Source organism: Cucumis melo, chromosome 1 (genome assembly GCF_025177605.1).
Source record: "Cucumis melo cultivar AY chromosome 1, USDA_Cmelo_AY_1.0, whole genome shotgun sequence".
Classification (NCBI taxonomy): Eukaryota; Viridiplantae; Streptophyta; class Magnoliopsida; order Cucurbitales; family Cucurbitaceae; genus Cucumis; species Cucumis melo.
The window spans coordinates 26,942,353-27,014,441 of NC_066857.1; the positions used below are offsets into that span (position 1 = coordinate 26,942,353).

The 72,089-nt window shown below is 32.7% G+C and overlaps 3 protein-coding genes across 3 annotated transcripts; 1 reads left to right on the plus strand and 2 right to left on the minus strand.

Moving 5' to 3' along the window:
- The first annotated feature begins 29,891 nt into the window (after positions 1-29,891).
- On the plus strand, positions 29,892-37,002 carry LOC103497611 (probable xyloglucan glycosyltransferase 6). The gene is made up of 5 exons (XM_008459853.3): positions 29,892-31,139; positions 32,256-32,564; positions 33,576-33,866; positions 33,946-34,059; positions 35,855-37,002. Exons 1-5 carry the CDS (start codon positions 30,405-30,407, stop codon positions 36,488-36,490), a joined length of 2,085 nt encoding a protein of 694 aa, XP_008458075.1. The 5' UTR covers positions 29,892-30,404; the 3' UTR covers positions 36,491-37,002.
- An 860-nt stretch (positions 37,003-37,862) lies between these two features.
- Positions 37,863-42,494, minus strand: LOC103497612 (peptidyl-prolyl cis-trans isomerase FKBP62-like). Its single transcript, XM_008459854.3, has 12 exons — positions 42,057-42,494; positions 41,825-41,911; positions 40,636-40,896; positions 40,468-40,542; positions 40,271-40,351; positions 40,001-40,195; positions 39,821-39,913; positions 39,567-39,742; positions 39,346-39,468; positions 38,707-38,853; positions 38,469-38,596; positions 37,863-38,377 (listed from the first exon to the last, which is right to left on the minus strand). The coding sequence occupies exons 1-12, from the start codon at positions 42,235-42,237 to the stop codon at positions 38,263-38,265; spliced, it is 1,662 nt and encodes a 553-aa protein (XP_008458076.1). The 5' UTR covers positions 42,238-42,494; the 3' UTR covers positions 37,863-38,262.
- Positions 42,495-45,308: 2,814 nt separating this feature from the next.
- Positions 45,309-49,207, minus strand: LOC103497613 (peptidyl-prolyl cis-trans isomerase FKBP15-1). Its single transcript, XM_008459855.3, has 6 exons — positions 49,058-49,207; positions 48,904-48,953; positions 47,961-48,023; positions 47,439-47,529; positions 46,196-46,300; positions 45,309-45,602 (listed from the first exon to the last, which is right to left on the minus strand). Exons 1-6 carry the CDS (start codon positions 49,101-49,103, stop codon positions 45,505-45,507), a joined length of 453 nt encoding a protein of 150 aa, XP_008458077.1. The 5' UTR covers positions 49,104-49,207; the 3' UTR covers positions 45,309-45,504.
- Positions 49,208-72,089: the final 22,882 nt, after the last annotated feature.

Below are 72,089 nucleotides of genomic sequence, written 5' to 3' on the forward strand. Positions count from 1 at the left end.
TGACATTTCTAATAAAAACTATCAAGAATCATCCCTTTCTAAATCAATTTCCCTCTTTATTTCAACATTTCATCCCCTAATTTCCTTTTCTTTCTCTCCAAAATTTATCCCCAAATTTTATCTCCACGATTTTTCCTTTCTACTACTAGAAACCTTCAACCAACCTTCAAGTCATGGAATCCCCTCTCGCCAGTGGTGTGTAGCCAAGAAATATTTTGTCTCATCAGTCATGTGTAACTTCCCTTCGTATCCCAACCCTGATCTATCGTTCTATACAAACAACTATAGCAGATTCGTGTATTTAATAAGAATTGGAGAAAGGGAATTTAATTGACCTAGAAGCGGTATGATGACGGCGAAATTTGATCGGAGAGAAATGAATAAGGCGTTGAGAGTATACGGAGGAGTTTTGAGGTTATCACGGCGGTTACATGAGGACACAAGGCCTCACTACGAACTTAAGTTTGTTTTGACCTTGAATGTTTGCTTCAAACTTCAGTTTGTTAATTTAACTCTAATTGCTTCAATGTAGGTTAACTCTAAAGTAGAAGAAACTGCTTTGGGTGTAGCAATAGGAATGATTCAGAAGTGAATTCCTTCATTTTAGAATGAGAAATTCATTCCTTCCGAAACTTCCCCATGTCAAATGTAATATGTGTTTCGTCCTTTAGCTAGAAAAGGCAAAGAAGAAAAAAGTTGCTTTTATTGTCACGCTCGCAAAACATGAGCAGAAGATTGGGGAGTTGAAGGCAAGTTTTGCATTTCTTTCCTTTGACTTCATGATATCAATGATGTTATCACTCATCTCCTTGTTTAGTATGTCTTCATTTTAGCCAAGAGTGAATTCCTCAATGTGCATGGTAGAGTGTATAATTCTTTTCATCACAAGTCTTAAAGACGATAGCGATAATAGTTTTAAGATTGAAAATATTATTATACTGTAGGTATGTCTAGTCTGTGAAATGAGTGTGGGAGTTGACATGGTTGCGCATGTATCATGCAGCATGTAAATATTTTCAAGATATCCTTCTATCTATCATCTTAAAATTAGATTCTAGTTAAAATTAAAATAGGAGTGTGTGATAATTTGGCTATTCTTATATGGCATTCCTTTGGTACTATGTTTACCCTTCTAAAGTTATGAACTCTCAACTGTAGTAATGCCTTTATAGAACAATGTCAATCTTCAAGATTTATTATTTCTTTTATTCTTGTGAACCTGGTAATGATGGGGAATAGTGATATAGATGTGGAGGTTGATAAATTATTCGGAAATGAAGAAAATATATAGTGCATACAAATGAAATGATACCATCTAAGATATTTATACAAATAGATTAGGACATTGTTGATTTTATTTATGAATAGAGGTTTACATTAGAAGATAAAAATGTGTCCATTGACAATTCTTGTTTAATCCAAAAGGAAATATTGTTTGACTATGAAAAAGATCTTCAATTGGCCATTAAAAAGTATTGTGTGACAAAATACTACGAAATTGTTGTAGTTGAACTGAACAAAAATATGTGGTATGTTAGATGCAAACAACTGAAAAAGAGGCTGTAACTGGAGGTTACGTATATGGAAGTAGACTTGGCCATAGAATGTTTGAAATTACTAGGTTTGAAGGGAAACACTCATGTATATGAACACAAGATCACTTATAACTTGATTCTAATTTCGTGAGTATTGAAATTCAAAACATGGTTAGAGAATATCCTAGTAACATCTTAGTGTTACTGTGCTATTACTCTAAGAAATAATAATAAAAATAGTATATTTATAGTGTCAAGTACAAACAAGTATAGCAAGTAAAGAGAAAAGTACTCATCGTTGTTTTTGGTGATTTTGGAGAAATCATATAACGAGCTTCTATACTAGTTGAAGTGTCATCATTGATGTAAATGGTCATATGTTAATTGCCTTATCTATTGATGTAAATGGTCATTGATGGAACCCATTTGTATGGAAAGTATATGGACAAAAATGTTAACTGCCTTATCTATTGATGTAAATAGTCATATGTTTTCTCTTGCATTTGCTATTGTGGAAGGGGAAAACGCCTCCAGTTAGTCTTGGTTTCTTTATGCACTACGTCAATACATTACTGATCGAGATAGTATTTGCTTGATCTCTAATAGGCATGGAGGCATTCTTTCTACCATTAACAATGAAAAGGTAGGTTGGAGTGAACCTCGAGCATGCCATTGATATTGTCTTCGTCATGTTGCTAGCAATTTCAATACGAAATACAAATCGACACAACTGAAAGATTTGGTGTTTAAGGCAAGCAACCAACACTAAAGGCGCAAATTTATAAAGTGCATTAAAAAAACTGAAACAATTAAATGTGGAGTATTTTGAGTACTTTGAAGATATTGACCTAGAAAAATGGACTTAGTCACACGATAATGGGTATCGATATTGGTGGATGAGGAACAATGCAACTGAATGCATGAATGGTGTCTTTAAAGGATCTCGAATGTTACTCATAACTTCTTTGATTAGATTTATATTTAATTGTATTTTGAATGTAAAAAAGATGAGATAAAGAGAAACATTCAACCTTCTTTGATAAAGAGTGGGTAGACTCTTCATCAAGTGGAGTAATGGAAGAAAAGAGATAAATGGTGATTTGGTATTATCAGTTGAGTAGGCTTAGTTGTCAAAAAACCAACATCATCAACTATTTGTATGCAATATTTTCTTTGAGAAATATAAATTCTGTTAGATGTTCTCGACTATTTATATGCAAGGAAATACTTGGCATATTCAAAATCTTTTAACATGAAATGAGCCTTGAGTGTAAAACCATTGTTAAGTAATATTAAACCCCAGAAAATTTTGGAAACCAGTACCAAGAAGCCTGCCATAAATGAATTTATGAAGCTTCCAAACAAGTGGTGTAGTCGAAAAGAGGTACGATCAGTGTAATATCCAAAGGTGAAGATAAAAGGTCACCATTCAAGAATGTATTATTCACATCCATTTGACATAAAGACCATCCATGAGAGGCAGTTAAGAACAAGAAAACTTTAACAGTGATAATCTAATTAGCAACTAAAGAAAAGGTAACAATAAAATCAATACCTTCTTATTTGCTATAATCTTATGCAACCTTACACGTTTTGTATTTATTTATGGAGCCATCAACATTATTATATTTGATACTCATGTCTTGTTTATTGCTTGTTTTTATTTTAAAGAAAAAGAATCGAAGCAGAAATGAAGGAAAAGGATAAGACGAACACGATCACGAACAATAATTTGTAATTATTTTGATTTTCTATTAAATATTTCTAAAATTAGGCTAGATATAAACCTTTACAAAAACCTTGAAAAAAAAATATATGCACATAGACAAAGAGAAGGAGTGAATGTGATTAAAGATAAAGTTTTGGACTTTTTTTCTTTATCTTCTTTCTGCCTTTTCCATCTTTCCTTTGTCATAGATGGGATACCACTCTCTGGAACGTTTTTCCAGTTTAAGGAAAGTGGAGGTAAAACAGTTCTAAAATTTCAATGAGAATAGATGTGATTAAAAATTGATTTCTCATTGCCCTCAATTTTCCCTTAAAACCCATGTGGGATTTCAATCATCACAACACCCTTCTTTGCTTGTTCTCAAAACTAACCTAGACTAGATTTTCTTAACATGTTTGGCTAACAATTACCCTAAAACCTGCCCCAATTCTAGACCTATTTGATCCAATATGGCAATTATAATCTTTACATTGTTTGGTCATGTGCCACATTAGCACTTAGCTAACAGAGTTTGTAGACACAACCTTGAAATTTTTGGGATCTTTTTCCTGACTTTTAAGATGATGTGTGTTCTTCAAACAAAAGTAAGTGCTATGATTAAGGAGTTCCTCCTCAATCTACTTCTTAGGAAGAAAGGTGGTTTTTTATGGTGTGCTTTGGTGTGTCTGATCTGATCTTATGAGTTTTATGGTGTGAGTGAAATAGTAGAATGTTTAAGGGAGTGAATATATATGAATCTTTTAGATGTTTTGCCCCATTATGTGAATTTTATAGCTTTTTTCTATTTACCCTTAAAGTGTAGATAGGTGTATGAACTTTTAACTATTTGAAAACTATATTTATTTTGCATTGAAATAGTTAATTGCTCATCAAGGACTCTAGGTGATCTTTGCATCAAGTATTAAGCATATTTCCAAGAGTGAAGTATTTTTTTGACCTTGTATCTTCAAAATCAAAAATTATTTTAGAATGATATTTTTATCTTAGAGTAGCTTAAGTGCACCATGATACTTACTTTGTTGATGGAGTGACTATTCTACAGTTGTGGTAATCACTTAGCTATAAATTTATTGTAAGTCAAGGGTTCTACACATTTTATGGACCTCTTACCTGGGTTTCTATTAACGTACGAGTTTTTCAATTCCAAATAAATGATAGTATGTGTTTAATTTAAATTTTTATTTTTATTTTAACTTGTCTATTGAAATATATGTGTGTGTATAGTGTGCTTAGTAGCTGGATAGTACAGAATGTAGATACTATGTCATGAAGTTCATGCAAGACATAGCAAGGCCAAAGAGCGTCACAATTGCAGATGTAGTATGCATTTTCTAGCTAGCACCATCTCTTATAACTTCATTCTTACACTTAATACAATCTAGTTATTAAATTACATTTATTTTGTTTGCAACTGACAAGACAAGCACCTTACACTCAATTTGAATTGGATGCAATGAGAGTCGATTACTGTGACTTTCTAGAATGCTACATATGATACATGTTTTTTATTGCAATGAACCAATAGTTTTTATATTTATAGGTTTAGGTATATTGTGATTGATGCCAATTTTTGTAGGGTTATGTGTTTTATGATCCTATTTGTAAAATGCAATTTTTTGTAGAAACATTAGTTTACATTTGATTAATGAAAATTAATTAGTTTATTCGTAGGATGTCTAGTAAGTTTATGATATATATGTTACTTGTGTTTCAAATTATATGGTTTGATGGTATGAATTTTATATTTGTGATTGTTGATATTTTGCATGAGTTGTGAAGTTAGAAGTTTTGAGTTGTTGGAATTCTGGAGTTGTGTGAGTCTGTAGTTTTAGAGTTGTGGTGGAGTTGTGTAGGTTATGCAATTGAAAAGAATTTGCAATAGTTGTTTGAAGTTGGTTTGTAGTTGTATGTAATGAATTTTACATATTTTGACGTTTTTGTATTTTCATATTTTTTTAGCTTGTTAGAGGTCGACTATAGGTCACGTATATGGGAGAGTCTTACATAACCCATATATTTTTTTATTTTTCTAGACCTGTTAGTTGACGGACACAAAACGTCAAGAGTAGATTTTTGTTGACGAGCAAAACCCATCAATAGAAGGTTTATCTTGACGGACAGAACACGTTGATGAAAAGGGTTATCTTGACGGACTGATCCAATTTCTTGATGGGCAAAAGATGTCAAAGTCCATTTTTATGGCTAATACCATCAACAAAAGGTTTTCTATGATATGTTTTGGCCATCAAAAAAATAGGTTTTCTTGATGAGCTTTTCAGTTTTCTTGATGGGCAAAAACCATCAAAATCCTCTCTCCTGGTGTCGAATACCGTCAAGAAAGAGTTTTTGATGACATGTTTTGACCATAAAAAAAACTAGCTTGATGGGCAAAACCATAAAGAATTTTCTTTGATGGTCTGGTTTTCTTGATGTCTTCCCAACCATCAAGGTAGACATTTTTTTATGTGCTTTGTACATTTAAGAAGGCCAAATTTGTAGTAGTATACAATCAACCTAGTTGACCATGGGGCAAAGGAACCACTCTCCAAGTTCTAGTGCTTTCTATGGCAGCAACTTCATCATCCATGGTAACTCTCCACGAAACTTTTACTACTTGTAGGGTCGTAAACGGTTTGGTTTGGCTCGGTTTGATCGGCGGCCAAACCGAACTGAATCGATTTGTTTGTTCAAACCAAATCGTATTTATGGGGTTCGGTACGGTTTCAAATTCAATTTGGGTTTTTTAAATAATTCGGTTTGGTTCGATTTTTAATTTTTGATTTTATTCTTTAAATTAAAAGCAGTTTGGTTTTAAATTTTGTTTTACTCTTTTTTTAAAATATATAAATATAAAAATAAATATATAGTAGTTAAAAATGGTTTGGTTTGGTTTCAAGTTTCTTTAAATTGGTTCGAACCAAATTTTTCAGTTTCATTGAGTTTTCAGATCGATTCGAATTGAAGAAATGGTTTAGTTTTTGTAGTTTGAATGGCCACCCCTAACTGCCTGATGGTAAAACGTAGGCTCAAATTTTATGGAGACATTACACAAAAAAGCTCAATGAGAAAAAGCGAGATTACCATAAGAAAGATATTTCAATATAGAATAAGGATCAGACTTATACCATGAAGAAAAACCATGAAGCAAAAATGACATTGATAACCCCTTAAAAAATTTGTGTTGATGTTTTCTAGTTAAGCGACGCAAAGAAACATTATCAAAAGACGAAATGCTTGTCGGAGGAACATTAGTAACCTGCTTAGTGTCATCAGAAAAGAAGACCAGATTGCTCAATATTAAGAGAATTACTCGAAGTGACAAAAGGCTCATCAACCAAACTTGGAGGAACACAATCAAATTAACATTGGTGGCATCGGGTTGCATACTTGCTCACAAAAAACTTCAGGGAGTGGTAGATAGAGGCAAATCATGCACATTTAAATCACTATAAGGTTCAGAAATAGACACATATAGAACAAGTTCTTTATAAACATCAGCAAATTGAGTGTGTTCATCAACATAAATGAAATGAAAAGGGACTGAATCTTCAATAAAAACAACATTCTGAGAGACAAAACATGCCACTTAGCAATATCATATAAACGATAACCTTGATACTTGGTGAATAACAAATGAATATGCAAGAGTTGGCACAAGGATCAAATTTAGATTGATTAGTAGTGAGTGTAGATGCATAACAAAGACATCTGAACACACACATAGAAGAATAATCGATGGATTTATTCCATAATCGCTACAAGAAATCGGGGTCCTCCTGATGCTTGCATGCGTCAGCGTAGATTCCAAAAGGCGTCGGCAAAAGATATCCAAACATACATGCACACATCAGGAAGGATGTCGATAGAATTGCATCGTGGGATCCATTCCCAATGCACTAACGACACAACATCGAGACTTCCTTTCTCCCGATGCTTCTATTGCCGATGGACAAAAGACGTCAGGAAAACTTCACACCCGACGTCACATTCATACGTCGAGAGCAGGTAGCCAATGTCTCATGTAGACATCGGGAGAAATCTTCTCTCGACGTTGAGTGGGGAAATGGGCATCATTCCCAACGCTTTGCATGCGTCAAGAGATATTTTTAAAATAATTTTTTTGAATTTATTGAATTTTTTTCAATTGTATGGTATTCTTTTCAATTTTAATTCGATTTAAATTGAATAAAATTATAAAACATAGCCAACAAATTACTAAATAATTATATAAAATACCAAATCAAAATTAAATATATTATAAATTAAATCTTAAATTGTCTAACAATGTCGAATATTGCAAAGAAATTACATAAAAAAGAAAAAAAATACGTTGATGTCCTAATGTCCGCTAACGCCATATTCCCACAAGTCTACATCTACAATGACACAAAAGTACATTTAAATATATATCACCAAAGACAAATTAACAACTTAAAAGTTGAAAAATACATACCACAAGTGCTCATGGTCTTCTATGTGCTCGACTCATTTCCTCAATCATCTTCTTCATTTATTCCATCGAGCATTTTCTTGCATTTGTTGGGCATGCAGCTCTCACGTCCCTCTTCTTTTTTGATCACTTCAAGCTCGATTTTTTGTTGCTCAATCAGAACTTTAGCTTCTTCAACCACTCTCCTAGACTTGAGGCCCCCAACCAAGACCTTTTGAGTAACCCGATCATCTACCCAAAATAGTCTTGCATATCTCGTCCCAAGAGAGTGGTTAAGAACCCTCTGAGGTAGGTTAGGATTGAAGTTCTAGCATTTTATTCTGCAACAAAAGTTTTAATTAAGTTATAAAGTTATGAGTAAAAGTACAGAATAAGACAAAAGCTTTTCATAAACTAACATGCGCATCTGTGGCTGCCTGTAAAATGAATTGACCACTCCAAGCGTTTGTTTCTCTAAACAACTCTACACGATCAACTAGTTGACTTCGTTGTTTAGCAAGCTCGTGTTATCGTTATAGAAACGACTTGGACCCGCTACTATGGTTGTAAGGTTGTTTCTGTCTAGCAGCCTTGTTCGTCTTTGATTACTCATGCATACAAACATTTTTTAAAGTTATACATGCATACAAAAATTTAAATAAATTAATGTAACATTTCAATATGTAAATCTCACATGCAATGCTCGGCTCAAATAGTGATTGTACAAAAAGTACCAATCTTCTAGACGTCCCACCAATCTATATAGTGGGTTGGCATGTACCTGTTCAGAGTCACTATACTTTTTGAAATGTCTATGAAAATCTCTCCTGGGCTCCTTGAAAGATGTAAGTATTTGATGCTCAACAAATATAGTAAGTGCTTAATCATTGAAATCAAGCACGAAATAATGCTACAAAGTAAAGAACATACATACTAGTTTGTTTTATACTTATGTACGTTTAAAATAAAAATGAATTAATTACTGAAGTTACCTGTAGAGTGCCCTTGACCATCTTAATGTATTCTGGTGGAACATCGGCCTACTTAAGGTAAAAGTCGTGAAATGTATCTCACATACACACCAACGGTGTTACTGAATGGATCAACATATGGAGAGATTGGCTTCTCTACTTTTAGGGCTATGGTAATCGAAATCTTGCCATACTTATGAACGTACCTCTCCAATTCTAAGTTTCAGGATTGTTGACGTCTCCTAGGAGTCAAAGAGGGTTGAGACCTATCTACTTAAGAAAACATAATATCTGAAACAAAACTACTCTACATGTACATAATTATCATCAAAGTAATGGGACTAACCTGAAGTGTCACCCACCGAGGACGATCTTTCCGCATTATTGAATGAATACATCGAGAAACTTAACTGATTTCAGGTACTTGCAAAATGTAACTCACTCACTGCTAGTCAACATGTAACTCGCATGTGGCTTCACAATCTGTCACCAACTTCTATCAGGTGTAAATTCTTTCCTATTTTCATATCTTGTAGGTCCAACAAAGCATTCGTGGTATCCCTAGTTTTTCCTTCAATATTCAACAATTTACCAACCAAGTTATCACAAACATTCTTTTCAATATGCATTACATCAAGTTTGTGTCGTAATAGTAGTCTCGACCAGTAAGAAAGTTCAAAGAAAATTCTTCTCTTAGTCCAATTAAGAACTCTCTTTCTTTTCTTATCTTTTAATGAAGGATGTTTACTCATAACTGAAAACTCTAACAAATCTAGTTGTTCTAAGATTTCATGCTCAATCATTACCATTGGAAAAACCTTATGCTCTATCTTTCCATCGTGTAGCTTACTTCTACGTTGAACGTGATTCTCTAGAAGATAACGTCGATATCCCATGGAAAATATTTTTCCTTTTATCCCAAATGATGATCTATCTCTCATGCATATGGGACATGCCTGATAACCTTCATACTCCACCCTGATAAGTCAAAAATCATCAACAACAAAGTTGCATATAACTGAAAGAACTAACCGGTAAAAGAATCATAATACACTACCAAAATTCCATAACTCTTTCAGTTCCTCAATCAATGGTTTGAGGTACAAATCAATTTTCCTACCAAGAGATCTTGAACTGAGTATGAGCAATGACATGAAGAAGTTTGACTCTTTCATGCATTTCCAAGGTGAAAAATTGTAAGGAATTAATCCAACAGGCCACATACTTTACGAAGTACTTAGATTTCCAAACAGATTAAACCCATCTGAAGCTTATCCCAAATGAACATTTCCTAAATCTGAAGAAAATCAGGAAATTCATAATCAAAATGCTTCTATCCATCTATTAGCTGGATGTCTCAACACATCATCTGTTTCCACTCGTTTATCTTTATGTCATCTCATGCCAGAGGAGCCTTTTTGCGATACAAACAAGTGTTGTAATCTCGGTATCAACGAAAAGTGATGCAATATCTTATGCGGAATTTTTTTCCCTTTGTTAAGACTAGCCTGGTACCGAGACTCGCCACAAGTTAGACAATGTTGCAAATCACCAAACTCCTTTCAGTACAATACATAGTCGTAATTATACACATAAATAGTCTCGTATCCCAGGCCTAAGTCACACAATTTTCATTTGATTTCGTAGAATGAACTAGGGATAGTAGTGCTACACATTGGAAACGCTGCTTTTAACAATTCTAATAACATGTTGAAGTACTTATTACTCCAACCGTTGAAAACCTTGACATGCATCAACTTAACCAAAAAATTCAAGGAGGAAAATACTTAACAACTGAGGTATAGCTCACTACGTGCTCCATTCCATAACTTTTGAAATATGTTTGTTGTCTCTTGTTCTATATCTACCCCAATATTATCATACATGGATTGCATTTCAAACTTCATGGCTTCAAGCCACTATTCGAAATTTGAACTCTTCATGGCCTCTTGACATAATGTGGGTTCATCATCATGAATAATCATCATGTCAGGAGAAATCCATATCTCTGAGGTTCATGATGAGATCTAGTAGATCTTTGAATCTCTTGTTTTTCCGATTCTGGTACCGATTCCAGCTCCAGTTTATTCACGACATTTGATTGAGAGATTGATTGAACATTTTCAAGAATCTCACTAAGTTCATTGTTTATTTTTTAATCTTGAATTTCTTCAAGTTGAACTTTACTCCCACTAGTTCTCTTGGAAATAAATTCTCTTTCCAAAAAAGTGTCATTTTGAGCAATAAACACTTGTTAGATTTGGGTGCTAGCTTATCAGAAATCTGACATTTCACATAAGTTTTACAATCCCAAATCTTCATAAAAGACAATTTAGGACACCTTTCAGTCCATAGCTCGTATTGGTGCCATTTGAACCAATTTTATCAGAGTCTGGTTCATAATGAACGTTGCAGTCACTAATGCATAACCCCAAAATGAAATTGGAAGACCCACTTGACTCATATAGATCGAACCATATCTAATAAAGTTTGATTCCTCCTTTCAAATACACCATTCCACTGCGGCATACCCGATGGAGTCAATCATGAGACAATCTATATTCTCTAAGATAGTCAGTGAATTATTAACTTAAATACTCACCCCCTCGATCAGATCGAAGTGTTTTAATATTCTTGCCAAGTTGACTTTTTACTTCATTCTTGAAAGTTTAAAACAATTCAAAAGTTTTAGATTTATGTTTGATTAAGTAAACATAACCATATCTACAGAAATTATCAGTAAATGTGACAAAGTATTGATAATCTCCTTTAGCAGATGAGCTCAACAGTCCACATACATCACTATGTATAAGACTTAAGAGCTCTGTCATTTTCCCTAACAAACAAGATTCACACGATTTAAATGATTCAAAATCAAAAGAATCTAAAAGTCCATTCTTATGGATCCTAAAAATGTGTTTCTCATTTATATGCCCTAATTAAACGACAATATTAGAAATAGGTCGAATACAAATCGTTTGATTTAAATTTCTTAGTATTAATGTTATAGATAAACTTGTAATCATATGATTCAATATTCAAAATACAAATATCATTCATTAAACAATCATTGCCATAGAAAAGGTGTCCTCTAAATATAGAAGGGTTGTTATTCACAATAACAAACCTAAAACCATCCAAATCCAAACATGAAATTGAAATAATATTTCTGCTCATAGCAGGTACAAAATAACAATTATTTAATTCTAAAACAAGTCTAGAAGGTAAAGTTAGATCAGAAGTCCCAACAGCTAATGCAACAACTTTTGCTCCATTTCTGACTCGTAGATCCACTTCACGTTTAGCCAATGTCTTACTGCTTCTTAGTCCTTACACATTTCCACAAATGTGAGCACCATATCCGGTATCTAATACCTAAGATGTAGGATTAGAAGTAGATAGATTGACTTCTATAACAAAGATACCTGAAGTCGAAGGGACACTTCCCTTGTTCTTCTTCAGTTCTTTTAGATAGAGAGGGCAGTTCCTCTTCCAATGTCTAATTTTCTTGCAGTAATAACAATCTCCTTCCTTGGGTGGCTTAGGCTCTTTAGTTTTGGGTCTTGGCCTAGATGTAGGAAATGCATCAACTTTTGATGTCTTGACAACAACTTTGCCATTACTCTTTCCTTGATCCCATACCCTCAAATTGCAATGTCAGTCAAGGAAGTTAGTCCTGATCAATTTATCCTTCTCAAGGATAAATTGCATCGACATGCTAGGTATCACAGAATTAGTATTTGCCATAATATTCTACATGAAATAAATGTGCAAAGCAGATATTAATAATTTTATAGGCATACTCCCACTAAAAAATCATACCCATAAATGATCATTCATAATAATGAATTTAATTTAATGGGCTAAGATCCATATTTCACAAGATTTCAAGTCAGCTTTGACATGACACAAAATTAAGTTATTTAGGTAGACAACAACCTTATCAATTACATCACATGTTACTCTTAGAACGTTTATGAGATAAAAGATATCACATATCAATGCATTTTAAAGCAGCCTCTTCATACACCACTAAGCCCAAAATCATTTTCATAGCCTAATTAAGTCTAACCATGTTCAAGTGTATAAGTATCACCACTACTTCATCTTGTCTAACTCAAATAAATAAATACACTTCCACTTTGGTGGAACCTATATCAAAGTGATCCAAGCTTTGACAAGTGCTAACACATGGAAGGTATACAACCTATATTATAAAGATGGTTATATATTATGTTTTAATGTGAAAAATAAGTATATGAAAATTATCTCATAATTACATATGATAACACAAATAAAACACAACTTATAAAAAATGCATTACACCGAACGCAAAATAGCATAAAACGATTTTAAGCTACTACAACCGGACAGAATGGAGGTCTCACTAGATGATTAGGTTATCTTATATTGAAACAATTTCAAAAAATTTAAACCATATACACAAATCATATTTTTTTGTCATAACAGATTTCAGATCTCATCTAAACATGTCAACCAAAAAGGGTATATAGAACATAATCATTCAATCAAACATATACAATTTACATATCTCATATGAAATTTGAATTCAAATATCTCATTTAGTAAACAAGAAAAAAATTAACATCATATATTAACCAAACAATTAAGTTTCAAATATAAAAGACTAATCGAATCTAAAACATATTTTAGCATCGATCTAGGAAATTCACAAATCCTAATTTTGTCAAACAAAACTAATTAAGGAAGGCAGATTGGCAAAGCATAATATTAAACAACTAGAAGAATCAAAAATCTCTGGTCTATCACATATAAATCCCTAATCGTAAAAAATATATTTGAATTTAGTTGTTTATGCGAAGCAACCCGACTCTAATACTATTGGAAAACGAACTAGGGCTAGATGCATCCGGAATTAACATAAAAAAAATTCTCTAACCCTTAGAACATAAATAGACCATGTATAAATAATTAAATCACGAATAAGCATACCTTTGTGCCGATGTTCCAAATTCAAATTGTCTTGTTCTGATAAGGATGATTCTCCAAATTTGTATCACCAAAACGCTGTGAAATCACAAGCGTTCTCTGATAGTATCCACACACGAACTGGAAATGACTCATCAAATTCGATTCTGCTAGAACCTCACAAAGTGATCAATAAATATACTGAAATAATAAATAACATTAATACCCTTATTAATTCATTTATTAATGTATTAATGTCATTTATTAATTCATTTATAGCATGACTATACATTTTCACAATCACGCTTAATCAAAGGGCCCAGAGATATCTCTCCAGAATAATAATTCATAACATATTTTGAGTACCACCTTTATAATTATCCGGTTAATGATAACTTTTGATTGCACTAGAATAGATTAACTTTTATGTTTGACACTATGATAATCTCAGGTCTAAGGATCAAAACAGTCAATTATTTGAGATTATATATGACAAGTGTTTATGTAATAATCTCAAAAGGGATCAATCCAATTCTTATTCTCTAATAAGGCAATAATTTGTGTCTATATGAATAATCATCCTATGATTATCAATTATAACTCATACTAGTCTTAATTTACTATTGTTCCCACGATAATAATTGTTTAAGAGCATTTAGAATATAATAACATATTCATGGATATTATTATACAATAACATGCAATTGAATAATATGAGAATGATAACTTTTATTAAATAATTAAACAATAAACCAATTATCCACAAAATTATTATAGAGCACAATAGATAAACTACTAACAATTGATACATACCATTCATGTACTTGAATAATTACATTATCTTGAAATTAGAAATGTATCAATAAATATGTTATCCATAATGTATCAAAGCTTATTAATTTCTAACAAGAATAACCAATTATAGTTATAACAAAATTGACTAATATATATTACATAATAGTTTTTTTTCCGTAGTTTTATCAAAAGGTTTGGTTTTGTTTGTTTATAATAAAATAAATTAAGATATTTATAAATAAAGCAAAAATTTTACTGTTTATAAGGTTGTTGGAGGCCACCTTGAAAATAATTATAAAGGAGTGCTCTTGCAAAATTTCATGGCAATTTGGCACATTTGAGTCAGAAAGTCCATCTCCCTTCTTCTTAGCATATAAGAAAGCTTATAATTAGTTTATTATGGAGACTTATCTGGAAAGAAGAAATAGATTGAGATAAAAATCTATTTATAAGGAAAATCATAAGAAATTTGCAAAGTGACATGTGTTAAAAATTTATTTCAGATATAAATAAACGTAGAACGCAAACTGAACTTATATTTCAAATTCTCACTTCACATATATTAGAACTAAATAAGCAATCAATCATAAAATTGTAAATTATAAAACAAACAAAAATAGAAGAATGATACCAAAAATGATACTAGTTCGCCTCAAACTCATGATTACGCTGGTCTTCTACAATTGTAAGTTCTACTACGCTAGAGAACGAAAAGATACCCTCAAACATGCTTACAAATCTCTTTCTCTAAATAGTCCAACAAAAGTTATTTGAATTCAAATACCACACCTCGGTGACTTAGAATAAACAACAAAAGATGGTCTCAACCCAAATGAAAAATACACACCATATTTTCTTTATATTTTCTTACTACCACTTGAAAATACTAAAGAGAAAAGAAACTTCAATATTATCTATGTCGGTCTCTGATTTTTTTCGTAATATGTGACCACGTGTTGTATTTTGTTTGGACAGAGTGCCATATCTTTTTGTAAATAATTTTTGTTATAGGCATGGTTATGTGAAAGTTCATTTTCCAAAGTCAAACTATAGAAATGTTTTGGTTTCCAAAGTCTATGAATTTCATTTTGTACTTAATATCATTCAAGGCATTGATCTGTTTTTCATTTGTCATTATCTTTGGTTTCTACCATTACCTTATCCTTTATCCCTATAGAGGATCTTTAGATGACTGTCATATCTCTTGTTTTTCGTATTCTTCCATGCTCTACTATTTTCTATACTTCATTTAGGCAACTTCATTACTTTTTTATTTTGGGTAGTTTTCTATCGATATCAACAATCTTCTTTAACCATGGATTATATATGGTTCCATTTAAACTCAATCTTCTTTCAAGTTCATCCCTTTATAAGAATCGATTGGTTTCTTTATCTATTGTTTACCTTTGGCATTCCAATTATTTTGCACTACAGATTAACTTATCACCTTTCCTTTTTGGTTTTTTTTTTAACTTACTATTTATCTTTTGGTCTTCTTTATTTAATATTTCTGTTATATACTACACTATGACAAACGAAATTAAAGTTCCAATGAACGAACGAATTTCGAACCTCTAAGGTTAGACTTTTTTTTTTTTTTTTGTTTAAATCTTATTTTTACTATTGTCTTACTTTTCTTGTAATATACGACTTGACGTCCGTTTAAATGTACATGGTATGTCTTCCTTAATAATTCGTTAGTCGAGGTTCGTACGCAACAAATTTTTTTACTTTTTTTGAAGATATTTGTACTATTATTATTTTGTAAAATTTGCCTTATGTAGTTTTATATATTGTGTATAAAAACATTATTATTAAATATTGTTGTTGTCCCACTACTATATTTTTTGTTTAAGTTATAAGAATTAGGTCACCAATTAGGGCTATATGAGTTGTTGCACTTTTCACCAAAAACAATTTTTTAACCAATCTAACGTACTTTGTGAAATTTTATTAAGCAATTTTGTCGGAGCAATAACATATTAATGAACTTAGAAAATTAAGTACATTAACATTAGTTTGAGTAAAAAAAAATTATAATGTTTTTAAAAATCAAATAATCTATTTACCAAACAATTTCCACGAAAGGACAGTTAAAATTATAATAATGTTTGCCCTTACCACTTTTGAATTTCGCGCAGCTCCGATTTCTTCCTTCTTCCTTCCCTATCTTCTTCCTTCTCTTCTTGTTGTGCAATTTTTCTTTTATACTTTTTTTAAAATTATGATTATTGTTCTATAATTGTTATTATTTATTCTTATATATCTTTCTTTTTTCACTTTTTCAAATTTCCACTTGGTAAACGATCTTCGTCATCTCTCATATATTTCCTCTTCCAGATCTAAACAATCGTGTACTAAAGCTAAACGATCTTAATTCAAGATATGTATCAAATATAAAAGATCTTGTTACACGATCTTGAACTAAAATCGTTTAGATCTTGGTATACGATCGTGTACAAAGTCTACACGATATTGGTACAAGATCGTGTACCAAATATAAAAGATCTTGGTACACGTTCTTGAACAAAAATTGTTTAGATTTTGTACATGATCATTTAGCTCTTGGTACACGATCGTGTACGAATATCCAACCATTCTTGGTTCACGATCATTTAGAAGAAGAACTATATGCTCGCATGTGGCCAATGTTGATACTACCTACACGATCGTGTATCATTTTCTACAAGATCGTGTGTCATTTTCTACACGATAATGTATTGTGATCGTTTGACGAAGAATTACACGCATATGTGGCCGATTAATCGCGTGTTGATTTGGACATTTTTTTTATATTTTCCATTGCGAGCATGTGGACTTTTTCCGTTTTCGAAATTTTTCTATATAATGTAAATATTTTGTCAACTTATTATATTTTAAAAAAAAAAGCCTCTTTTTGAAAACTATTTTTCAAGTTTTTAAAATGTAACTTTTTTTTAATCATGATAAAATAACAAAGCAAGAAGTTTACTTAGGACGTGAGTATTTATGGACTACGTTTTGAAAATTTAAAAATGCAAGAGATATATTTTTAAATTGTTGTTTTTATTTTAGAATCTAGCTGCAAATTCTAAGAGATGCTTAAAATAAATGGAAATTGTAAAAAAAAATTATAAAAAAGTACAAACTATTTACAATAAATTTGGATGTAAAATTGAAAGCAAAAATAAATTTAATTTTCTTAAAAATAGAAAACCAATTACTTAAAAAACGGCCTAAAATTCACCAAACGTAACATCAATTAAATTCTTTATTAAATCAACAATAATAATTTAACTTGCTCCCAAAAACTAAGGAGAATTGTTATGAATGACGAAAAAAATTGATACTATTTCTTAACAACAAAGTTTTTCATTTATTTGTCGCTTTGTGATATACCTTTCATGAACAGGTCATCAGTACTCATGATGTAATGGATCCACAAGAACTAGTCATGAAACTAACAGTATTTATAACTCCGCAACGTCAGTTACTTATGACATTAGATTTATTACTAAATGACCACAAAAGATAGAACATACATCATTTGATAGTAGACATCGTTTTATATAGCTAGCATACTTTCAACTAATCCATGAGTCCAACCTATATTGTTGTCAAAGTACTATACCATTTACTTAGTACGACTGTTGAATTATTCGAAACTGAAGTTGTAGATGTAGAGTAGAAGGTTGCAATGTCTTTGCATATATTAGCGCATGGCATGAAGAATCGAATGATTAGAAGAGAATTTGTACGGTTTGGTGAGACTATATCTAGACATTTCAACATCGTCTTATTGGTGATTTTACGCTTGCACGACGAGTTGTTGGAAAAACCTAAGCTAGTATCAAACTCATATATGGATCTGCAATGAAAATGGTTTGAGGTAAATACCAACCGTATGGACGTTAGTTGCACATGTCTACATATGTGTATGAATAATTATAATTATAATTATAATTTTATTATACTGCAGAATTGCCTTGGTGCATTAAATGGCACATACATCAAGGTAAATGTCAATGCAACTAATCATCTAGATATAAGACACGGAAGGGCAAAGTTGCAAAAAACATACTAGGTGTTTGTGATACAAAAGGCGATTTTATGTTTGTTTTATCTGGATGGGAAGGATCGGTAGCCAATTCCCGAATTCTTAGATATGCAATATCAAGACCTAATGAACTAAAGGTTTCGAAGGGTAAATAGCTAGCTAGACATATTTTCTCTACATACTGTTTCTATTCGTAGGATGAGATTTAAAATAGTCAAGTTTTGAACAGGGTATTACTACCTATGTGATACTAGGTACCCAAATGCGGAGGGTTTCTTGGTCCCATATAGAGGAAAAAGATATCATCTTTCAAAGTAGCAAGGAGGAGGTAATGCACCAACAACAACACGAGAGTTCTTTAACATGAAACATTCTTCTGCACGGAATGTCATCAAAAGAGCGTTCGGGTTAATGGGAAATTTTGAGAGAAAACTCATACTACCAGTCCAAATCCAATGTCGAACTATAATGGCTTGTTGCCTTTTCTACAATCTTATCAATAGAGAGATGACTAACATTAAAATAGCCGACAATTTGGATAAGGGTGATTGCTACAACTAAAGTTGACGAATTAGCTCATCAGATGTTCATTGAATGGGAGTTACGTAACTAGTAGTGCCTTTATGGTTATTTAACTATTTTAAACGCGTAGGGTATTTTTTCATTTGTTTTCAACTGCTAATGTGTGGTGAAATGTTTGCACTAGTAACGTAATTCATGTATGTTCATGTTATGATGTTCTCTAAATGCTAAATTTGACTGTCTACAGTTTGTTATCTTAGATATTGATACCTCTTGTTTTATTTTATTAAATTGTGTACATATATACGCTAAAATGATAGGTTCTTCAAGAGCACCGAAACGTTCTTCAAGAGCACCGAAACACACTTGAACTATAGCAAAAGAAGCGAAACTGGTAGAGTGCTTCGTGGAATTGGTTTCATCTGGTGGATGGAGATCGGATAATGGGACCTTTCGACCTATGTACTTGGCACAATTACAATGGCTAATGGCAGAGAAGTTTCCCGACACTAATATCCAAAATCGTCGACTATAGATTGTCATGTGAAATCCCTGAAAAAACCTACCAAACAATTGAAGAAATGAGGGGGTCATCATGTAGTGGCTTTAGATGGAGCGAAGAATATCAGTGTATCACCGCAGAACAGAAGGTATTCGATAGTTGGGTTAAGGTATGCATTTTATGTACAACGCCGTACGTTTATAATCCTAATCATCGACTAATCCATTCAAATATTTGTACATAGTCATCTTGCAATAAAAGGCCTTCTAAACAAATCATTTTCATACTATGATGATCCGTTATATGTCTTCGGCAAAGATCAGGCTATGAGAGCACGTTCAGAGACCTTTGTTAATGTCGGGTCTAATGTGCCAAACAATTTGGATGTTGTTTCCCTTGGTGATTTACATGATCTAGACATCCCGATGATGTATAGTTAAGGAGTGGATATGTCATTGGATGAGATGTTGGGAATACATGCAGGTAGATCAAGTGAAGGAAGAAATGGTTCCAGTGGAAGTAAGAGGAAACGAGGTAGAGAACATTATAAAATGGTAGACGTCATTAGGAATGCAATGCAATTTGAAAATGACCAGTTAAAGGCAATTGTAGATTGGCACAAAGATCAAAAGCATGCAATGGAGGTCGAATTGCATGTGAAAGTTGTGAAACAGTTGCAAGATATCCCTGAACTACATAGCTGAGAGAGGGTAAAGCTTATGCAAATCATATTCTGTAGTGTGGATGACATAGAGGAATTCTTGTTGACACCCATGAACGTGAAATTGGAGCATTGCAACGTTCTCTTTGAAGATAATATTTTACCAATTGTTGGTTTTTTGCTTTCTTTTTTTTTTTTATAGGTGGTTATGTTTGGCCTTCGGTTTATTTTGAACTTTATGAACTTTTTATCTACCTTTGTATTCTACCCAATTATTTACGGATGTTATCTAACTTTATATATTAAAATTTGGTTAAGAACATATTCAACAATTTTTATCTTGTTTTCTTACCTAATAACATATTCTGGAATCACCTAAACAAATGAGAAAATTACTTTATGGAGATTAAAACTAAATTTATTAAATGAACAATCTAATTAACAAGATTTAATAAAACCAATTTAAGCAAAATATGTATTTCATGTACCATATATATGTATAGAAAAAAAGAATAGTGAAAATAATAATTTGCACCTCGAACACAGACTATAATAATCTAAACTTTATAGTAACACAAACTATAATACTTTGTACCCAAAAATAGACTATTATAACTACAAATTATAATAACTCATTCCGCACCTCAAGCTCCCCCTTAATATTTGCATGTTTCAATTAATGACAGTGTTAATATATGTGATTGACTCAATCAGCCCTCTAGATTTCAAATTCAAAAAGTACTCAATCAACCCTATAGATTTCAAATTCAAAAAGTACTAAAAGTCATAGTCATCAAACTAGATGGTAGTAATCGCTCCGAAGTCAAAATGGGATGTTAGAGAAAAAATTAAAAATGACAAAGCAGCTATGTCATCAAGTCGTGCCAAGTTGGAAGATGATTCGATGGGCAAATAAAAAATTCAAGGATCTTATAATTTATTTACAAAGAGGTAATTTATAGCAAGGTTGTGCCAATCAAAAGTGGCCACTTGTTCTCTCACACAATTCCTATGCATTTACTTTATTTACAAAGAGGTTCTTTATAGCAAGGTTGTGCCAATCGCCACTTGTCCTCTCACACAATTCCTGTGTATTTACTTCATTTTTTATTAATTTATTTTATTCCCCAAATCAAGGGATCACAATTGTATATATGTATTCATTCAGGCTCCCATTAATCATGGAAGATCAAGCAAATATTTTCCAAAAACAAATTATCTCAAACTCTAATTTCTCTTTTTTCGAGATTTGGTATTAGAGCCAAAAATGGCCAACGCCTCTCCAAATTTCTCTGTTCTCGACCCACCTGCAACAAGTTTTACAAATCCACGGCTGAATCAAATATTAAACCAAACTTACAACCATGAAGCTAGATAGAAGCAATTATCTATTGTGGAAGACGCTAGCTCTACCATTCTGAAAGGATACAAGTTATAAGAACATTTAACAGGTGAGAAACCTTGACCTGAAAAATTTGTCACTATCACTACCTCTACTAGTTCTAATGTCTCGATCATGGAAGAAGGAGATGACCGTGAACAAAGAGTTCCTGAACAATTAGCTTCTTCGAGCACATCAGCACTTGCCATTGTCAATCCCTTGTTTGAATAGTGGATAACGACCGATTTACTACTGCTTGGTTAGTTGTACAACTGAATGACACCTGAAGTAGCTGTTCAACTGATGGGCTTCACATATGCCAAAGATCTGTGGGAAGCAACACATAATTTATTTGATGTTCAATTAAAAGCAACGGAGGACTTCCTTCGATAAATCTTTCAGACAACAAGAAAAGGTAATTCTAAAATGAAGGATTATCTAAGAATTATGAAAACTAATGATGATAACCTTAGCCAAGTCGAAAGTCTTGTTCCCAAACGTGTCCTTATTTAACAGATTTTGTTAGGATTGGATGAAGAATTTTGTCATAGTAGTCATTCAAGGAAAGCCAGAGATATCATAGGCTTGATATGCAATCTGAACTTCTAATTTTTGAAAAGAGACTGGAGCATCAAAATAGTCAAAAGAATACCGATAACATTGTTTAAAATGCTACCATAAATATGGCGCAAAGTTGCAATAGTAACGAACCTAGAGGTTCTCGAAATCATCAGTTTCATGAAAATAATAGAAACAATTTTCAAGGTCATCGAGGCAGTTCCAACAATAGCCGAGGACGTGGTAGGGGTCGTGGCAGTAAGCCAACCTGTCAGGTATGTGTAAAATACAGTCACTCTGTACTTATTTGTTACAACATATTCAATAAAGAATTCATAAACCCTCTTGCCCAAGACAGTGGAGGTCAGTCATCAAATTCTCCAGGGTCTTCTAATCCAACCGTTCTTGTCACTGGATAGAATATGAGTCCCTTTGCCACTGCTAATACAGTAGTATATCCAAATTGGTATGTTAACAGTGGAGCAACTAACCATGTCACTATTGATTATTTGAATCTGTCCAACCCATCAGATTACTCAGGTATAAAAAAAATTACTGTTGGAAACGGTGACAATTTATATATTTCTTATGTTGGTGACTCTTATATTACTGATGGAAAAAATGGCATAACTTTGATAAATGTTCTCTGTGTGCCTGATATTACGGAAAAACTTGTGAGTATTTTAAAGCTTGCACAAGATAATAATGTTTATGTTGAGTTTCATGGATGTTACTATTTTATTAAGGACAAAGCTACAAGATAAACTCTGCTGAGCAGAATACTTAAGGATAGGTTATATCATCTGGAAACAGCCAATATAGAAAGGGGAGTAGATCTGAGTTACAGTAGCAGTTCGAAGCCACAGTCAGTTTATAAAAATAAAGGCTCAGTTGCATTTGTCTTGTTAGAAGGAATCGACCTTGTCAATACTTGTGTGATTGTGCCTAAGACTGATTGGCATAAAAGATTAGGACATCCTTCATTCAAAGTTTTGAACTCAATTATAAAAAGTTGTAAATTGCCTGTTAAATGATAGTATTGATGTTGAATTTTGTGATTCATGTCAGCTGAATAAAGCTCACAACTTTCCTTTTCCCAAATCTCAATTTCATGCTACTGCACCGTTTGATCTTGCCTATTCTAACTTATGGGGACCAGCCTTAGTATGCTCCTCTGATGGTTTTCGTTACTATGTTATGTTTGTTGATGACTACAATAGATATTCATGGATATACTCTCTTAAACAGAAAAGTGGTGCAATTGAAGCCTTTAATCATTTTGTTATATACATCAAAAATCAATTTAACAAAACCATTAAGGAGTTCCTATCAGATAATGGTAGGGAGTATAAAATGATACACCAAATATGCTCGAATATGGGAGTCATCAATCGATTTACTTGTTCCTATACTTCAACTCAAAATGAAAGGGTTAAAAGAAAACATGGACACTTGGTTGAAACTGTTCTCATCCTACTCGCTCAAGCAAATATTATGTTGAATTACTGGTGGGATGCTTTCTTAACAACTATTAGTCTTATTAATGGCATGCCTACAATCACCTAAAAGGTAAATCACCAATTGAGTTATCGTTCCATAAAAAGTTAAATTTTTCTGTCTTAAAAATATTTGGGTGTGAGTGTTTTCCATGTTTGAGGCCATATCAAACCAACAAATTCTAACATCACACTAAAAAATGTGTGTACCTAGGCCCAAGCTCACTCCATAAAGGATTTAAATGTTTGGCAAAATCTGGAAAAAATTTCATCTCCCACCACGTCACCTTTAATGACTTTGAATTTCCATTTGCAATGCTTTTTTCTTCGGTCCAAACCGTGAACCAACTCATTTCCCCATCTCTCTTTCGAATATTCAACCCACCATTCCTATCCTAATCTTTCCACCTAGCCTAACACCTTCAACCCAAGTTATTATTACCCATAGCCCAATTGTTGTCGCATGTCCAAACTCTTCCATCCAAGCCCAAGTAAATTTAAAATCCACTCCAACCGAATTTCATTCCAATTTCAATCCTAGCCCAACTGTCTTCCACGTACTTGCTAACCAGCCAAATCAATCCATCCCCATACCTACCCCTTACACTCAAATTTCTGATGCCTGTCTTCCTTCACCGTCAACCTCACCTTATCCAATATGTTTCTTTCCATTCGAAAATCAACTTTCTTCATCTAAGGAAAATTTTTCTTCCTCTTCTACACCTACTGATTCTTTCTCACCTCCAGATCTGTTGCCCCTCCCAAACCTGATTATTCCTTCACATCCCATGACTACTCGAGCCAAATCAAACATTTTCAAACCAAAAGCATGGATTCACTCCTCTTCTGTTAATTAGGCTCTTACTGAACTAACCAAGGTTCAGGATGCCATAGCCACACCTCAATGGCAACAAGCAATGGATGCTGATATAATGCTCTCATTAAGGCTCAAACATGGTCTTAAGTACCACCGACTTCATCTCAAAATATCATTGGTAGCAAGTGGGTATTTCGACAAAAACGAACATCTTGATGGGTCCATTCATCGCTATAAAGCTCGTATAGTTGCCAAGGGGTTTCACCAAAATCCTGGAGTGGACTTCTTTGGGACTTCCAGTCCTGTAATCAAAGCGTCTACAATTTATGTTGTTTTGAGTGTTGTGATATCCAAAGGATGATCTCTTCAGCAACTTGACTTCAACAATGCTTTCTTAAATGGTAAACTTGATGAAACAGTATTCATGACACAACCTCCGGGGTATGTGAACCCCTCCTATCCTAATTATATTTGTAAATTGAATAAGGCTATATGTGGCTTGAAACAAGCTCCTAGAGTGTGGAATGTTACTTTGACTCGGGCTTTATTAAATTGGGATTTTATCAATTCTCGTTCATACTCTTCTCTATTCATTTTTCGACGCCACAACTCTGTAATTTTGTTACTGGTTTATGATGCTGATGTGATAGTGACTAGAAATAATAACTCGTTGGTTTAAGAACTGATTACTTCTCAGGATAAACAATTTGCATTGAAAGATTTGTGTTATCTTAGTTATTTTCTGGGATTCCAGGTTAATTATTTGGATTCAGGTTTCATTTTAAATGAAGAGAAATATTTTACTAATCTTCTTCATAAGCTTCAACTACATGATTTGAAACTTGCCCCGTCACCCAATGTAGTGAGTGAAAACTTGTCGACTCTTGATGGAACTCCTCTCACAGATCCGTTCATTTATCAATATATAATTGGGGCTTTAAAATATCTTACTCACACTCAGCCATATTCGCTAATAGGTTGTGAAACCAGTTCTTCACTATCTTAGTGGCACACTGTCTTTTGGTCTTCTTTATAAACCTAGTAATGATCTCTCCGTTAATGCATATTCTGATGCTAATTGTGTTGGGTTCTATGTCCTAAAACTCGTAGATAATAATATAATCAATTAACCGTTATTAATAAAGTCCGAAAACAAGACTAGGACCAATAATAGAACCAAGAAAAGAAGAAGAATAGAAGAAATCAAGGTAGCAAGCTAAGTAGTCTAGATTTGAGGTTCCATCAAAGAAAAGAAGAAAAATTAGTATATTTTATAGAAAGATCATATTAAGCCTAAGCCCGTAGCCCAAACCACTCAATAGTAGCCGAGATGGGAAAGGGTCGATGTAATTGATCGAGACTGATCCATAAAATCAGAGGGTAGATCCACTTATTCAATATCTTGAAATCTCACGTAGCGGTAAGGATAGAATCACCAAGGGGTTGTTCGGAAACGAAGAAGACAGAAGTTCGCTCAATATAGGATGAAATAGCTATTCTATAAGGCTAGCTAGCTTTCCTCCCATAGGTATGAGGTATTTCAATAAGTGTTATTGATTTTATTATTAGTTTTGTCTTAATAACCCAAATCCAATAAGCTAACATCCTAAGTTGTTTGATGAGTCTTGAACAGTATGTAGAGACATACAGGGAACAATGTTTGAGGTCAACTTAAAAGGTCTATAGTATAAGGATATGGTTGGGTACCTTATCTTGGTAATACTATAATACGGCTCACTTTGTATTTGATACAAACGCAATAGTAACCATTAGATGTAACTCCGTTAACTAGTTAGGTTTCTATATGCTTAGGATGACCTAAGTAACTTAGTCTTAATTCTGAGTGCATTATGAAGTCCTGTTTGTGAGGGATTGTCCTTTGATATGTATAAGTGAGAGTGGCCAGATTGCTGACTCAATATGCTTATCATTTTAGGGACAAGATCGAGTGGGAAGCTGAGAACATAATCACACAAGATGGAATTCATTCATTTCCGACTAGGTAAGTAGATAAGTGTTCCCTTAAATTGTGTCTCTGGGACTTGAACAAATGGTCCTACCCTCTCTATGGCACGAGAGGGGTTTCTATTTAGTGGTTGGACCATAAACATGTTGTTCATTAGAGGAGCACTGATATTTAAGGACTCGAAGTAACTCAGGGGTAAAACGGTAATGACCCAACTAGTGTTATGAACACTTGTGGAGGACTAACTTATTTATGAACACTTGTGGAGGACTAACTTATTGGTATTGGTCCATATCCGTGGACACATAAATATATCTATAGTCTGAAGAGTTCAGTTGTGAGTCTTTAGTGGAATGTACACATAGTTAACGAATATTGATTAATGTGGCTAATGAGTTTAGCCAATTAATCTCATATCATTGTAACTTCTGATCTGTAGGTCTATTAGGTCCCCTTCTTAGCTCGTAAAGGGTAATGAGATTTAATTGTATTGGTTGTAATTTGAAATGTTCAAATTTACTTTAGGAGTTAATATAATGTATGGTGATACGTTATAATATAAAGTTTATATTTTAATTAAACTTTATTATATAAATTCAATTTTGGATATGATTCAAAATTAATTTATGAAAGAACAAAATATTTGAATAAGTTTAAATATGAATTAAATGTGAATTAGATTCATATTAAAACTATAGGTTAAAATTTAATGTGTATATGATATATTTTAAAACTATAGGTTATGAGAGAAATTTATATTTGAATATGATTCAAATTTGGATTAAATTAAATATAAGATATTTAATTTAGAAATTAATTAATTAGAGAATTAATTAATAGTTTAATTTAATTTGATTTAATTAAATTAAATTAAAACTATAGGTTATGCGAGAGATATTCATTTAAATATGATTTAAATGAAATATTAATTAAATATGATTTAATTAATTATTTAATCATTTAATTATTTATTTTAATTTAATATTAATTTATTAAATTAATAGGGAACGTGGGTGGTTTTCCCACGTTCCCATTTTTTCTCTCAACTTCCACTTCTTTCATCTGAAAAAGAGGAAATTTCAACATAACAAAACAGAAGAAGAGTTTTGTGTTTTTGCGTACGCTCCAATTCTCTTTGGAATAAGAAAACTCTCTCCCTCTCGCTCTCTTTGAAAATTTCCTCCTCCAATTTTGGTTCCCACAAACCAAATAACCCAGAGAATAGGAAGGTTTCCAAGTGGTGATGTGTCCAATTTGGAGTTTTGTAGATACAAAGACATCAACGATCGTAAGTTTCTTCCTTGTAATTCTCTGTAATTTATTTTTAGAAGCGTGCTTAGCCTAATAAGTAAATTAGATTTTGCCAATGTACAAGTATTTTTAGGTTCCAATTAGAATTGAGTTATGGTTCCGTAATACTTCCGTTGTGCACTGTGCAAGGGCTTTCATCCCTTCAAATTGGTCATCTAATATAGATGATCATAAATTTGTTGCTGCATATTGCGTCTTTATGGAGACAATTTAGTCTCGTGGTCCCCAAAGAAATAAATTGTCGTTGCCCGCTTTAGCACAGAATCTGAGTATCGTGCTCTTGTTCTAACTACATCTAAAATAATTTGGTTGAAACAACTTTTAGAGGAATTACATATATCGTTGCCCCAAAAACCAGTTTTGTTGTGTGACAATCTCAGTGTTGGTGCACTTGCAATAAATCTAGTGTTCCATGCTTGAACCAAACACATAGAAATTGATACTCATTTTATCAGAGATCAAGTTCTTCGTGGTGCTCTAGGTCAGGTACGTTCCCTTAGTTGACCAATTGGTTGATTGTTTGACAAAATCTCTTAACTCATTCACAGTTTCAAACTTTGTGCTCAAAACTCGGGGTGATAAATCTACCCTCTCGTTTGAGGGGGATGTTAGAGAAGAAAATAAAAATGACAAAGCAGCCACGTCATCAAGTCATGCCAAGCTGGAAGATGATTCAATGGGCAAATAAAGAATTCAATGATGTTATGATTTATTTACAGAGAGGTTATTTACAGCAAGGTTGTGTCAATCAAAAGTGACCACTTGTCCCCTCGCACAATTCCTACGCATTTACTTTATTTTTTTATTCATTTATCTTATTTCCCAAATCAAGAGATCACGATTGTGTATATAAATTCATTTAGGCTTCTGATAATCGTAGAAAATCAGAGGAAATGTTTTCCAAAAACAAATTATCTCACACCATAATTTTTCTCTTTCAGTGATTTGGAGGAGGGAAAGAAAGAAAGAGGAGTGGAAGAAAAGAAATAGGCTTATTGATTAAAACAAAATTTATGCAATAAAAAAGGATGGTTGAGTTTACATTAGTAAACCAAAAAATTGACTTAGGGAAGGAGAATGCTATTAGATACAAGCTTTGGGAGTAAATAATTAAGTATGAAAATTCATCCTCGAGTACAAACTTAATCAAATTTTAGGACTAAATAAGTAAGTAAGGGTTGTATGGACAATCTAATTTTATTTTATGTTTTTTAGATTCAAAATTTTCAATACATATGTGTTTGACACATCATTTAGTTTTTGTTTCTTAAAAAAATTATTTTTTGATTTAAATAGTGAAATTTTGAAAATAACATCTTTTTAATTAAAATATCTATAATGTAATGCATTATAAATTATATAAAATTACAAAATAATAATTTTACAAATTTATTTTAATATAAAAGATGTTCATAAATTAATCAACCAAAGTTGAAATTAAGTTAATATTTACTAGTAACTACAACTAGCTTTATAATTTATAAATATAACATCAAACAAATTTAAAATTTTTGTTTAAATTAGGATTCAGTTTCTGAAATAATTATCAAGTACATATCTCAAATCATGAAATCATGAAATGTAGCACCATTTTCATTTGTTTTCATTTTCTTTACCAAACAAACCTTAAATTTTAACAAAATATATGTTTTATAGACATAGTATTAATTTTTCATCGATATGGTAATATTTTCGTCGATATTTTTATGTTTTTATAGATTTAATATCGACAAAAAGATGGCATGATATTTCCAATATATCGTAGACAAATCCACGAAACATACAAAAAATAAAAATAAAAATAAACATTAAAACTTCCCTAAGAGTGGAAGTGGATATGTTAAGTTGTTCTCAAATCATAAAATGTTTATTTACTAAATTAAATATATTTTTAAAAAAAATCTTAAATATTTCCTTGAAAAATATCTATCAAAATTGACGACTTTTGTAAAATCAAAACTTCTATTTGATTGAACCTTGTTTGCAGGAAAATAATGAGATGCAAGGGAAGTAGAAGACACATTAGTTTAACTTTGTGATATCTTTTATTATTATTATTATTAAGGGGAACTTCGTGAGTTTAGAGATATGGTTATTAAAGGTTCAATTTGTGCATTAATTGAACTTAAAAATGGATACACACGAGGAAGAAGAAGACTATATTAACAATTGGAACTTAACAAAACTAAGTATAGAATTGAAGTACAACAACATAATAGTAATAAGAAAAGTGAGTGAGAAAAGACAGATGCGATACTCTCCTGTAAATGGAAAATTAGGAAGAAAAAATTGAAGCGTGGAAGATTGGAGTGACGACAAAGCATCAGATTAACCAATCCAACGCTTACAATGGCGCAATGGAGCGCGTGAAGAATCGTAAGGTCCATTTTCGAATCTCACAATCGCACATGCCTTGCCCTTTCTTCTCCTACATCCATCCATCGAAACCAAGAAAATTTTCACATTTCACTTTCCCATTACGAACAAACAACAACAGCAACCAACTGTAAAAGGAAAAAAAAAAAAACAAAGGGGGGAAGAATACCGAGTGTTTGTTTATGATTTCCCACTCTCATTCTTGCTATTTCTAGCGCAGCTTCCATTTCTGCTGCGATTTTTTCCATTTTCGTTTCTGGGTTTTGCTTAGCTTGATGATTTACTGATCCCCATTGATCAAAGAAGAGAATTTGAGATCTGGGTTGTTTGTTTTTGTTCATTTTTTTATCTTGATTACTGGGTTTCTGTATGTCTCGAACACCAAATTATGAGTTCCAAGAATGGTGGAACAAACAAAGAGAAAGGAACCATGATGAACACTTACTGGAAAAGTCTGACTATTTATCGACCTCACCTGCATTTCTCTCTGTTGAGATCCGGAGTTCTGGAAGTCCTGGAGATCGGATGGTTGATAAGGACCGGGCGAGGACGAGGAGTGCCCGTCAGATTTCTTGGGTTTGGTTGTTGAAATTCCAGCAGATCGCTGGTTCATTGGCTTCAATCACCAATGGGGTCGTTTATCTAATCCGCACTGCTAATCGTCGGATCTCATCGCCCGATTCTCCAGCTGATTCGGCATCGTCTCGGCTTTACAGGATTATCAAAGTGTTTTTGATTGTAGTGCTTCTATTGCTTGTTTTTGAGCTCGTGGCATACTTCAATGGCTGGCATTTCAGCCCCCCTTCTGTGAGTACCGCTTCTGCGGAGGTGCTTGGAATGATAGGGTTTCTCTATGCTAATTGGCTTCAGATTCGAGCAAATTACCTGGCTCCACCGTTGCAGTACTTGACCAATCTCTGCATTGTGTTGTTCCTGATCCAGTCAGTGGACCGTTTGCTTTTAATGTTCGGGTGTTTTTGGATCAAGTTCAGGCGATTGAAGCCCATAGCGGCATTTGAGTATTCTTCCTCGGACGAAAATGCTGCTAGTCCTGAGGATTATCCAATGGTATTGGTGCAGATTCCCATGTGCAATGAGAGGGAGGTAAGAAGATGTAGGTGTTTCTTGACCCCTCTTTAACTCCATTTGCTGTGTTATTGTTGCATTGCAAGTGTTTTTATATTTGACAATGTTGATTTGGTTTTGTGATAATTCACGGCTGTGGTTACGAAATTAATTTTCTAGGAGTTGTTATATGAATCCATTAATCAGTGCTCAACGGTGTTTGGATGATTCATGCGTTACCTCCTCTTGAATTTAGTATAGTCTCTGTCCACAAGGTAGGTTATTTCTTAAATATACTATTTCATAAAGATCGTTACAACTATGCTGCTTTCAAGTGAAGAATCGTGCTGGAGAAAAAGGCAAGAATCAAATGGATCTATGAGTGGGGATCTTACTTCTAGTTTGAATTGAATGGAAAACACCTATTGGATAGAATCCTTGTTTTCTCCTTGTAATTTCATTCTATCAATGAAATTATTCAATTCCATCTTACTTGTTTATTGTTTAGAGTGTGCCACGTTCATCTTTCTTTCAGGTAATGAAGAGTCTTTCTAGTCATTTGAATAGTTCCCTTTTTTGTTTGAAGAGGTGTCAGGTCTCAAAAGGATAAGCCAAGTGTTCTACCTGGGATAAATTGTGGTGTTGAAGTTGGTTGGCTGAGTAACTCATTGGATTGTTTTCTCCTGATGTTTTTTTTTTTACTCACAACTCCACAATCCATCAGATTCAAAGATGTCAATTTCATCAACTTTATTGATTTTAATCGTTGTCATAAAAAAATAATTTCTGAACTTGTCATAAAGAAAGTAAGAAAGCTCCTCTCTAGATTCTCTTGCTGGATAGAATAGGAGGAGTTTTTAAAATGTTTATAAAAGATATAGGATTCTATTGTTTTTGCTATTTTCATTGGTGTTCTAGTCTGAAAGTCAATCGCTTCTCTTCTATGAAATATATGTCACTATGATATGTATATATATATAAGATATAACAAAATACCACTTTGGATTATCTGCTAGTAAACTTATTGCTTGTACATTTTACTTCTTGCATATTCCATTTTGACTCTTTTAGGCATACTTTTTCTTAAGTTTCTTCTGCTCTTTCATGTGACCTCTTTACAAGTTTTCATACTTACGCTCACTGATGGGTGAACAGGTTTATCAACAATCTATCGCAGCTGTATGTATCCAAGACTGGCCAAAGGATAAAATGCTTGTACAGGTTTTAGATGATTCTGATGAGCTAGATGTTCAACAACTTATCAAGGCTGAAGTACAAAAATGGCAACAGAGAGGTGTCCGTATATTGTATAGACACCGTCTCATACGTACAGGCTACAAGGCAGGGAATCTCAAATCTGCAATGGGGTGTGATTATGTAAAAGACTATGAGTTTGTGGCAATCTTTGATGCAGATTTTCAGCCAGGACCAGACTTTTTAAAGAAAACTATTCCACATTTTAAGGTAATTGAATTGAGTTATTCTGTGTTAAGTTGCAAGATGTATATTTTCGTCACATTTACTCTCTTTGATGTAGAGAAAAGTCTCAGAGTTTATAAATTTTCCAGCTTATATGCGTTAAGTTATTATGTTTGATATAGTCCCTGGAGTCGTTGCATGCCTCACCATTTTTTTGGGGAAGACTGTATGACTTATTTTTTCCACTCCGATTAGTTAAAACTGTTATTTGATTCTGAAAAAGAAACCCTACTTTTCACGCTCAAGGAAGATGTGCCATTTTTGGTTTTTCAATCACTCAAAATCATTCCAGTTCTACTGTAATGAATTTTTTAAACCACTCAATCATTCACTCACTCAACTAGAGAAGAAACCTCTTACAGATAGCTTGACTCGAAGCTTAAATCTAATAAAACAATTTGCATAATTTTTTGGTTTTCTTGATTTCTGACTTCCACACATACAACAGGTATATACAACTTCAGTTCGTTAAATAAAAAGGCCTCACAGTCAGTTTCCTGTCTCTCTTATCACCACGACACCAGTAAATGAGCAGGGTATATATATAACATCCATGGCCTAGTGATCCAAAACCTTGCATATAATTACTCCAGGCAGCTAGTACATCGTGTCGTTAAATTATTTGTCCATGAGTTTATCCTGTTTGTCAATGTTATTTAACTTTCTCGAGCCTTTCATAGAAGTTCAAGTAGATATTGTTTTTAGGTCTTCGGGAGAAAGTTGTTTTTCTTCCTACTTAATCAGGATTCTTAAACGTACTGGGCTAGGCCCTAGACTTAGACAAATTAGGTTTGGGTATCAAGTTATTCTATTTTGGGTGGAAGTCGCTGTTATTCCTCACCCTTCCTTCCTCCCTATTTCTGAAATTCCCTTTTTTAGTTCTATTCTACTAAATGGTGACTTCAGAGCATATGAATATCCACTTGATTTGTTGCTTCCTTTTCACACTACGTGATTTCCATATGGCATTGAACCTTTTTTTTTTCTTTTTCATAGGGGAATGATGAACTTGCATTGGTCCAAACAAGGTGGTCATTTGTGAACAAGGACGAAAACTTGCTCACAAGATTGCAGAACATTAATTTGTCCTTCCATTTTGAGGTTGAGCAGCAAGTAAATGGCATGTTTATCAACTTTTTTGGTTTCAATGGAACTGCTGGAGTCTGGAGAATCAAAGCTTTGGAAGAATGTGGGGGCTGGTTGGAAAGAACCACTGTCGAGGACATGGATGTTGCAGTTCGCGCCCATCTTTGTGGCTGGAAGTTTATATATCTAAATGATGTGAAGGTTTGTGGTCGTTGTTCTTCATTGGGATTTTGTTGCAAAGTTGTCGATGACGGTATTTTCTAACTGTTAAAATTTTCAGTGCCTTTGTGAACTTCCAGAATCATATGAAGCGTACAAGAAACAACAACACCGCTGGCATTCAGGCCCTATGCAGTTATTTCGTTTGTGCTTCTCTGACATACTCAAATCAAAGGTACGAACTTACTTGTTAGTAATTTTGCATGCCAAGTATCTTTTTCCCTTGAAAGATTTAATGTGAGCTAAAAAAGTAAGAAGGGTAAGATAGGGTGATAGGTACATAGTCATATATTGTAGGCCAAAAGTGAAAATTCCTGATATTATTTCTGCAGAAAATAAGTGAATTGTTTTGTAATTGAAAGAAAAGAACTAAATAGAACTTGAAATTGGAGTATTTGTCATGAAATTTTTAAAAGTTGAGTTGATTTTTCAGCAAAACGGTTATTTGCTATTTATTTGTTTATTTATTGTTATTATCGGAATAAGAAACAACTCTTTTAGTATAATGAAAAGGGAAAAGAAATTCCGGATACAATCTTCTAAAGGGAGTGAAAAAGAAAAAATCATTCAAATAAATTATCTGATTCTGAAATCCATTCATCCTTCAGACTTCTTCAAGAAACTAATCTTCGTTGATCTATTTCAAGCATTTAAAAAGCACACAAGTGCCTTGTATGCTTCAATGTAACACATATCAATTCAAATTTGTGTCTTGCCTATGATGTGGACAAGCTGATGAGCTTTTCTGGCACCCAAACCATGCAAAGTCTCCCTTTCAATTATATTTTATGAGAATATGAAAGCAGTACCAAATAGAGCTTGAGGATATATTTGAGCAGTCAAGCTCAAAAAACTTTCCCCTCGTCTGTTGTATGTTGAAGAATCAGAAGAGAAAGATAATGATGAAGTTCCAAATCTTGTGTTCTAAAACAATGTTCTTCATTAACAATATTTATGGGCCCACTCACTCTTCGACCACGGGTTCTCTTCTGGACTACAACCTTTAAAACACATTGGACACTTCTATATTGAGAATCTTGAACTCAACCTCGTACTTACTGGATTTATAGCCGGTTTTGTAGTTTATCTTTTAGACAAATGAGCCAACCCACGGTGTTTGCCCTTCTTAAATATTATTAAAAGCATTTGAACAGATGTTACTATTTTGTCTAGAAGGATAACTCCTGTTTCTCAGGAGCTCAATATCTGTGAACTGTTGGAAACACGCCAGATATATTAGGCAACTTAGGCGAAATATGTTGGACAACTTCCTTCTTTTTTTTCTTCTTTTCCTTCTTTGGTGGTGGGGGTGGGGCAAGGGAAATGGTGAGCGGTGTTTCTTTTCTTTTTCCCTTTTTTATTTTTGTTATTTTAATGAATCGGAGACGGAGAGAATCAGCAGTGTTTCTTTTCTTTCAATGAATGTTATAGGGAGGTTTTTTTTTTTTTTCTTTCACAGTGATGATGACCATAAATATATAAAAAAATTTCACATGCCTCTTTTCTGCTGCTTTAGACAATATAGCTCATTGGGGATTGCTTCTTTCATTAAAATATTAATGATCCCGAGGAAAAACGAAAGTGGTCATCTTGCCATTTTCATTGGGCAACGATTTTTAGAACCAAACTTTTATGTCCAGTGTCAAAACAAGACCAATTAAATAATGCCAAAATCTTGCCTTTTTTTCTTCATTTGGAAGGGGGTTGAGAGATCTTTGAATGAGATGTGGTCCTTAGTTACATTCTTTTGCACAAAAAAAAAAAGGTTTCTAAGATTTTTATGACGTAGACAGTGTCTTATTAGTCATCATTTTTCGTTATATACTTTCATTCAACAGTTCTCTCTCTCACATAAAATTCATTTCAATTTAATGCATCTGCTATTACATATGTCATTTACATTTTGTTTGCAAGTTTCACATGCTTAGTTTGATGCTTGCAACTTACTAACACTTGATTTTACGTTCCAGGTGAGTTGGAAGAAGAAAGCTAATTTGATTTTTCTTTTCTTCCTCTTGCGAAAGCTTGTCCTTCCCTTCTATTCCTTTACCTTGTTCTGCATAATTCTCCCCCTCACCATGTTCCTTCCAGAAGCTCATCTACCAGCTTGGGTTGTTTGCTATGTTCCCGGAATCATGTCCATCCTAAATATTCTTCCCGCACCACGATCGTTCCCATTTCTAGTCCCCTATCTTCTATTTGAAAACACCATGTCTGTTACCAAATTCAATGCCATGATATCAGGGTTATTCCGATTTGGAAGTTCATACGAATGGATCGTAACGAAAAAACTAGGAAGATCATCTGAAAACAATCTTGTTGCTTTCGAAAAAGAACTAGAACCTCTAGTTGAGGGTACAAGTCTTCATCGATCTTCATCAGAATCCGGCCTTCAGGAACTGACCAAGCTCGAGATATCGAAAAAAGCAGGGAAACACAAAAGAAATCGTCTGTATAGGAAGGAATTGGCTCTTGCATTCATTTTGTTAACCGCCTCAGCAAGAAGTCTCTTATCTGCTCAAGGAATTCACTTCTACTTCCTATTATTTCAAGGTATCACTTTTCTAGTTGTTGGACTCGATTTAATCGGAGAGCAGGTCAGTTAACTCATGCTGTTACGATTTTTGGAGTTAGTTCTAAACGAAATAACCCGAGAAGCAGACGGGTTACTTACCGGTCATCTGTGGCTTACTTACAAATCAAATCTTTTTGCAATGTGATGATATTAGAGCAAAACCATAGTAGTTCAGTTAGTGTTCATAATCTCGTTCGCTCTCGATTGAGGCTGCAGATCACTTCTTGCTTGTGTATTTGAGATCGATTGGCTTCTAATTGTGGAACTGTTATGTTGTAGTTTTGATCAATTAAAGTAGAGCAAAGGATGTGAGATGTTAAAGTTATAGAAAGAAAAGAAAAAGGACCATGAAATTGTTTGGGGGAAGATTGTGATAAAATAGAGAATTGTATACTTGCAGGTGCTAAGAGCAGGAAATTCTGAGATTATTGGAACCTTTTATTCTTTATTTTTGTTAAACTGATGATTTATGTACCATGAACATATATTTCATTGTATGTTAAAATTCAATGGTGCTTTGAAACTTTAATTATTTATGACAAAGAGGAAGGTTGTCATTTCTCCCAACTTATTATTTGCTTATGCCCATCTAAGATGGATAATTGAGTGGATTGTTGATAATGATATCAATTTTTAAAATTAAGCTTATTTCTTTTTATTGTTCGAAAGTGAGCTAAGCATTACACATTAAAGCTTTATATTAAAAAGAAAAATAAGAACAAAACAAAATAGTAGATTCTGTTTGATGGTTATTTCTACTTTTCTTCCTCATTTTGGTTCTTGACCTTTTTTGAGAGAATGATATATTTGATAACTATTTTTTCTTGTTTAATTTTCTTTTATTTTTGGCTGAAAATTTTATTTCGTGGTTTCATAATATATTCCTGTAGAAAAGAAAGTCAAAACTTTTGTCCAACTGAATGTTAAGTATATTCCTATTTTTAATTGAAGCCCATCACTGATACCACAAAGGTCTATTTAATGATGGATTTCTATCAAAATATTTATCTTTATTTATAATTATATATGTTAGTGATATATCATATCAATAAAAAATCATATTATTTTATTTTATTCGCAGTTGATGATTTCTTGCATCTTCATTTTCATCCTTTCTCGATGCATACTTCAAATATATTCTCATCCACTCCAGGAAACTCACCACTGGAATCTTGAACTGGTTGATTATCATCTTTAAGCGCACTGGACAATTTTTCTTATTTTTTAACACATTATGTGGCTTCACTCTCCGTCGGTCTTACAACTTCATATTGTAGGTCTAATGATTGTTTCCTTAGGTAAAACATATTGTAAGACTTCTACTAGTATTTTTATGAGAATCATGTTACAACATTCTAATATAGCCTACCATATGAATATTCACAAAGTACTGATATGGAAAATTTTTGTAGAAAGATTCAAGACCCTTTTTTTCCCTCAACAAGGACAATGGAATATGAAGTGGATCCAAGACATATTTGAATACAGTTTCCTTTAATGACTGGCTTCCTCAAATGGCCAATTCGCAAATTGGTCTAATGGCATGTCTAAGTCTAAAAAGTGATGGAGTTAGCCAACTTAATTATAATAAAAATGGTGTTATGATCTCACTTAGAAACCAGAAGGAACCATTCACTGATTTTAGTTCATAACTCTAAAACCTCACAACTAACTACTGTGAGATACAAGGAAAACCACTCTACTTCCCTCAAACCAAACTGAGAATCGAACTCGCAGGCCTAGCAGTGACAGGCTGCCTCGTGTATGAAATGCTGCCACTGCTTCTTCTGGTTACTCCTTGTATTAAGCAGATTCTACTTTCTTCATTTTGGCAAACATGTTACCGTAAAACTTGGCATCCTTTTTATTGTATTCCTTCACCTTCTCCTTCAGAGTTTTGTATTCCAATTTCACATCCCTGATGTTATCAACAATATCAATTGAATAAGAAGAGAAGAACCTACAAGCAACTGAATATTGAGCATTGAATAAAAGGAGGAAACTCATACCTGTTATTTGGATCTATATCAAGAGCCTTCTTTATGTCAAATTCAGCCAAGTCCAAATCAGCTAGTTGGATATATGCTTGAGCCCTTCTGTAGAGAGCCTTAACGTTCGAACTCTCAAGTTCCAGCACCTGCAGCAGTTTGAAGGAGGTTAGATAGACTGTTTTATCCAGAATTCGCTTGGAAGAAATGTCAAAAACAGAAGCCCCTATCAGCTTCTACGCATCTCAGTCTCACCCACCTTGGTGCACAATTTCTCTGCCTCGTTGTACAACTTTAGCTTCAATTTACATGCTGCATTGTTCAAATTGCATGCAACTTTCAATGCCTTCGCCTGTTTTTTCTCTTCTTCGCTAAATGAAGAATCGTATTCAATGAACTTCACAGCCTGCCCAAAAACATGAGCATGTAAACAGTTAACAAGAGTCATTCCATCCAAAAAGGAACTCATATTGTATTCTCTTTACATAAATTTTGTATTGCAACAAACGGAGAGATGAACAACCCTGAGCCTACTCAATATTCACGTTTTAATACAATTGTTCTATATCTTGTACAAGTAAAAATGTCCTAGAAATACCAAAAATCCTGAAATATTGTTTGCAACCACAATCGTGCGCACTAACCAAAAGGAACAATTGCAACCTCCAATCCATTACGGATGCAAAATAAAATAATTATGCAGGTTTTATTATCAACAAAATCCTGAAGCAGAAGTAGTATTATTGATACCAAATAGCAAACTACTCTCCATCCTACATCAACAAATGTTTGAAAATAAATTAAACTGTAAAAATGAATGATACACTAAATATAAGGTGCATAAGAAGAAACTTATGGCAAATATGGAAGTGTCTGAAGTTGTAAGTAGAATAATCACCTTTTCATATCTCTTGGAAGCTCTAGCAAATTTTCCAGACTTAAACAACACGTTTCCTTCTTCCTTCTTTTTACCAGCAGCTTCAATCTTTTCCTGGTTATTCATTTCCCATGACTCTTTCTCCTGACAAATTAAAAATGAGAATAATGATGACATACATATAAGACATGAAAGATGAATAAGAAAGTTGAGTTCACACATTTGCACAACAAAGTACAAACCTTATCAAAAGCCACCAGCTCAACCTCGTAATACACAGTTGAGTTTGGAGGAACTACAGCTAAATCCTGTTGTGACTCAGACGAACCAAAAGCATACTCTGGTGCTATTGTCAGCAGGGCTATCTCACCTTTCTTCATAGTCACCACAGCTTTGTCGAGGCCATCAATCACTTGTTCTACATTTCCCAGAAGTAAAAATATTCAGAGAAAGACCATCAAATTAAAAAGAATACAGCACCATATCCCACACATACCTTCATCTGTTTTGAACTCAAACGGCTCTTCACCATCATCGTGTCCCTTCCTCAAGAATATCTTGCCATCTCCCAACTTCCCAATCAATTTCACTGCAATTCACTTGTAGAGTTAGAATTCTGAAATGAAGCAAGAGGTGTAAGCTTACACAAGTCAATTCTGTTTTACTTAAAACCAACCTTTGACAATAGCTCCATCATTTGGCTTCTCATAACCTTCTCCTTCTTTCAGAATTTTCTTGATGACCTTCTTGTCAGGGGTAACTTCTGAAACAGTCTTCCAAGATACCAACTCTAAAGTAATATCGAGAGATGCATTTGGTGGAACTGCACCTTCATTGCCACAGGCAGATTTACCTTTCTCCCCAAACCCATCTACAACAACAAAAAGAAGAATGTAAGAGACAATTTAATCAACCTCAACTTGAGGAGCCTCCATAAAAGACTTACATTGTGGCTTCACCGTGAGGAGTGCCTTTTCACCTAACTTCATGGTTTTGACAGCCTTCGCAAGTGCAGGGCAAAAGTAACCTGTTTTGAGATGTGCATTACTTGAGATTCACATAAAACCAAGGTCTGACAAAGACGTCTTTTTCCAATCAAAGTCAACATCTTTCCTCAATCAAAGTCAAGGGAACAATAATTACCATCCGCAACAGTGAATTCCACTCCATCAGCTTTTGCAACAAGTGTTCCATCTTCTAGCTTAGCTTCAAAATTAACTGTAGCAACATGACATGAAAAGAACCCGATATAAAACAAGAAAATTGGCAAGATAAATAATATCCACAGAACAGTTTAGCATCTGTACTTGCCTAGCACTTCATCAAGGTCCTTTGGATTATCCCACTTGTCCCCTTCAGTTAGAATCTTCTTGAATATTCCTCCGTCCTTACATATGTCCTTAACGCTTGTCCAAGATAGTAACTCAACATCGAACTGCAATGTCGCACTAGGAGGAATGGTTGGCGGGGAGCCAGATTCACCATATGCCAGATCAGGAGGAATGGTAAAAAGAGCTTTTTCATTTTTCTTCATTGTTTTGATACCCAAATCCCATCCTTTGATCACTTGTCCTGCACCAAAAAGGAAAGAAAAAAAAGGTAAGATGACATAGATGAACATTCAAGGATGGAAGCATCTCAGCCAGAAACCAAAAGGCCTGCCCAAGATAGGAATGCTAGTAATGAATGACCTCTCAAAGAAAAATAAAAGAAAATAGATTCCCTGGAGATATCATTGAATAAATTGTAACTCAAACTAAAGAATTGGACGAAAGCAAAACAAAGAGCCGCAGAAGTTTCTCAATGTAGCAATAAGTATTCCCCCAATAAAGAATTTTTGAGAAAACGAAAGCATAAACAGAAATAGTAAAAATAATAATGTCAAAGAATATGGCCATCTTTCAGGTGCTTGTTCTTAATCAGAACTAACCGAACCATGCCAAAGTACCACTAAACAACAAAAGGATTTTTTTTCCCCTTTTGTATGTGAACTTCATAACTGGTCATATATAGACCAAACTAGAAGCCCAGGTAACCATTGTTCAATTGCAGAGCTAAAATTTATTAAATAACTCAAGCATTCAAACAACTAACAATTGAATGATAGATATCCTGAATTCGAAAAGCTGTACAATAAAACCTTATAAGACATACTGTTCTATACAAACAACGGAGCATTAACACTGTCTGCGCCTCTCACAAATGATTGCTCAGTAACTTTTACTTATCAAAAAAATAAAATAGTAACTTTCAACCAATAAATCCAATTCAGTCTCATGAGAGAGTGAATGATATATTAAACCAAACTCCCATTACAGTATTCATTATATCACACGAAATGGCCAACATACCACGAAACAGCAGCAATGTACTTCAATTCCCGTTAAAATTAGCTTAATTACCAACAAATAAATGAAACATCTCAATAAGTCAATCACACATCCAAACCAAAAAAAAGAATAATAATAATAACAATAACAATAAATAAAGTTCTCCTAACCTTGACCAAGAGTGAACTTGAACGGGGTTCCACGATCGCGGCTAGAATCAAACTGAGTACCATCAAGCAAAGTCCCAGTATAGTGAACTACATTACAAACAAACAGAACATCCCAAAAACTCAGAACAAAAAAAAATATATCTTTTTAAAAAAAAAAAAAAAAAAAGAACCCACGTCTAATTTGAGCTTGAGAAACCGAAATTCGAGTAGCAGCTTGTAGCGGGTGACATACCTTCAACCTCATCGCCATTTTCCGGAGTAACCCATCCTTCACCTTCCTTAAGAAGCTTCTTTTTCAAGCCTTGACTTCCAATCTCTTTCTCCTCACCGACCTTGAGAGCAACGGTTTCATCGGGAAGATCCAAGTCGTCGGCCATGTCAGGGGCGGCAGGGATATCAAAATCTTCATCCATGAGGGGTAGATTAAGAGGAAGAAAGTGATGAAATGGAGGGGTGAGAATAGAGGAAGGAATGAGTGAGGGAAAGTTGGAGAAATGGAAAGGATTATTAGGGAAGAAGAGAAAGGAAGGGTTGTTCTAGAGAGTTCTACAAAGTGAGGGTTTTTAGAGATTTAAGATTGAATCATTTCATTAAATCAAGTAAATGAAAAAAGTGTGAGATTAAATTAGGGAATGGTGAGGATGGTTCTAGAAACAGAGAGTCAAAAAGAAAAAAACATTACACAAAACAAAGTTTTTAAACATTATTCTATACCTTATACCTTATACCTTTTTCCTTTGCCTTTGTTTAGGTTGGTTATTTTTATTTAGATATTTTCATTACACTTTTCATTTTGGCTTCTTTTTTTTTTGTCTTTCAAACTCTAAAATTGACCCTTTTAAATATTTATAAAATAAAACAAAAATAATCAAAATAAATTGTCGTTATTTAAAAATATATCGATCAAAATAAACATGTTGAAAGTAAACGGAGCATAATAGATATAGTAAAAGTATAGAAACATATTGATTAAAATAGTATTTATATATTTATTAAAAATAAATAAAAGTTCAAGTATATCTTGAGAGTACATTTCCCTATCATCTTTTTGTTGAGTGAATTTCAATTTTCATTCTAGTAATATGTGACCTATGATTCTAGGCATATCTTACGTGTTCTAAGTCCTAATTCATTATTAATATATTAGATTAACATCATAGTGTATTGCTCTAGTAACTTATTATAAAAAAAATAAAAAATAGTTTATAATTTGTAGCTTTTTTCACCATAATTATTATGTTTTAAGTTATAACCACCCAGAGATACTATCCTACTACACTAAACAAAATATAATCTTAACCAAAGTGTTTGGAAATGAATAGTTGGAATAATCCTCCAACAATTTCTAACACTTTTGGAATAATCCTCCAACAATTTCTAACACTTTAAATCACTCCTTAAAAATAAATTACAATATTAATTCTTAAATTTTGGTATTTATATTTGTTTATTCTTAATTTAACAAAAGTTTATAATAAACTTTTATCCTCTCAATCCAGGTGCACAGAGGAAGGTAAAGAGAGTGAATGAGATCAAAGGAAAATTGATTGATTAAAAGTATGTGAGTAGAAAAATGCATTCTTTTTATAAAAGATACTAAAAAATTTCTACGACGTCTATAATTAGAACAAAGGCACCAACAAATTTCTCATAGAATTTAAAATTTTATTATATTTTGATTCATCTTGTTATATTTTAAAATATCTATTAAAATTATTTATTTTTGTTTATGAAAATTAAGAGGTCGTTTAGCTCAAAGGTTATTTTTATTAGGTTAGGCTATGGTAATCCAACCCTTATTTAAGGAAGGGTTATTATAACCCTTTTTAAGGGTTATTATAATCTATTTTCTCTTTCTCTCCTTCTTTTTAAATCCTATTCAACTCTTCGTAACCCTACCTCTTCAATTCTCCTAGTTTTACTATTTTATCTCTTTTTTAAATTTCTCTTTTATTTATCAAATATCATTTGTTTTTAATTAATTTAATGATCTTAAAAAAAGTATTGTTTTTAATTTATTTTATTTAAGAAATTAATTTTAATTAAGTATTAATTGAGATTAGTTTAGTCTTCGTACTTAACTTTTTTATTTTTTAAAATTTTATTATTTCATATCTTTTATTTTTTTTTCACATTTTCAAATATTTTATTTTAAAACTAATCTATTTATATCTAAACTATTTCCGATAAATTTAGGTTAAATAAATTTTTTAAAAAACGAATTTGATTAAATTTATATAAAAAAATAAAATCAAATAATTTAATATTAAATTAAATAACTTTTGAATCCTCAAATAATCTAAAAAAGTTGTATAACAAATATTTTAAGAATTATTTAAACTTTAGATGTATTAAGACTTTCTTTCAAAAAATTCAATTTAATGGCAAGTTTTGATTTAAAATTTATTTTAATTAAATTTTGAATCTAAAATTTTTACCAAATTATGATCTTGCTTTTTCAAAATGTAGTCTTTTTTCTTTCTTATTCCTTATTTTTATATCTTCATTAATTCACTATAATTTTTATTTTAAAAGAAAAATAAATAATTTATTCAATCATAACCATTACTTTGAAAAAATTAAGATTTCAAGTTATATTTAAGGAAATTAAAGCAAATTGTTTTAGAAGAACTATAACGATTTGATAAATTGAATATACGAAAATTGTGTACTTGATTTAGAATATGAATTTAAAAAAAAAAATTACTATCAAGTAACGATTACTTAAACAAGATTTGACAAATTATTTTATGAAAACTAAGAAGATTTAGTAAATTAAATATACAAAATTTGTATACTGAAATTAGAATAAGAATGTTTACAAAAATTAATAATTGATTCATACGAAATAACTAATTTTCAACATAGATGGAAATTATTTTACAAAAATAGGTCATTTTGAAAAATTAAATATACAAAATTTATGTATTGAATATAAAATACATTTTTCTTAAAAAAATTAATAATTTGTTCCCAAACAATCTCGTAAAGAATATTAAAAATGGATGTCATATTTGAAAAAAATTACTGAAAATTATTTTACAAAAATAAAATAATTTAGTAAATTAAATATACCAAACTTGTGTATTAGAATTAAAATACAAATTTTAAAAAATAAATTTCATAACACATTTCCCTAATTTCATCTTATAGTAACCATATTATAACTCTATCTATGTAATCCTTCCCCAAACTATCTTTTTAAACTCTTCCCAAAACACATGTTATAATAAAACTATGTTAAAAAAGACCGCTAATTTGGAACGGATGTGAGTTGGCCACACATTATTATATTATCTTACTGTTTTACATTTAATAAGGTTGATTCTATTATTACATTCAGCCAATTTTATAAATAAAATTACTGTTTTAAAACGTTAGTTTTTCTCTTCAAAGGGTTTGATTAATACTTCAACAATATTTTTAAATATAACGAGAGTAACATCATTAATATTATCAAGAAAAGAGTAGAGACAGAGAAGAATGATCAAAACGGAAGATATAAAACTTGGAGAGAAAAATTGCCAAGTATCTCTATAATTCAATATAGAGGAAACTTAGGTCATAACCAGACCTTTTTGCCATAAATGTCCATAACTAAAAGTTAATAGGTTTCATGGATAAGGTAATCAGTAAATCTAAGAAACCCAAAGGGGAAAGTGGTAGAATGGTTGCTTTGACTATAGCTCACTGTCATCAACATCATTTGAGTTTCCACCACTTGATGGTTTCCCATTAACAGAAACAAGCTCAGTGTCAAAAATGAGTGTTGCACCACCTGTAAATTTTGCACAAATAAAAAAAATGAGTTCAACAGAGATTTGAATCTCGACTTTGGAGTCAACCCGAGGTCATCTGCTTAAATCAATTGAACTATATTTAAATTTAGCCTCAGAGGAATCAAAATTAATTTAGCTTCCGCATATATCAGCTTCATCTTTCAGTTCTATGATGTGATCAAATTCAAATCATGGTTTGAGCTTTGACCTTTGAGCCTCGAGGTAGATATGAAGCCTCACAAAAATATTGGAGGTAAGTCATGAGCTTAAATGTAAGTAGTAGGCAAGATACCGATTATCAAATAAACTAATCAACATTTTGGTTTCAAATCTAAACTCAAATGCATAACGAAAATTGTAGTAGTTTCTTTTTAATTCTTGCAACTATTGAGTTAACTGGCATCTTTTAAAACATCAAAACCATCACCAAACTGTTGCCATGTTGGGGTTCACATTATTCATTTTAGAACCAAAAAGTGAAGATGATGTAAAATAAATCAGATCTGAAAATTTAAGAATATTTCCGAGCAAACAGAAGATGCTCATAGTCATAACTTCGACCTTCTTAAATAGGGATGTATTGAAATAATACCTGGTATGGTTGGTGGAGAGCCTTGGGGTCCATATCCCAACTTTGCAGGAATTTTCAGTTTCCGTTTCTCACCAACGCACATCCCCAGTAACCCTTGGTCCCATCCTGCAAATGGAAGAATTTCAGTTCTGAATAACTTCCATGCACCATAGCACAATAGGTATTTACTGAGCAACCAGAAAACTGTTCTGCACAGAGCTTTAGGTAATGACTGTAGTCACATTCACTATATTGAATCTTATGAGCTTAATCATAAGATAACGTTTGTATATTTGAGTTCATAGATCACAGAACAGTGCAAGTTGGACAAGTGAAGGAACAAATTCTGGTAAAAACGAGGGAGTGCACGACAATCTGTACCCTACATTCAGGAAATATGAAGAGGGGTAGATAAACTGAGTTTAAAATAACACCAAATCCAAGATATGTTCTCACTTTAGATCATGAGAATCATGAAGAAACTAACTAATATGATACAATGCTATTTGTGCCCTTTATTTTCTTTCGGCCCCGATATGCTTAATAGGGCCATTTTCTATAAAGTACAACGTGACTGGGATTTTGAGGAGGTTTGAGAGGGACGGCAATTCAACATTTTTAAGAAAGTTTAAGAAGCTAAGATGTCAATGACTGAGAACTTCAAGACATTTGCTGTGTTTCTAAATGGTTAAAAGTCATATCATAGCACAAAGAAGATAGAAAATAATCCAAATTAAGTAAACATATTTAAACAACTCACTGTCCCATACGTTGTAAAACAAATCCAAGTTCAAAAATTTATATGATTATAAGAGGCTAAAGCAAATGTCCTCTGACATATAGTTGGAGTAAAGAGCCGGAAGGGAAATTTTAGATAGAGTAGGTGGAAAAATATTTTAGTGGAACCCCTTGTAACTACTTGTTGAAAGTGAATGTTTTAAGCATGGGGGTGAGTAGGGAATAGGCAGGCTGTTTAAGAGAATTAAATTATTGATGAGCTCTTGAGGTCTTCTTAGGTTGTATTTATAAATTTTGAGTAATGCATAAACTACTTGAGATCTATCATAATAGACAGAATCGTTTCTTGACCCCGGATGAGCTCAAAACCCAATTGGGCCAACATGGAGTCCAGGATAATGGTGACCAAAAAGGAAACATCCAAAACAGAAAATAAAAAGAGCAAAAGAAAAAAAAAACAAATAAACTACCTTGGCAGCAAAAGTTGCTACCAATGACTAGATGTAAGTGTTTTGTGAAAAACTACCTTTAATTACTTGACCAGCGCCTAGCTCAAACTCAATGGGGTCACCCCGTTCAAAACTAGAGTCGAAAACAGTCCCATCAGTGAGCTTCCCCTATTTCATATGACAACAAAGATCAGTCAAGAAGATGGAACCCGAAAGAGGAAGCCTCATAATAAAATGAATCAACTGTGCTAAGTCTTCAAATGGACATAATCATATTAGTGAAACCATCCACTTATATGTTTGTTTAGGCTGCAACTGGTTTATTATTCATTTCAATTAAGTAATATATAATTCCTTCAAATAAAGTTCTTGGACTGAATTTGAATTCTGTAACCATCCAGCTAATTTTTTTATATATGAAAAGCATACATTATCAAATTAAGAGCCCCCATTATCTTCCTTGCTCTGACATCTCCCAAACCCTTCCTTTATGCCATTGACGGGCATTAACAAATCGAATGTTACGTAGATATATATACAAATCCAAACAAACATAAAACTAAAAGCAAGAGTCAAGCCAAGTTATTGATGCAACTTACACGGTAGTGAACCTTGATTCTATCACCTTTGTGAGCTTGAATGTCACATGATGCTGGCCTACCCTGCAAAAGAAAAAAAAAAGAGTAACTTCAAATCCAAAGAACTAGCAAGAAGAAACTTGATACAGTAATCAAGAGTAACGTATTCCAGAATCTTAAAACAGGCAGTTCAATATCAAATATTAATCATTGCAAGCTAAGGAAAAAAAGTGCAGCTCGCAGATATACTGACATTTTGCTCACGATTATCACCTGGCCTGTCTGAAATGCCAGTGTATAGAAAGTCACTCAAAACTTATAGAACCTGAGTATATTGAAATATTAAAGACAATCAAACTACAAGATATATCCAAGACTTAGAGGTACTTGGACCCTCCCAAATCTTGAGATCAGTCCCAAGCGCTAATTTATTTTATAAAATATCGCCTCCCAAGCATGTTAACCTACTTCCTCAAATGATGCCAAGCTAGTGAATGGGATCAAAAGTGGTAATTTATTTTAGACACAGACAATAGATCACTTCAAAGAAAAAATTTCCATTTCATTTTCTACCCCACAGGCCACAGGCGCAATGACAGCTCGAAGTGAGTTTTTTTGTGGAGAACATATCACATTCAGATCAAATTAAACCGAAATGAAGACATGGGGAAACCCCATCTCATAAATTGGTATCAACACCATCCACACCCAATGTACAATTTTCATAGGGCATTAGGATCTCATATTAACCACAACGATTTCCGAAAATCAAAAATCTCATATAGACCGTATCAATGACCACAAAGCGACTATAGCAACTTGTAGAACATAAAATCCCTCAACAGTATCAAAGATCTTTAACTTCCTATCAAATATGAAAATGAGTTCCAGACAGAAGGTCGACTAAAATGTACGAGAAAACAAAAACCCATTTCTGAAATCATAGAATAAATAAGCACATTACCGTCACACCAATCTGTAACTCAGTCACATCCTTAGTCGTCTTTGCGTAAACTGAAAATCAATTGAAACACCAAAAATTGAAAGAAGGAAGACCGATTTATGAAGAGATCTAAATGGGCAGAAAGAATAAGGGGAAATAAAAGAGAAGCGCATACTTAAAGTGCATCCAAGCAAGAAGAGAAAAAGTAGAGAAGCCTTCATTTGCCCGTCTCGAAACTGTTCTAAGAATGGTGATTGTGTGGATCCAGATAGTAATATTTAAGAAAGTGATTAAATTTAAAAGTAAAGAGATTTTTGTAACAAAAATTGGTTTCGTTTTATATTCAAGAAATTGGCTGATTTGTCATAAACTTAGAGGGACGCGTCAGAAGAAAGCGTTGATTGGGCGATATGTTAGACATTTTCGTCTCATCAACCAATCAGATTTCAACATTTTTTAATTGATGCAAATTTGTTTTATTTCATTTGCACGGAATTTTCTATATTATATTTTATACAAAACTACAAATAAGTTTAATTTGTAACAAATAAGCATCGTTGGTTTTGATTTGATTATGACTATCAACTCTACATATATTCAAAACAAATTTAATATTTATGTTTCTTTTTAATTTGGTCTATATTCTTTTCAAAGATTAACATTTTTAATTTAGCTCCTGCTTATTGGTGAATGTTAAAATTTATGCCAAATAAATTTATTGAAATGTTTATAAATATAATAAAATAAATCAAAATATTTATAAATATAATTGTTACACCATATTTCGAGATAAATATAATTCGTTGAATTGAACTTTGTATTGATTTATGTATTGTGGATACAATCTCTATATTTAATTCTTTTTCTCGCATACAAATTAAGATTTATAACTTTTTATTTTCAATCTTCAAGAAGACCTAGATCTTTTTTTTATCTTTAATCTTCAAGAAGTTGTAATCAATTTGAGCTTCAATCTTCTTCTAGAATTCTAGGAAATTAATTTGAGCGTCAGGAATTCTAGGAAATTAATTTGAGCTTCAATCTTCTAGAATTTCATAAAATTTTGATCTTCCAAATCTTCAATTCGATAAAACATAGCACATTGTCTTAAATTCTTCATAGCTTCAATGATTCCTTCAACCAAACATCGAATGGCAAAGATCTCTGTTTATAAAAAAATTTCATGGTCTTTAGGTAGGCTTGGACCATGCTTCTTGGGCTTGGCCTTGGGCCAATTTGCTTTCTAGGTTTGGACTTGGGTCCATTTTGCATGTTGGGCTTGGCCTTGGGTCCATTTGCTTGGTGGGATTGAGTTCGGGCTCGGACCTATTTGTTTGGTGAACTCGAGCCTATTATTTATTTGGCTCAATTTTTCATTTGTGGCTTGAGTTGGGTTGGATATGAGAAAACTTAACTAACCAAATCCAATCAAATTATAATCAATCATAATTTTTGTGTGATCACGTGGTGTGATTTAATTGATCAAAATTTCTTGTCCAACAAATGCCCCTTTCCAACATTTGTGCACGTGTATGGTGGGTGAATCTCGAAACCATAGCTGAAACAAAAAATAGAAGTGATTTGTGTTGGGTTTTATGTCCTAAAACTCGTAGATTGTAAATATAATCAATTGACTGTCATTAATAAAGTGTTTTATTAATATAATTTCAATAAGTGTTATTGATTATATTATTAGTTTTGTCTTAATAATCTAAATTCAATAAACTAACATCCTAAGAACAGTATGTAGAGACATACGGGGATCAATGTTCAAGATCAGCTTAAAGGGTCTATAGTATAGGGTTAAGGTTGGGTACCTTATCCTGCTAACACTATGGATACAGCTCACTTTGTATTTGATACAAACACATTGATCCAATGTGTTCATGTTTGCGACATGCGAGTGAGGGTATCCTATGCAATGAGTTTGCATAACACTGAACCACGAAATAGTAATCACTAGATATAACTCCGTTAACTAGTTGGATTTCTATTTCATTAGGATGACCTAGGTGACTTAGTCTTAATCCTGAGTGTATTATGAACTCCTGTTTGCGAGGGATTGTCCTTTGATTTGTACGGGTGAGAGTGGCCAAATTGCCGACTCAATATGCTTATCATTTTGGGGACAAGACCGAGTGGGGAGCTGGGAACATAATCACAAAAGATGGAATTCACTCCTTCCCACCTTTAGGATAAGTAGATAAGTGTTCCCTTAAATGGTGTTTCCGGGACTTGAACAAAGGGCTCTACCCTCTCTATGGCACGAGAGGAGTTTCTGTTTAGTGGTTGGACCATAAACAGGTTGTTCATTAGAGGAGCACTGGTATTTAAGGACTAGAGGTAACCTATGGGTAAAACGGTAATTTGACCCAGCTGATGTTACGAACACTTGTGAAGGACTAACTTACTGGCATTGGTCTATATCCGTGGACACAGAAATATGTCTACAGTGAGAAGAGTTCAACTGTGAGTCTTTAGTGGAGTGTACACACAGTTAACGAATATTGATTAATGTAGTTAATGAGTTTAGCTAATTAATCTCATATCGTTGTAGCTTCTGATCTGTAGGTCCATTAGGTCCCCTTCCTAGCTCATAAAGAGTAATAAGATTTATTTATATTGGTTATAATTTGTAATGTTCAAATTTACTTTGGGAATTAATATAATGTATATTGATACATTATAATATAAAGTTTATTAGACTTTATTATATAAATTTAATTTTGGATATGATTCAAAATTAAATTACGAGAGAATAAAATATTTGAATAAGTTCAAATATTAGTTTAATTTGAATTAGATTCATATTAAAACTATAAGTTAAAATTTAATGTGTATATGATACATATTAAAACTATAGGTTATGAGAGAAATTTATATTTGAATATGGTTCAAATTATGGATTAAATTAAATATAAGATATTTAATCTAGAAATTAATTAATTGGAGAATTAATTAATAGTTTAGTTTAATTTGATTTAATTAAATTAATTAAATTAAAACTATAGGTTATGCGAGAGATATTCATTTAGATATGATTTAAATGAAAATATTAATTAAATATGATTTAATTAATTATTAAATTAATTAATTATTTAATTAAATTAATTAATTAGTTTAATATATATATTAACTTAATAATTATTATTAAGTTAATAGGGAACGTGGGTGGTTTTCCCACGTTCCCACTTATTATCTCCAACTTCCCACTTCTTTCGTCTGAAGAAGTGGGAATACTTTGCGTAACAAGGAGTGGGTTCTGCGAAGAAGTTTTGCGAAAAAATTTTGCTCTCCCAATTCTCTCTGACCGAAAAAAATTATCTCTGAAAAAAATTCTCTCCATTCCCTTATTTCAATTTTTGGTTCCCACAAACCATCTCTTGAAGAGAATAGGTAGGTTTGCAAGTGGTGGTGCCCAAATTGGTGATTGGTAGATTCAGAGTCATCAACGAGCGTAAGTTTTCTTCTCTGTATTTTTTATTCAAAGCATGTTTAACCATAAAAATTGTTTTTGTAATTTTTTGCCAATGTATTGGTAATTTTAAGGTTCCAATTAAAATTGAGTTTCTGTAATTTTCCGTTGTAAAAGGTTTTCATCCCTTTAATTGGTATCAGAGTCATCTCAATTTTAATTGAGAATTTTAAAAATTTGCATTGGTTAGGTGGGATCTCTGCATTATGAATGTGGTTTTTGCAATTGAATGTTTCTGTAATTTTGGCCATAGATTTACTGTTTTGATAAGATCAAAATGGAAAAGCCCATGCGTTTTTGGGTTTTTTAATTTGTAAGTCTGTAATTTAGAGTCCAATTTTTAGATTCGGGATGTTTTTCTGAGTTTTTCGACACCAAATTTGCCCAAAACGGACAACCGGAAGGCCATGAACGGGAGTTTTTTTTTATTATGTATGGAAACCGAAGCGAAAAAAAATCGCGTCTGAAGGTTGAAGAAGGGATGACGTCATCGTGACGTCACCGGCTGTACGGACGGCTCCTCGACTCGACTCGACTTGTACGGACAGCTCGCGGCTCGGCGGCACTTGTACGGACGACGCGGCTTGGCTTTGTACGGATAATGTTTTTATGAGATTTAATTATGAGAAGGTTGTGATTTTGGATATGGCTTCAATAATGTTTTTTTAAAAAAACCTCAACACTATATGCCATTTTTTTATTGATTAATTTTGTTTTTGAATAATGAAACAAAATAGGAGGAGGCTTTCCTATAATCCCATAATGAAAAAAAGAAAAAATTTGGTAATAAACTTTGTTGTTGAGAAAGATTTTTGCTTGATTTGTTAAGAAAGATTTCTTGTTGGTTTGTTGAAAAAGATTTCAACTTGTTTGTTAAGAAAGATTTGATTTGCTGCTTTCCATCCTTTTATAAATAGAGAATGTTGAAAAAAAAAAAAAATTGCAGCTAACTCCTCTTCACCATTCCTACTAGCTAGTTTGTCTCCACCAACGTTCTTTTCTTTTTTTTTTTCTTTTTTTTTACCGCTTCATATGGTCAATTTTAAAGCCCATTTTCACTAGTTCTTTTAGGTCTGTTATATTATCGACTTCTGCCGTTAGACTATTCTTACATGTTTCTTTATAATCAAATGGTTGACAAATGGCTTAGATAGCTTTGATTGAAGATGAGATTTCAAGGGGGTTTCGCTGCCATGATCGTCGTCATCGTGCTCTCCGTGGGATGCACTGTTGAGTGTTGCCGCTGATGGTAACCGTGAAAACCATTAAGAGGATCAAAGAAGGCACACTAATGATGACCGTAACGATCCAACTCTTTACTACATGTAAATAAAACTTTCTTAAGACAAAATGGAGAGCAAAACAAATTTTCATAATCAAATCTCAAGTACTTATTAAAAGTATAAATAAATCTAAAAAATAAAATTCTAGTGCGAGTGCTATCTAGTTTTTAAAATTTAATAAAGAAAATGCATAAATACTGAAATCAAAACTAAAAGCATAAAAGCGGAGCAAAATGCTTCCCTATGGCACATCACGATCACTTCTCACTTCTTGTCATTCACCAACATGAGTATACAAAGTTCCGCTAAGTGTCTGTTAACTTCCTATTAGAGTCCTGTAAAGTACCCTTAAACTAGCACGTTCTCGAACAGAACATCTCTAGTCTTCGGTGAACCCAAAGGAACATTTAGGACAAAACTGATCTTTAGTGAACTCGAAAGAAACGCTAAGACAATCGGGTTGTGAGTGACCCGTTGAATCACTCGTAAATATATCATCTCATACTTGGACTGATGATCTCGTCAGACTACACTACCGAGTCATAAAAGGTGGTGATCCTGAGGGACACCCATGTGGATACGACTCTAATAGATAAAGCTAAAGCTAATAGTAAACCCTATCTATAGCATGTAGCATAGCATGACATGAATATTAATCATAAGCATTCTAAATCATGAGATTAATATTTCATATATTAACATCAACATCATCAATCATCATCAACACAACTCAGTTAGAACAATCAGTCATCATAAGCATAAGCTAGTCATGACTACACTACAAGAAATCAGACTTTTCTCGACGTCAAAAAAGACGTCGGCATAAAAGACGTCGAGAATAAGAGGTTTTCCCGATGCATAAAGTAAGACGTCGAGAGAAAAAACTATTCTCGACGCATAAAGTAAGACGTCGGGAATAAGAGGTTTTCCCGACGCACAATTCATGCGTCAGGCACAAGAGGTCGGGAAATAAAAGGTATTCTCGACGTCGTAAGTAATGCGTCGGGAAAAGCCTCACGTGGGAAATAAGGGGTATTCCCAAGGCCTAGGTTTTCCTGATGTCGTACATGTGCGTCGAGAAAGGCAAGTAGTGCATCGGGAAAGACCTAGTTTTTCCCGACGCACTACTTACGGCGTCGGGAATACCCCTTATTTCCCGACCTCTTGTGTCCGACGACGTAAGTGTGCGTCAGGAAAGGCAAGTAGTGCGTCGGAAAAACCTAGGTTTTCTCGATGTCGTAAGTACTGCGTCGGGAAAGGTCTCGGTTTTCCCGATGCCGTATGTAGTGCGTCGGGAGATCCCCTGATTATTTATTTTATTTCTGTTTTGCACAGAACAGAAAATGAAAGGGAAAGGATTCAGAGAAGAGAGAAACATTCGTCGTTGTCCATAGCTCGCCGCCGTCCCTTCCATTGTCATTGTCGTCCGTCGCCGCGACTGCAACTTCAGCTTCAGCCTTTCTCCGTTCGTAGCTCGCCGCCAACCTTCTCTTTGCTGTCTTTCAAGTTCTTCTCTCTCCGTTCTCACTTTTTCAGAATCCCGTTTGTCACTCTGTAGCTAAGTCAGTCAATGACTTTCAAAACAAATATATCTTAAATGATTTTTTTTGATTGAAACAACTTTCATTGAATGAATATGTGTGCGTCTGTGCATCATAAGGTTGGCCTAACATTGGACAAACAAGAAAAATCTCAAGTTTAACGAACCTTTTCAAGTGATTTTCTCGAGCTTTCAATATAGTGTCGGCAAAACAGTTCCTTAACAAAGCTGCACGGTAAAGCCTATCGGGGGAGGCTTTCCCGACGCAGTACATGGCATCGGGAAAGCAGACGAGGCTTTTCCGACGCCGTGGATTGCGTCGAGAAAGACGGCATCGGGAGAGGCTTTCTCGACGCGTGACCAACACAGCGTCGAAAAAGCCTATCCCGACTCACTTCCCCCGACGTTTGTTCCGACGCCGAGGACTGCGTCGAGAGATCCTTTCCCGACGTATTCTTCACTTCCCCCGACGTTTTTCGGCGTCGGAAAAATTTCGATTTCTTGTAGTGCTATCAATCATCATAAACATAAACACATTATGCATATTAGCTACATCAATGCATAATGGAAAAATTGCATGCAAACTCTTACTTCAATTCAAAGGTCTAGTAGGAGAATCTCTTACTTGGAGATTAGCTTAACCAAGTTCTAATAGCAATAGCCAAGCTTTCTCAAAAAATGAAGTCCTAAATAAGAAGGAAAAAAATGCTAAATTCAATAACTTAATTAACAGTCGACTAAGGATCCAAAATCCAGTTAATTCAACTTATCCAAAAATGAGGTCGGATCCAATTCAACTTTAATGAGAAAAAAACTCCACAACACCAACTCCCAATTGATCTAACTGATCCTTTATGAAAAAATAATTCAAGTTAATCCTAAAATTAAAATATTTAGGATCCAAAATTAATCTTTGTTGAGCATTAACCAAAATCCAATCAAACTTACCAAAAAAAGGTAAAAAGACCAAAAAATAATCTTGGTGGCTCAATGGCTTGGCTAGAGAGGAAGGCAGACGCGACGACTCGGCTGAAGGGGAAAATTAGCTCAAGTAGAAGGCAGCTCGCTCAGGCGTGCGCGGCTCGCTCAGGCCGGACGGGCTCAACTAAGACTTGATTGCGACTGCGAAGTAAGGGAGACGGCTCGGGTCGCTTGGCTGCTTTCAACAATGATTGACGGAGGGGATGCGGCGGTCGATGGGCGAACAAAGACCACGCGACGACTGATGGACAGCTTGAACAGACGGAGATGGGCGACGAACGACAATTGATTGAATAATGTGAGGAGATGAAGAAGTCGATTGAACAATGTGAAGGTCGATTGGCTATTGCGCTCGCAGAGAAAAGAGATGACGAAAAGAAAAAAAATTGGTTAAATTTGGGGTGCACGCGGGTTTTAATTTAATTACTTTTTTTTATTTTTTTTTCTTTTCAATAGCTCAATTTAAAATGAGCTATCTTGTAGGGCTATTAAAAGCCCAATTTGTTGTATTTGTTGTAGTGTGAAAGGATGGAAATAAAAAGTATTTTTATACTTTTTATTTTTATATTTTTTATACTTGACATCTCCAAAACATTTTTAAATAAAAATGTTAATTATACTTGACGTTATTTCCACGTCAAGTAAATGTTAACTATACTTGATGCGAAAAAAAAATGTCAAGTAAACTCTGCACTATACTTGACGTTAAAAAACCGTCAAGTAAAATATCTACTATACTTGATGTGAAACAAAACGTCAAGTAAAAGTTAACGTAAAATAATTCGAAATTTTTGTTTTCTTCAAACTATATGTAACGCGTCAAGTAAATGTCCGCTATACTTGACACGAATAAAACGTCAAGTAAACTCTCCTTTATACTTGATGCGGAAAAAACGTCAAATAAAAGCTAACATAATATAGTTCAATTTTTTTCGTGAAAACTCTGCTTTTTTGAGATTATACTTGATGTTTTCCCTTTAAAATGGTCAATACTTGACGTTTTTTTTTAATAAAAACGTCAAGTATGTAAACTGATAGTGTTAAATAAAGTAGATTTTGTAGTAGTGGGCGTGTGGTGAAGGGATCTGCTTGCAGCTTCACGATGTCTTGACGGAGACGATGGAACCGATGACAAGTAGTGGCTGGTGTGCGGCGGTCGTCGATTGGAGATGGGTGGCAACAAACTTGAGTGGTTAGGATTTGTGAAGAAGAAGATGGTGAGTTAGGGTTTCCAATGAAGAAGATGATGAATAGTGAGGTTCGATGTTTTCCAATAAGCCTATTTAATGAAAATGATAATAATTTAAAAAAATTCAACTTTCTTTCTTTTCATTTAAAATCCATCAAATCTCCTTTTGATCTCTAATATTCTCTCTCCAATAACTCCTCCCATCAAATCTTCTTTTTATCTTTCCAAAACAATATATATCCTTACATAATTAATTATCTTCGCTTCAAAATTCAATTAATTACATGTCTATATATATAATTAATCATATTTTCCTCAAATACAATTCCGTCAATCACAATTCACTTACAACTAACAATTTCAATCATAAATTTCAAAATTCAAATAATTAATTAGATATTTTTCCAAAATATCTAATAAATTATAATTTCTACGAAATCAATAATTTCAACCATTAAATCAAATAACATCCAAAATAATTTTAACAACGGTCAAAACTAAACTTAAGATAATTAAGAATAAAATTAGCTTAATTTGGAGGTTAATTCTTCTTTTGACCACGTTCGGCATTGGCAAATCTGTTTGACATTTTTTTTAAAAAAAAAGTCGTTTTCTTTGGGTTTTTTTTTCTTCTTGAGCTATTGGGGCTTTAAAAAAGGCGATAGATGGATTGCCATTTGGGATTGGGCAAAAGTGTAGGGAAGTGATTTTTTTAACAGGAAAAAGAAAAAAAATAATAGAAGGAAGAAAGATTCATGAGGGGTTCAATTAAAAAATGGATATGAAAAGAGAGATGAGCCTTTTCTTTTTCCAATTAAATTTACAATTTTTTTTATTTCCTTCCTTTACGTTTTTTAGTTTCTTTTCTTTCATTTTCACTTTTTTTTTTTATTAATTTTTAGTTCTTTATTACTTTAACCTAATTTTTTTGGGTTAATCTTTTCTTTTGGTTCGCCAAAAGAAAGAAATTATGTTTGTTTTTATATATTTTTTTTCTATCTTTTCTTTTCTTTTCTTTTCTTTTCTTTTTTAATTTTCCTTTTTCATTCATTCTTTTTTTTTTTATGTCTTTTTACCAAATTATTCTAAAAAAAATCTTTCTCAGAATTTTTATTTATTTTATATTTTATATTTTATTTCTTTTTCTTTTACTCCCTCTTTTTTCTTGTTTTCCTTTTTCACATTTTTACTTCTTTTTAAGGTTGTCTTTTATTTCATTTTCACTTCTTTTTTCCTTCTTTATTTAACTCTTTTTTCTTTTAAATTATTTTGTTCCCAACACTTTTTTTGAATTTTTTTTTCTTTAATAATTTTTCTTACTTACCAAATTTTTTTCTTTTTTTTCTTTCCTTTTCTAATAATAACTTATCCATTTTTTTTTACCAGTGAAGCGATTGAACAAACTTGAAGATTGAACACACCAAGCTTGATTCTATGGGAGGCGAGACTACACCAACATATCGGCTTGGTAGTACATGGAAGAAGATGATCCTATCGACTACGGCTATCAATTGCGCCACATTGAAGACGAAGATGATGATCGTCTCAGCTGCACCACTTTAAAGATGAAGATGATGATCGTCTCGACTGCACCGCTTTAAAGATGAAGATGATGATCGTCTCGACTGCACCGCTTTAAAGATGAAGATGATGATCGCCTGCACCGTATTATTGAAGATGATGGTCCTCTAGGCAGTAACACATTGAAGATGATGATGGTCCTCTAGGCAACAACACATTGAAGAAGATGATGATCCCCTCTTGGCTGCAACACATTGAAGATGGATGGTTCTTTTGGCTGCAACACGTGGGAGAAGAAGAAGATGAAGATGATTATCTTCTTGGCTGCAATACATTAAAGATGAAGATGAAGATCCTCTCGACTGAAACACATGGGAGAAGATAAAGATGAAGATCCCCTCGACTGTAACACATAGGAGAAGATGTATAAGGACCAAACTTTTTATACTAAGTTGAGGTCATTACCTTAAAAATAAATAACTATTTTGACAATTTCTTAAAAAGAGGAAGACTAAATTTTTATTAAAAACAAAATACTGAAATACTAATACATAGACGCTGAAGCAAAACTGAGTTCCCATATGACATGTCACAGATCCTTCTCTGTCGCTTGCCAGCTTTCCTCTACCTTTACCTTTGCCTAAAATATTAAACATAGAAAGAGTGGGTATAAACATATACTCGGTAAGAGACCTACTATACTAGTCCCACTAGGTGTCTGTTAACTTTCCATTAGAGTCCGTAAGGAAGTACTCTTAAACTGGTGCATTCTCGAACACATGCAATCTAGTGATCCCGTAGTCGGTGAATTCAAAGGAACACTTAGGACAAAACTGGTCTTCGATGAACTCGAAAGAACGCCTAGGACAAACTGGTCTTCAGTAAACCTGAAGGAACACTTAAGACAATCGGGTTGTAAGTTATCCTATCGGACCACTCATAAACGTATCATGACAGACCGGTGGTCCGTCGAACCACACAGTCATAAAAATATGAATCCCAAAGGACACTCATATGGATATAACCCTAATACACAAAGTTAACAAAACACTCATCCATAGCATGTAACATATCATAAACATCATAAACATAGCATGAATATTAATCATAATGTCCTTAATCATGTAATTAATATATCATGCATCATCATCAATGTAAATCAGTCATCATCATCAACATACTACTAGTCATAAACATAATATCAGTCATCATCATTAATCATCAACATCAACACATTATACATCTTAGCTACATCAATGTATAATGAAAAATTATATGCAAGCTCTTAACTTCAGTTTGAAGATCTAATAGGAGAATCTCTTACATGGAGATTTTAGCCAAACAAAATACTTCCTAGCTGATAGTAAAAATTCTTCAATTAATTTGATCATAATCATAAAAGAAAATTTCAATATCTTAATTAATAAAATTAGCAATTGGCTATCATAAAAAAGTTCTCCCAAATTAATTAACTTAAAAAAAATTGGGGTTGAAACCAACTCAACCTTTTAAAAAAAAATCCACGATTGAATCTTAAAAAATTAGCCAATTGAACTTTAAAAAAAATACCAATTAGATCTAGAATTAGATTAACAAATTATTAATTTAATTTCCTTAGCTTACCAATATTACTCAAATGGAGATTGAAAAATTCTCTTATCTTTCATGGGAAAGTTCATCACTTCAAATCTTCAAATTTAGTCAAAGGGACCAATCATAACTAAAAGAGATGAGTCGGTGGTGATAGAGGGTTATCTTCGTGAAGAATATTAAAAACTTTTTTCTTTTTCCTTTTCTTTCCAACTTAAGCATTTCAATGCTATTTATAAACTAACAATAATATTTATTATAATTATTTCCTTTTCCTTTTATGATATATATATATATATCCAAAATATACATGTATTTTTTTTCCATTATCTTTCCTCAATAAGTTTTCTAAATGCACAAAATTTTAAGCATTTATAATCATTAATAATAATAATATTTATTTATTATTATTATTATTATTATTATCTTACCAAAATCTATAGTAATATATATATATATATATATATATATATATATATATATATATATATATATATATATATTTGTATATTTATTTATTTAAACCATCATTCTCTCTTCTAAATAAATATGTAATCTTTTTCGTCCAATCAATCATCTCTCTTCTCATGGATTATCTCATTTTTCAAATAAATATAATTATATTCCATCATATAATTTACTTCATTTTTCCATATTAATTATTTATACAAAACCAAATAATTAATACCATATTCCACAAAAATCCAATTTATTAATTAAATATATATATATATACACACGTACTCAATTAAATCCAATTCCACCAAAACCAATTTTTCCCTCCAAAATCTCAAACTAACTTAAATCTTCACTTCTTTTTAATCAATCAAGTCTTTTCCAATAAATCACTCATCATAAATTCCAACGTGAATTATCTTAACCTAACCATTAAATTTTAGCTCAAATCCTTAATATAACATCCAAATAATTCAACATAATTAATAAAAACTCCTTAAAGATGTGAGATGTTACATTTCTTTTTCCCAATAATTATTTTTCAGTATATAATTATCAATTTTTCTTTTAAATAAATCTAATTCTTTTTTTTTTCCTTATTTACCCAATCATATCAACTTTTTTCCAAAATCAATATTTATCTTTCTCCAAAATAATTATTCTTTTACAAATAATTATATTTTCCCAAAATATAAATATTTTCCTTTTTCTCCCTTAATAAATAACCTTTCTCCAAAATACATATTATTTTTCCTTCAATAATAATATTTCAAGAAATATAATATATATATATATATATATAATTATTCCCAAATCTCTAACAAAATTTTTCCCTCTACAATTTAATTAAATTTCAACTACACCAAAAATCCCCAACTTATCTCAAACCTCATAACATACAATTAATCAAAATCTTAACAAACACCACAAGCCAAAACCTCTAGTTAGTTAAATATTCATCCAACAAATATTCAATTAATTCTAATTTTAGCAAAATCAAATAATTCTCATTAAATGAATTTAAAATAACGCCCAATAAATTAAATATAGTTAAACAAAACTAAGATAAGTAACTCCAAAATTATCTTAATTTTGCAGGCGTTACAAGATGAAGATGAAGATGATCCTCTTGGTTTCGATCGTATTGAAGACGAAGATAAATATGGTCCTCTCGGCTGCGGTCGCATTGAAGACAAAGATGAAGATGATCCTCTCAGTTGCGACCATATTGAAGACGAAGATGATGATTCTCTCGACTGCAACACATGAGAGATGATGAAGATCCTCGCCTGCAACATATTAGAAAGAAGTAGAGTTCGTTGGTCGACATTTTGGAGAGGAGAAAAGTCGCACCTGTACCGATGAAGTTGAAAGCCTTTGAACTTAAACTTGAAGAACCAACGATGGAGTTTCTTAAGGAAAAAGAAGCCAACTACCTTAAGATGGTAGACAATTAAACATCCCTGCTATCATCGAAGAAGCCATCGAAGCCCTAACTACGGTTCATAATATGAAGGTTGCACACGAAGAATTCGTTCATAGTATGAAGGTTGCACACGAAGAATTCAAGAACTTCAAGTGGAAGCTTTGACTTTGCCCCTTTGCCCCCATTCTTTTTTTTCTTTCCTTGCAATTCTTGTAAATGCAAGATTTTTGTTGAATGATAATGAATATTTTTTTTACTCTGGTGTGATTGCTCTTGAATTTCATTTTGTGTTGTTTACACATCCTTTACTGTGAGATCATAATGAAGCATAATATTTTCTTTTCTTTTACGCGCGACTGAACTTAAAGTAAACTTTAAGCTACCCATGTAACCTTTTTATAACATAGGGATCAAGTCATAACATAGTTCAATTTTTTTTTTTTGTTATTCACCTTTTAATCTCTTGTGCAATAAGGAGTTTTGTATATTTATCAACTCATATTCTCATCAAGGATTTTTTCGCCTTCTTCATTTATATAACTAGTGAATATAAAAATTCTTGGCTTCACGCTCAAGGAATCTTTTGTATTTATGTCAACATACAACTTCCTTTTCATGCGTGATGGGACACGAGTATGAATCTTATCGTCATTATTTTCTTCATGAAATGGTTTTGCCTTCAAAGTTTTCATCTCTCTTTGTTGTTGATCGTTTTTCATCTTTAGACGATCAAAAGCAGATGTTGAAGGTCGATCTTTCTTCGATACAAAGATACTTAGCCTTTTGAAAGTTGATGTTCGAAGGAAAGTAGACGTTGGACATTGGTTTTCTTCTTCTTTCGTGGTCATACTTAATCTTTGAAAAACTGAAGATTAAGTAGTTGAAGGCTTGAAACGATCAAAGACGAAAGTTCTTTGCTTCATTTCATTTGAGTTGTCAACTTTTTCAGAAGATGCATAATTGTTGTCAACTTCTACTATGCTAATAGCATGATATGCAATGACTTCTAATACTTCTTCTAGATGATCATCAAGAAAACTTCTTGGGAGGAATTCTGTCAAAGTTATCGGCTGTTGAGATCGGAGGAAGCCCTCGTCTTTTCCTTTGATAGGCTTAGGCTTCTACATTTTCTTGTTCCTTTTTCCTTTCTTTTTATGGAAGATGCTTCCTTTTGCATGCTTTTGATGAAATGAAAACTCCTTTAGAATGAAATTTGGTTGTCTATCTTTTTTATGAGTTACAACTATCCATCATTCGCCATCATCCTTAACATGCTATTCTTTGTTTTAGGAGTCTATCGTCACGATCATTTCCAAACTATTGGCTCGAAAGTCCCAAACTGAATCAAACTTTTCCTTTGATCATAAAATTATGTTGATGTTGATGGTGGAACACTTGAAGTAATCTCGATAGCAACATGATTCATTTAAGCTACTTTATCAATATCCAACTCGATCTTCTTTTCTTGAGCCAACTTTAAAATCAGCTCATTCAACACGAAACACTTTTGAACAGGGTGACCAATGACCCGATGGTACTTACTGTAGTTAGGACCATCTACTTTTCCTGCTTGTTCCAGTTGTTTGCATTCTGGCAGCTGAATAAGTTGGTTTTTCAGTAGCTGCACTAACATGTCTACAACATCGAAGTCAGAAAATGGATAAACTTTTTTCTGCCTTTCTTTAAGGGTTGGACGTCGCTTTTCATCGCCATCAGGCTTTCTTTCAATTTTTATTTCTTTTCTTTTAGAGAAAGATTTCAAAGGAGTTGCATGAACAACTACAGACTCGTTTAAGACACTATTTGCGATTTTTTTAGCGTCATCAATTTCATTCTTGTCACTCCTTATTTTTGAAACCAAGAAATCTTTTGCTCCCCTGTTGGCAATACTCAGTTCCATATCATGGGCACGAGCCAACAACTCTTCAAACTTGCGGGGTCTTATTCCCTACAGAATGTAAAGAAGTTTCCAATGCATGCCTTGGGTGCACATTTCCACTGCAGTTGGTAAGTCGATCCTTACAATCAAGACTCAGAGCTCTCTATTGGTTGATGTAGTCAATGACTGGCTCTATCTTTTGTTGTCTTGTGTTTGTAAGCTCTATCATGCCGACGTTACGTCGAGTGCTGTAGAAGCGATTGAGAAAGTTTCTCCCAAATATCAATGGATTCAGGCTCCAGATCGATGTACCAGTCGAATGCGTTTCCTTTGAGAGTTTGAACAAATTGTTTTACCAGCAAATTCCCTGGTGTACCAGCAGTTTCATATGTTTCAATGAAATAAGCAACATGTTGTTTTGGGTTGCCTTTTCCATCAAATTATTGGAATTATCTCCTACAACTACTGAATAGACAACGATGTAATTGAAGTCGAATTTTGAAGCAGACTTTCTTGCATAATTGCCTTCCCTTTGTTAGCATTCTTGACAGTATGTTTGTGACTTGATTCAGCAGCATTACGACTCTCGATGTGATTCTTGAGAGATGCAATCTCATAATCCCTTTCTTCAACGGCCTTCATGAGCATGTTGATCTTCTTTTCAAGCTCAGTCATTCTGTCTTCGCCTGTATCCACGTCAGTCACCATAACTGACATTATATTTGGATGAGATACCTCCTTATTTGAGCGTTCAGGGGATGAATTGTGTTAGTCAATCACAAGATTTTCTTTGATTACAATCACAAGAATTCTAGGAAATTTTAATCTTCCAAGTCTTCAATCCTTCGGAAGATGATGATCTCGAGGTTGATAAAAACTTGCATGTTTTGAAAGCTTTTTGAAGTTTTGTCTTCAATTCTTCAGAGTTTCAATTCTTCCTTCAACTAAAAATCTTCAAATGAATGGCAAAGGTCTCTATTTATAGAGAATTTCCATGGGATTTAGGTAGGCTTGAACACATTTTCTTCTTGGGCTTTGGTTTGGCCCAATTTGCTTTCTGAGCTTGGACTTGGTCCACTTTGCTTGTTGGGCTTGGGCTCATTTGGTTGGTGGGCTCGGACTCGGGCCCATTTGTTTGGCAAACCCGTGCATATTATTTATTTGACCCAATTTTTCATTCGGGGCTTGATTTGGGTTGAATATGAGAAAACTTGACTACCAAATCCAATCAAATTATAATCATCAGAATTTTGCTGACGCGGTGCGATTTAATTAGCTAAAATTTCTTGTTTAACAATAATAAAATAAAATAGATTTATTAGACTAATTATAAATGGTGAAATTTTATTATATTTATAAATATTTTCAAAAAATGGTCAGTTAAAATAATTTAATTCAAATTTGCTAAAATATTTAGAGAGAGAAAAAAGTTTAAGTGAGAAACTTTCCAATTTCTTACGAGTTTGGAGAATTTTAAAATTTTTGCTTTGATGACCTTTCTTTTGTTATATATCTTATTTAATCTTTTTCACCATTCACCAGACATAGAGGCCTGTAAATTTATCATGCACTGATTTTACACAATGATTTGTAGCGAGAGAAATTGAAGAATGTTGTTGGATAAAAGAAACTAAATTAAACAACTTTTTCAATTTTGTGTGCATAATAAAAAAAATCTATAGTGTGTATATATAATGAAAAATTTAAGGAAGTTGTTCTATATAAGAAAAGATCAAGAAAGTGATGAGTTTCCATTGTTACATGACAAGTCTATATCTCTATATTTAAGTAATACCAATTCAAAACTTTCAAAGTTGAGAGTTATCTATATAAATCATTATCTCCTTTGTTTTTTTTAAGTTGGAAAATAAAATGAACCTAAAACTTAGAAATTGATAATACAAGTTTATGTTAGTTGAACTATGTTGACCTTTAGTGTAGATTATTTAAAATATTTTAATTTAGAATTTAGGTCTTATAAATACTTAATTAGAATAATTTACTCATTAGGGTTTGACAAAAAAAAAAAAAAAAAATTCAAAAATGCTCCCGGCCATGGAGATCATTTAACAAGATTACTATCAGAACTATACATAAAGTGATATTAAAATGTAGAGATTAAATTTTGACTTTTGAAACCATGAGGTAAAAAGAGTATGGCTCACACATTTGGCACACTATTTTGGATCAACTTAAATATGTATGTTTGTATATCATTTCCATATGACATGTGCTAAACAAATACAAAGTAACATATTTTCTAAAAAAATTATTGTAAATGATAAAACTGTTGATATATTTGTATAGCAAACTTTTTCAATCATTTAATATAGATATAGACTTTGAAATTTTACTATGTTTTTGTAAATATTTTTATTTATTTTTCTATATTTGAAAATAACCTCTCTTTAAATTTGAATATAGTTAATGAAACTTTTATAAATTAATGTATACTAGTTTTCGAAAGATATATTCTAAATGATACTTTGTAATTATAATGCTAATAGTTTCACCACAAGAAAATGGGGATATCCCAACGCTTTTCTATAGCATCGGGGTATGCAGCATCAGAAGATAGGGTCTCTCTCGACGCTATAAGGTGACCATTGATGCCGCCTCACTCTTCGTCAACGTCGCGTGTAAAACGTCAGGCGTAGTGAGGGGCATTCCAGACGTCATTAGTAACACATCGAGAATAGCCAAACAACTCTTAACATGCACATGCAAGATGTTAGCCAAAAAGAAAATATTTAATTAATTATTATGTTTTATTCGACGCCATGCATGTACACGTTGGGAGTTGTGTGGCTATTCCCAACATGTTACTAATGGCGTCAGGAATAAGTGAGAACTCCCGACGTTTTCGGGTTGCGTTGGGAGTTCTCCTATAAAAAAACCATCTTCTAGATCTATCATTTACAGATTTGGAAGAGGAAGAAATGGAGAGAGACGAAAGAGACGAACGGATGAACAAAAATCCATCCGCCCGCCCACCGCCATTCATCGTTGTCGCCTTCTGCTGCTTGCCTTCCTCCATCGCTCATCGTCCCTACCAACGCCGCTCTATTCCGATAAGGGTTTAGGCTTTTTATTTATTTTTATTTTGGTTTAAGTTAAAGAAATAATTGTTAGAGTATGTTTTTTGTTAACTTTGCAACTTGTTGATGCTTGATTTTGTTTTTTTCTTCTTTATATAGGTTAGGGTTGATGTTATATTTTAAGTTAGGTCTTTACCTTTCCCTTGAATGATTTTGCCCTAAAATATTAACATTGTTGTTGTTGTTGATTTAGCGTTAATGGGATTTGTTAAATGATAGAGTGTGAAGATGATGATCAAAATCCTTCCACCAAATAGTTGATAATTCTTTTGGAAAAAGAAACTAATAATTGAATAATTAAGATGTTTAACATAGTCAGATGAAATATATTTATATAAGCATAGTGAACTATCAACATAACTTAATCCAAATTATAATAATTTTTATTTAGAAGCCAAATTATGCTTTTTGTTTGTATCCTATTCGTCGAATTTTTCATTGTTACTTAATATATATATATTGAAAAGACTTAGCAAACCTATGACATTGTAAAATATTAAATTGTGGGCTTCTTCTTTCACAAGTTGATCGTCGCGCATCATCTCCTCCGTCGTTTTCCACTAAGCTTCTCTGTCCATCACCAGCTCCGTCTCGTGCACCGATCATCAACCACCGTCGACCATGTTCAAAGTGCCGTCGCAAAAACACCGAGTCGTATCCCTTACGCTAGCCAATCATCTGCGTCAGCCCAGCCGCATGCAACTGTCAAGCGAGCCAAGCCATTCTTCCCCTTTTCACCCGGTCGTTCTTCACGTCCTACCCGAGTCCACTCGAGCCGCATCCTTGTAATCCGAGCCTTCCCTTCAGCCACGCAAGTCGCTTTCTGCCTCCAACTGAGCCGTTTTCTCTAGCCACCGAACCGATTTCCTTTAGCCAAGCTGCCAACCCAGTTTTAGTCATATTCCACCCATTTTTGGTAAATTCTGGCAGGTTTTGATTGGGTTTTATGTATACCCAACAAATATTAATTTTGGATATTAAATAATTTAATTTGGATTTAAGTTGGAATTTACTTTAAGTTGGATTATTTTACTTGAAGAATCTTTTAGTCAATTTTTGGAGAAGTTATTTGAGAAATTCTGTCTTGAATTGGTTTCAACCCGGTAAGTTAGAGAACCCTAATTAAATATCTAGTAAATATTGTTAACAAAATTATTAATTTAACTTTGTCTATATCTATGACTTGATTGTTTGAGAAAATTTGGTTATTCCTGTTAGGAACTTTTTTTGTCAAGCTAATCTCTAATAAGAGATTCTTCTACTAGACTCTCATACTGAAGATAAGAGTTTGCATGTGATTTCTTTATTATGCATTGATATAGCTAAAATGCATAATGCATTGATGATGTATGTTGGTGGCTGGTAGTTATGACTGAGTTATGTTGATGATGATGATTGATTTATGTTAATCATGATGCATGAAATATTAATCTGATTATTAAGAATGTTATGATTAATATTCATGTCATGTTTATGATGTTATGATGTGCTACATGATATGGATAGAGTATTATGTTAATATCTATTAGAATCGTACCCACATGGGTGTCCCTCGGGATCACCACATTTTTTTATGACTGTATGGTCCAATGGGATCACCAGTCTCATGAGATGTTATGCATATGAGTGGTCTGACGAGATCACTTATAACCCGATTTTCCTAAGTGTTCCTTCGGGTACACTAAAGATCAGTTTATCTTAGGTGAAGACCAGTTTTGTCCTATGTGTTCCTATGGGATCATTAGATTGCATGTGTTTGGGAACGCGCTAGTTTAGGGATACTTCTTTACAAGACTCTAATGGAAAGATAACAGACACATAGCGAGACTAATAGTAGATCCTTACTGAATATATTTTTATACTCACTCTTTGTATGTTAAATTTTTCAGACAAAGGTAGAGGAAAGTTGGCGAACGACAAGAAATGACTTACCATAGATAAACTTTTGCTTTAGCTTTTACTATTTTAGTATTTTGTATTATTTGATTATTTCTCTCTTAAAACTAGATAGGGCCCGAATTTCCTTAGATTTATGAGTATTTGAGGTTTTGTTTATGAAAGTTAGTGTTATTTTCTCATTTTGTTAAGAAAGGTTTTATATCTTTTAATAGTAATGACTTTAGCTTAGTATAAATAGTTGAGTTGTTACATAATCATTGAAAATTTTTGTCGTGTGATAACAAAGTTTAGATAAACTTGCAAAGTTGTTTGACATCCAATTCGAACACTATTAGCATTGTTTATTTAACTTGGTTTAATATCATACTTTTTGACTACCTACTTGTCATGGATTTTAGCTTTAACCCTAATATTGATTGACGTGTTTATATAAAGCATTACATCTAAGTATATATGTTGATTTATTGTGTCTTTTGAGATTCCATTTAGTATTATTAAATGTGTTGGCTACACAATCTAGAAAATATCCTAGGATCATTGTAACAATTTAAGCGATATCACTTTCTTTTTAAAAGGTCTTTTTGAGTACAACTTGAGATTTGAACCCAGGGTCTCTTGTCATCGGAAACATACAAATGTCAATTAAGCTAAGCTCATGTTGGCAATTGATTTCACTTTCCTTAACTAAAAGACATCCTAGTTAGTTTGATTTTTAAGGAATCAATATCGATTTATCTTGTCTCACTTGTTCAACCCCAATCCTCTCCTCTCATTTATTATTTTAACTAAAAGATTGACTTTGTGAAACTAGTCATCATGCTTCCTTGTGAATCGACTCAGTCTTTCTATTAATACTACCTAATAGTAGAAGTTTTCTCGATCAATATTATAAATTTAATTGGTTGATTAGAACCTTCGACAAGTTCTCTCCACTAAAGTTCTAGGTGAGCCAAGTAAGTGAAATTTGTAACATAAATTTCAACAAACTTTGTCAGGTTGTAACGAAAAAGAAAAATCTTAGAAGGTGGTATTTCAAGTAGTTTACTCTTTATGGTGGAGTGAGATTTGAGAATTATGATTATGTCGATAAAGATAATGAATTGAATAGAAACTTTGAATTCCTAAAAAATCTTGATACAAAAGCGGAATTTGTTTACTTTTAACAAATATTGGAATGAAAATTGTCTCAAATTGAAAATTTTGAATGAAGTTGTGAGCTTCAAAGAGTTAAAATCTTTGGTTTCAAATCGTCATAATCTAAAACACTTTAAATTCTTTTTTGTATTCCCTACTTTTAGGATTTCCTTCTAAATTTCTCTATTTGAGGTTAATAATCTATGAGCTCAAACACCCTTAAAATCAACTTATTAATATATATTGATAAATAAAATACTTAACTACAAAATAATCATAATAATTAAAAATAATTACTTTCATAGCTTAATTTGCATCACGAATTAACAATCACGAGGTTTGTAGTTTTCAAATCCTTCCGTCCTAAATTGTATTATAATAATACTTCAAATATATAATTGATAAGAGATATATTTCGTGATGTTTCCTACATAATTCAATTGAATGAGAATATATTTTGAAGTACTTCTACTTTGTTAGATTAATCAATTCTTTTAATATTTCGATGGCCTATACTTTTGTTTTAAATTAAATTGACACAAATTTTGATATATTGTTATCGTACATATACTTTCTTTCTAATAAATCATAGTATGCTAACTTTTACCATCAATCACATTTAACATATATTAGAATCTAAAGAGTAGAAATAAAGTTAGGATGAGTTATAAACTTAGTTGATGAACTCTATAGTTGTGTGTCTAATAGTAGCTACGCATTTGTGAATTTTAAAATGTTGGATGATCATTCAACTTTTAAATTTGTTTAATATCTCTCTCATATAGATCAACATTTTTTTATAACCCAATGAATTTATTAGTTCACAAAACATTTGTTCTTGGTGTCTAATAAATTCATGATTTTTTTTTCTTTTTTAAGAAAATGTCAAATAAGTCAAACACAAAATCCCAAGTTTATGAATTTTATTATAAACTAGTTCGTAGAGATATAAGATGATATATAAATATGGAAATTTGTGAATCTTTAGAATATTTCTTTTATATCGAGAGGCTTATTTAACATAAACTTTACTTAAATTTTAATTTTACTTAAAAACATATTAAAACTTGACCAACTAAATTGTAGTCTTTTAAATAACGAATATAGACCAAAAGTTTAGATAAAAAAATCACCATAAATTACAATTTTAGTCATTGAATTTTTAGATTCTAAAATTTATCCTTTAATCCTCGAAGATTTAAAAATGGGTTTAAAAGGCGTCGATGATAACAATTTTAGGAATAATAATTAAATATATATATATATAGACTCTTAGGTGGTGTTTGGCGCACATGTTCGAAATCAAATTCCTAGGAATTGAATGTCGATGCCTATACTTTGGTTTTTGAATTCTTGAGTTTAGTTAATATGTTTAGTTTAATTTTCATCATTGATAGACTTTCACAAATTTTGGTAATAAACGTTTATGATTTATTGGTGATAGACTAATATTTGTAACATTATTTATCAGCGATGAACTTCAATTATTAATAGACTTTAACATATTTTACTATATTTGTAATTTTTTAAAAATGTTAGTATATAATTAATTATTTTAAATCTAATTGCTATATATATATATATATATATATATATATATATATATATATTTATTTATTTATTTATTTGGTAACTATCCCTCTAAATTACTTTCAATGTTTGACATGAAATATTTTAAATTTTATAAACAAAAATTTCTCCCTCCATGCTCTCTTTCCCTCTCATTTAAAATGAAA

Coding starts and splice junctions, on each gene's coding strand:
- LOC103497611 (XM_008459853.3), top strand. CDS start 30,405: ATGTCTCGAACACCAAATTATGAGTTCCAAGAATGGTGGAACAAACAA. Junction 31,140..32,255: donor CCATGTGCAATGAGAGGGAG/GTAAGAAGATGT, acceptor ATGGGTGAACAG/GTTTATCAACAATCTATCGC. Junction 32,565..33,575: donor AAACTATTCCACATTTTAAG/GTAATTGAATTG, acceptor TCTTTTTCATAG/GGGAATGATGAACTTGCATT.
- LOC103497612 (XM_008459854.3), bottom strand. CDS start 42,237: ATGGATGAAGATTTTGATATCCCTGCCGCCCCTGACATGGCCGACGAC. Junction 40,543..40,635: donor GGACCTTGATGAAGTGCTAG/GCAAGTACAGAT, acceptor ATGTTGCTACAG/TTAATTTTGAAGCTAAGCTA. Junction 40,352..40,467: donor GGAATTCACTGTTGCGGATG/GTAATTATTGTT, acceptor ATCTCAAAACAG/GTTACTTTTGCCCTGCACTT.
- LOC103497613 (XM_008459855.3), bottom strand. CDS start 49,103: ATGAAGGCTTCTCTACTTTTTCTCTTCTTGCTTGGATGCACTTTAA. Junction 46,301..47,438: donor CGCTGGTCAAGTAATTAAAG/GTAGTTTTTCAC, acceptor TTCCATTTGCAG/GATGGGACCAAGGGTTACTG. Junction 45,603..46,195: donor CTCTCCACCAACCATACCAG/GTATTATTTCAA, acceptor CAAAATTTACAG/GTGGTGCAACACTCATTTTT.